The sequence below is a fragment of the Coffea arabica genome, chromosome 8e (assembly GCF_036785885.1).
Source record: "Coffea arabica cultivar ET-39 chromosome 8e, Coffea Arabica ET-39 HiFi, whole genome shotgun sequence".
In the NCBI taxonomy this organism is placed as follows: Eukaryota; Viridiplantae; Streptophyta; class Magnoliopsida; order Gentianales; family Rubiaceae; genus Coffea; species Coffea arabica.
In genome coordinates this window covers 26,007,919-26,068,866 of record NC_092324.1, presented here as the reverse complement: position 1 = coordinate 26,068,866, position 60,948 = coordinate 26,007,919, and the positions used below count along the sequence as shown (strand labels likewise).

At 35.3% G+C, this 60,948-nt stretch overlaps 4 protein-coding genes and 1 long non-coding RNA gene across 8 annotated transcripts in view; 1 reads left to right on the top strand and 4 right to left on the bottom strand.

The window, feature by feature from the left end:
* Positions 1 to 5,884: 5,884 nt before the first annotated feature.
* Positions 5,885 to 6,412, top strand: LOC113704645 (uncharacterized). Its single transcript, XM_027226528.1, has one exon. The coding sequence runs from the start codon at positions 5,885 to 5,887 to the stop codon at positions 6,410 to 6,412; it is 528 nt and encodes a 175-aa protein (XP_027082329.1).
* Positions 6,413 to 19,688: 13,276 nt separating this feature from the next.
* On the bottom strand, positions 19,689 to 23,544 carry LOC140012578 (uncharacterized). Of its 2 annotated transcripts, XR_011819762.1 has the most exons (4): positions 23,499 to 23,544; positions 20,678 to 20,743; positions 20,389 to 20,569; positions 19,689 to 20,270 (listed from the first exon to the last, which is right to left on the bottom strand). It is a non-coding gene; the product is annotated as an uncharacterized lncRNA (long non-coding RNA). The 2 variants fall into 2 exon arrangements; XR_011819761.1 differs by lacking the exon at positions 23,499 to 23,544 and having other exon boundaries at positions 20,678 to 20,890.
* An 846-nt stretch (positions 23,545 to 24,390) lies between these two features.
* LOC113704646 (putative disease resistance protein RGA3) lies at positions 24,391 to 30,881 on the bottom strand. Its single transcript, XM_027226529.2, has 2 exons — positions 28,488 to 30,881; positions 24,391 to 24,495 (listed from the first exon to the last, which is right to left on the bottom strand). The coding sequence occupies exons 1-2, from the start codon at positions 30,879 to 30,881 to the stop codon at positions 24,391 to 24,393; spliced, it is 2,499 nt and encodes an 832-aa protein (XP_027082330.2).
* A 21,548-nt stretch (positions 30,882 to 52,429) lies between these two features.
* LOC113708021 (uncharacterized) lies at positions 52,430 to 55,994 on the bottom strand. The gene is made up of 3 exons (XM_027230448.2): positions 55,726 to 55,994; positions 53,353 to 55,194; positions 52,430 to 53,263 (listed from the first exon to the last, which is right to left on the bottom strand). Exons 2-3 carry the CDS (start codon positions 55,189 to 55,191, stop codon positions 52,676 to 52,678), a joined length of 2,427 nt encoding a protein of 808 aa, XP_027086249.1. The 5' UTR covers positions 55,192 to 55,194; positions 55,726 to 55,994; the 3' UTR covers positions 52,430 to 52,675.
* A 38-nt stretch (positions 55,995 to 56,032) lies between these two features.
* The window catches only part of LOC113704144 (putative disease resistance protein RGA3), a 5,961-nt gene continuing 1,045 nt past the window's right edge, over positions 56,033 to 60,948 (bottom strand). Inside the window, exons 1-5 of one of the 3 annotated variants that reach the window (XM_072062026.1) lie at positions 58,594 to 60,948; positions 57,991 to 58,240; positions 57,740 to 57,896; positions 57,158 to 57,371; positions 56,033 to 56,168 (exon numbers count right to left, since the gene is read on the bottom strand). The exon at positions 58,594 to 60,948 is cut by the window's right edge and continues 1,044 nt beyond it. In XM_072062026.1, the coding sequence (XP_071918127.1) occupies positions 58,633 to 60,948 (2,316 nt within the window). In that variant the 3' untranslated portion in view covers positions 56,033 to 56,168; positions 57,158 to 57,371; positions 57,740 to 57,896; positions 57,991 to 58,240; positions 58,594 to 58,632. Of the gene's footprint in view, positions 56,169 to 56,590; positions 57,372 to 57,739; positions 57,897 to 57,990; positions 58,241 to 58,593 lie in introns of those variants that run through there. The other 2 variants (XM_072062027.1, XM_027225842.2) reach the window with 2 other exon arrangements.

The window sequence follows — 60,948 nt, the reverse complement described above, 5'->3', positions numbered from 1 at the left end:
GAGAGTGAAACGATGAGAGTGAGTGCTCGGATCAGGATGAGTTTTGCAGCATGGAAGGTATTAGTAGCATCGCGGGGTTGAAATGATGAGTTATGCGAAAAATCCGAAGGATATTTCGTCATGCCTTCTGCAAACAAATAGCACCAGCAAGCGCTAGCAGTTTTGTGCTAGCGTAGTGAGAGCCTGCAGGGTCACGCTAAGCTCCATTTTAAATATTTTTAATAATTTTTATTTCGTGCATTTCTCTAATATTTTTTTTTTACATTTATTAAAGCGAAATGTTCAATTTATACATTTTAAATAGGGATAGTTTCACAAACTTCCCTTGAAGTTTTTGACAATTTTATTGTGCTGCTTGAAGGTTTTAAAACTTACCTCCCTTATCGACATAAAACGACAACACTAATGTTAACATTTTAATAAAACTCCCATATTGGGTGTGCATATATAAAGAATGGGATTTATAATTATTTTTTCTTTTTCTTTTCCATTTCTCTTCTTATTCTTTCTTTTTATATTTTTGCTAGTGAAATGATAGAAAACCGTAATCACCAACTCTAAATGTTGAATTACCGACTTTTTTTTAACAACTTTGAATGCCATCCAATTTTTATTTGTCAATATTTTTTTTTCAATCAAAAGGAACACTAACTCAAAAAGAAATGCTCAAAACGACTACCAAAATATGGTAATTCCATCAATCTAAAATGCAGTATGATGATGATAATTTCTTCTTCAATTTAGAAAGAAAATGTATCCCTTGTAAAGCACCATTCTATCATAATGTGAAGCTATTGGTCGTAAATGCTTATCAAACAATAGATTTGGTAATGAAAACTTCACACTCTTTCCTTATATGTGTGCTAAGAATTGCTTTGGAAAGTAATTAATCTTTATAATCTAAGGGTATTTGTTGACAAAATTTAAACCAAGCCATTTAGAAGTTTGTATCGTAGTTTTAGAATTAGATTTATTATATAGTAACTAGATTAAAATTGATATCAAAGTTGGTTTAGAAAATAGAGTTGAGTTATATTTTAGTGTTAGAATTAGAATAGATTTAGTAATATATGTATCTATATATGGAGTCCTCCAAGTCGTACATTTATAATTGAGGAAAATTAGCATCAAGAGAATAAAATTCTAAATCCTCGCCTGCCCATTTGTTCGTTATTCATACTTTTTTTTTTTTTTTTTTTGTAGTTGCTAACATTATTGACAGTTTGAAGGCCCCATATTCACAGCAACAAATCACAAGCTTAGGCTAGCGGAGACAGAGAGAGTCAAAGGAGATTGCCATGATGATGTATTATTTCAACAAGGAATCCAAGGATTTTCAAATGTGAAAAAAAAAATACTGGAAAAAATGGAAGGTACAAGTACAACTGGCATTTCCACATAGAATATTAGCAATTACACCGGTTGAAAAATTACAGAAGTGCATGGCTATATCGATTATTGCACCTAAAACACAACAAGTGTGTACAGAAAAAATGTAAAGAAATTATTGCTTCTCAGCGAAGAAGAAGATTGCTTCTCTTCACAAACTCGAATACATTTTCCACCGAAGTTGGTTGGAGTTTTACTTGAACGTTTCTAAATAAATGCAGGGTATTTCTTGTTCTTTATTTTTTTTTTTGGCCAAATTTTTGTTTGTTTTGTGCTTAAATGCTGGGCCTTTTGTTCCTCGAATCTTGCTTGGTTTTAGTTAATTATGGTTACAGAGACTACTTAGTTTACGCTAATTCTGGGGCCTTGGGATGCTCAAAAAGTCTAGTTCTTGGTATTTGATAGGTTGCAATTTTATCATTTATTTTATTATTAATTTTTCCTATTACCTGACCTAATGTGGATTAATTGCTAGATTTTACTCACTTTTGATATTTTGCATTTGTTTCAGGGAGTAGAACGAAAAAATAATAACAGGTGCTAATTTGGCAAGAAAAGAGTTCAGATGATAGAGTTTGTCCTAGGGGCATTTTTGGAACAACAAAACGTGAGCCCTTGTTGGGCAAATTGGGCCGAAGTCTTCATTTTTCCGCACAGGAGCCGCCGCAAGGAGCACTACTTTATATAGGAAAATTGCGAAGGAAAAAAGGAGTCTTCTTCTTCCTCTCCGGAAGGAGGCCGCCGCACAAGGCAGAAGCAATAGAGAGGACGGACGACTGGATTGTTTCTTTAGCTTTGACTTTTCTTTTGGTTCTGGAGTAGCTTTTCCTTCTTCATAATTAGGACCTTTAGTCTATAGCTTTGACTTCTCTTTTGGTTCTTAGTAGCTTAGCTCACGTATGTGAGAGGCAAATGAGAGCAATTGAAAGATTCCTTGTAGTTTTTTTCTTTTGACTTTTCGTTGTGGTCTGTGGTGGATTCCTCCTGCCGCATGATGGCCGCGACTGATGCTCCGATTTTGCATGGGTTTTCCTCATCAATAATGAGCTAAACCCTTTTTCTAGTCAAGGAGCAACGAATGCTTTGGGTCATCTAAAATTGTGAGATCGATTTAATTTTATCTTTTTCTTTATTTATTAGTATTCGCATATTCCTTGGTTGCAGTGCTTATGATTGCTTAATTAATTGATTGTTTTGGATCCGGATAATTAGTTAATTTGATAATCTATTGTCAATTGGGACATTAAATCCGTAATTGTTTAATTGTCTCAAAATAGTGATAACTGGCATGATTGGATTCGTGTCAGGGGGATACGCGGGCTAATCTGAAATAACCCTGGTAGTGCGTTATTTGGTTAGAATAGGGCTCCTCTAATACGTAAGGCAATTGGGGAATTAAATTCTATGGGCGTACCTAGGATTATTTCTCAATTAGAGCAGTGATTAACGGACGTAACTTAATCATCGACACAGTAAGGAGGGGTTGACAGTCATCGCTTGTTTGGCAGTTATAACCTATTTATTGATAAATAATTGGAATTGCCTTTATTTCAATGATCAATTAGGTGAACCATTGCTGAAGTTATTTCTTGGTTAGATCCTTAATTATCACTCATTTGATTTTAGTAATTTGTTACTTAATTTTTAGTAGTTTTTTTTAGATTTTATTTGAATTTCTTCGATTGTCACCCCTGATATAAAAACACCCCCCTTGTCACTGTGAATTTGAAAAGGAACAATTACTCCCAGTCCCTGTGGATTCGACCCTGCTCACCGCTATCTACAGAAATTACTTTTAGTTTGAGCAGGTTTTATTATTGCACAAGTTTCGACAACCTGTCAGTATTTAAATAAATAAATAAATAAAAAGCTGAAAACAAAGGTACGTACAGTACAAATGTACAACTGTCATTTCCACCTAAAATATTAGCAATAACGATAGTAGACAAATTCTCAATTGTATATTAGGGCGGCTTTGCTATTTCAATTATTGCACCTAAAACAACAAGAAGTGGTCTTCTCAGCGTAGAAGAAGAGAGTGCTTCTTTTACTCTTATGTTTCCAAATCAATGCTGGGTTTTTTTTTGTTCTTTATTACTTTTTTTTTGGAAAAATCATTTAAAATGTTCCACACATTTCATTAGATGAATTTTTTTCGTCTATCATTTTTAAAAGGGAAAATTTCACTTTATCTCCTGTGATTTAGTGTTTTTTTTACATAACCCCCCTATGATTTTAAAAACTATACATAACCCTCTCATAATTTGGATGAAAGTGTCAAAGTAATGGAAATGGTCTTTCGTAATAGAATCATTTAAAATGTCAAAATAGCCTTATGTAAAGTTGAAAATTTTTTATTGATCAAGGGGGGTTATGTGTATATTCCTAAACCATAAGGGGGTTATATGGTAAAATATTAAACCATAAAGGAATTATATAGTAAAATATAAAAATCACACGGAATTAGTGTGTCATGTATTTATAAGGGTAATTTCGATATTATCAAAAGTTTCATTATGAATGACTATCTCCGTCATTTTGACACTTTAATTCAAACCATAAGGAGGTTATGTACAACTTTTGAAAGCACCATTAAAAGCATTCTATCATAATGTGAAGCTATTGGTCGTAAATGCTTATCAAACAATAGATTTGGTAATGAAAACTTGACACTCTTTCCTTATATTTGTGCTAAGAATTGCTTTAGAAAGTAATTAATCTTTATAATCTAAGGGTATTTGTTGATAAAATTTAAACCAAGCTATTTAGAAGTTTGTATAGCAGTTTTAGAATTAGATTTATTATACAGTAACTAGATTACAAGTGATATCAAAGTTGGTTTAGAAAATAGAGTTGAGTTATATTTTAGTGTTAGAATTAAAATAGATTTAGTACAACTGGCATTTCCACATAGAATATTAGCAATTACACCAGTTGAAAAATTACAGAAGTGCATGGCTATATCGATTATTGCACCTAAAATACAACAAGTGTGCACAGAAAAAATGTAAAGAAATTATTGCTTCTCAGCAAATCATGAGGGGATTATGTATAACTTTTGAAACTATAAGGGGGTTATGTAGAAAAACACTAAACCACAAGGGGATAAAGTGTAATTTGCCCTTTTTAAAATATTGATTTCATGTCGTTTACAAAATCAAGGCAGCCAAATTTAGTTGCAACTTGGGCTTTTGACCACTGAATAAATGAAGTGATCCACTACGTGATCATTGTTTTAGGTGCGAAAACTGTATTTTTTCTAGAAATTAAAAGAAACTTCAAAAAATTGAAAAAAAAAATACTAGCAAGGAGGTGTGAGATGTAAGAAACATTTAAGTAGCAGGAGTTTTAAACCCAGGACCTTTAATTCTTGTAGTTTCACCTTTAACTAATTGACCAAGTCTCTTTCCCACATAAAGGCTACCATTTCTGGGCATTAATGTGATTTCATTAAATTTTTGGACCGAATCTGTGTTGTTAAACATTTTATACATCCATCTTGGGGACCAAATCGTATATATCTTTTTTTTTTTTTAAAAATAAATTGTATATATCTTATGTTCAAAAGGATAAAGTGTTGCTCATGTGTATATCTTAAGTTCAAAGGGATAAAGTGCTACTTATGCCTCACTCCCAAGTTCGATATGTAATCAAAGTGTAAGCAGCCCTAAAATTCATTCATCATTCTCTGTACTCACAACAGCAAGTCACAAGCTTTGGCCAGCTGAGAGCCTGAGACAGAGAGAATAAAAAGACAGTGCTGTGATGCGGTTCAGCTAAGAATCAAATGAATTCCAAAAGTAAAGGCATTAGTTAGGGGCCAACAAGGTTTCCCATTGAGCTTTTTAATCAGCCAAAATCACTGCAAAACAGACAATCCAACTTACGACACCAAATATATAGAAAACCTATAAAGCTAACTGGAAACTGCATGACGCTTTGTTCAGTCAATTGTTCAGAAATCTAAATCAATATCTGCGATGAACCAATGCTTTTTATATGTGTTGAATGCTGCTCGGTTTAGTAAATTATCATTCCAGCGAGTAGTTGCTTTACGCTAATGCTCGGGTTGTTTAAAAAAGTTTACTCCTTGACATTTAAAAAATACTGGGAAAATATAGTGAGAACCGATTGGTGATTGCCAGGATGCTTTGTTGATCTCAGATTGGTGATTTCCTTGTATGTATGTCGCTTGCTAGGATGCTTTTTGCTATCACGTTATAAAGATGGAGATGGACAGAAGGGTTGAGGCTTTCGTCAAAGTTTTGGTGAGAACCGATTTATTTATTTATTTTTCAAATTTAGAATGGGACTGTGGGTTGCCGGTGGTATGAAATGAAGTATGGTGGAGCCACTAAGAGAGCTATGTAATTTACCCAATTTATAAAGGGTTATATGTAATTTACCCAATTCGGAATGGGCTTCTTCCCCGGTTTTAGGTAATTATATTGTTTAAACTATATTTGAAACATGACATTGAGTAAGTAGGAATAGCATGACATTGAGTATGGTCGCGCAATCTGTTTTGTCACAATGGAAGAGACCTCCTGCGGGCTATGTTAAAGCTAACTTTGACGGGGCTATCTTTGTTGAGGGTGACATTTCAGGTATTGGAGTTGTCATTAGAGATGCCGAGGGTAATTTCATGGCAGGATTGGCAAAGCAAATTCCAGGAATTTTTGCACCAGAGGTTATTGAATCTTATGCTGCAAAGGCCGCGGTTGAGTTGTTATTGGATCTACATTTGCCCATGATTATTCTTGAGGGTGATTGTCTAAAAGTCGTTAAAATGCTTCAAACTACAGAGACAGATGCATCAGCTTGTGGAATGCTGGTAGATGATATTCTCAGAGATATACAAAGCTTTGCAACATGGGAAGCATCATGGGTGCCTAGACAGCTGAACAATGTCATGCGTCGTGTTGCTAAATATGCTTGTTCTATTTCTAATGGCTGTATATGGAGGGACTTCCCTCCAGATTTTATTGTTACCGCGCTTGCTGCGGACATCATCTCAGATTAATAATATTTTTGTCACTTTCTATCCAAAAAAAAAAAAAACTATATAAGATATTTGTTATCGATTTCTTTGTTTCCTAAAACACAAGAAGTTTTTCATTCCTAATATGTATCTTGTTTAATTAATTGTTTCAGTGATTTTTAAAAGATATTAGCAAAGAATTTTAGATCCAATTTGGTGCAGTTCTCCTTTGACAAACTGAATCGGATGCTTTTGCTACGGAAGTCGATTCGCATTTTCAATTCACCTTTCTTAATGTTATGGTCGTTGCTGGGATTCTTCATCTGCTTTTGATCCGCACGCTTAAAGAAAATGCCAATCATCATTGAGACTCTTAATAAATCTCACGATGAATAATTTCATCTAAATGGCTGGTCCCTGGTGGATCAGATTTCAAACATAATTTAAGTACGCCTTACTTTTTGTTTTCTTTCTGCAGAGGATTATACTGTGGCAGTGTGGCTTAAAATCCTCCAATTTCTTTAAAATTCAGAGACACCCAGAGTTCTCCATTTCCTTTTGTGCTTTTGCAACATTAATTACCTCATTCTCTAATCGTTGGGAAATAGGCTAAAAACTGAAAAAAAAAATAATAATAATCGCTAGTTTAGTTATCAAAAACATGAAGTGGAGTTAGTAATCGGGCTTGACACGCAGCTACATAATTGGTCAGTAATTGCGTGCTTTCTTAGCTTTTACAATTGCGAAATTTTCAAAATAGTCTCTTGTATTTCCAAAAGTTCTCTAGTGATAGGGTGCAAAATTACTATTCAATTTATGATTATTTCCCCTTGATTGTAACCAAATATTGTTTTAATTAATGGATTCTATTTATATTTGGTTAATTGTGCTAATTGTAGGAAAATGAGCAAAACGTGATTAAAAGGGATAATTTTCAAGTAAATTTGGTGATAGCACGATCAGGACCTGCTTTCAAATCTAGAAGACTCAAGAATTTTCTACGTGGAGGTTTCCTAATTTGAGTCAACTATGAACAGCTTTTGAAAGATTTGGGAAGACGTTAATTATATCCTTTCCTTATACTATATAAGAATGAGTTTAGGGTTTGAATTTCAACCGCAAGGGTGGGGCTTTTTTGGAAATGTGAGAGTGTTTGAAGTGCAATTAGAGTATTGAATATGAGTCATTATAACTAATTTAGTTTTGTTGTAATTACTTAGGTGTCCTTTTAAACATTTAAAGTTAGGGATAAGTTTGATATGTGACATTGTTTGATATCCGATTGAACATTGGGTACAACTGAATTCAGCTTGTGTTTTAGTGAAATTACATAAAAGCCCTTCTAATCATTTAATTTTATTAACATCTAAGTCTTTTAATTTCTTAAAGCCTTTCTCATCAGTTATTTGCAAAGATATGATATATAGATGTTAAGACACAATTAATGTCAATTAGTAGAGAAGTCTGGTTTTTTGGCCGTTATCATAGTAACCTCCATCTATTCAAATTCATTTCATTTGCTTATAGGATTTGTTCCACCACAGTCATGCAGCATATTGAATTCGGATATTGTTACATTAGCTACTCTTCTTCCCTATTTTGCAACACTTTTTTCAATAGGTATGTTTTCTTTAACCAATCTACTTTTTGGTTGTAAAAAATCTGTAATATTGCAAGTTGTATGTGCAATAATTTTTCAGTATTTTAATTCAATTGCTCATGTTAGACAAGCTTGATAAGGGAGAGACCACATTTGTTAATTGTTATTTATGGTTTTAAATAAGTTTATCATCATAAATTTTCCCATTTATAGATTGCATCTACTTCTTTTGTTGTTTTAACTATTAGTTAGGGTAATTTTCAAATCGTTTGCTACTTTATTAACTATTCCATTTAGACAATTTTTCACTTCATCTGATTTGCTAATATGTTTAACTATCTACTTAAAACTATTTGGCTACAAATCTAAAGTATGTACCTCATTACTTTTAATTGTTTTTCTTAAATTGAGTGGATTAAGATGCTTTAGTACTTTTTTGAGGTAATTATTCCTCTAAATTAGTATGTTAGTTGTTGTATATCTTTGCAACTAACACAAAACTGATATTTCATGATTGTAACCCCTATCGAGAAGGAGATGTTTTGTTATATGTCCTAAATCATACAATAAATTATAATTAATTACTTGCTCAATGTGAAGGCCTCGTGATGATATATGTCCTTGGAATCAATATAAATTCAAGAATTTTGCTTGCAAGAACCGAAATTCTACTAGCAATGATATCTTCAAGTATGCTAATTGTTCAAATCTCACTTATATGATAAGATAATGTGGTAGATTGCCCTCATAGTAAGATCGAATTCAAACTAAATAACAAATTTTAATATCCCTAAAGTGCATGAGCCGATATAAATAGGTCTTTTATTATACTAGGTTAGATGCAAAGTAGTTGATCATATCTTATAATTATGTTTTATTGCAAATTATATTTTTTAACTCAATATGTAACTTATGATTTTTTTTATTTAATATCACAGAATAAAATTGTCATATTTCAATTCTTATACTAGAAAATGCCAAATAATAATTATTAACCATCTTTAATTATAGGCACTAAACTCCCACGCATTGTGTGGGCTTTTCCCCCTAGTTTATTAGTAGTAGTATTACATTAGGAAACATGAAATATTATCTTTTGTATTTTCTTTTTCTAATTAGCCAATGTGCTTTTATTATTAATAGTAGATATCAAGTAGAAAATTGAGGGAGAGAAAAAGCCGGCATTTCGCGTGATTAATACTTCGGGAAGCTGTCACGATCTCAAGGATAATTCTGGAATTGTGGAAATCAGGGTCAATTGATTGGGAAAGATCAGGGAATTGGGGAAGAACAGAAGAGAGGAAATAAGAGAAATGGAGAGAGAGAGAAAGAAGAAAGGAGTGAAGGAAATCAGAAGAATCAAATGCAATTTCGTAATCCTTTCTTACACGCGGGCCCCAGTTATAACCAACTCTAACAACCTGACATTAGCTAATAGCTGATTTAACCGCCTAACTGTCTGACTAAGTGGAACGGTACCGTTTGGAATGCTTAATAAGCTCTGGAACGGCATCGTTTAACTAATCAACTGACTAAACTAACTAATGCTCAATTGAGCCCCTTATTACGCCTGAGAACATGAATTTTGCAGCCTGACAATCCCTTTCCCTTAAAAACAGACTTGTCCTCAAGTTTGGAAAGCAGTGAACTGGTTTTCAATGAAGGATTTATCCTCCTAAGAAGCTTCTTCAGGTTCTAGCTGCTCCCATTTAATCAAGAACTGAATGATAGTCTGCCCATTGCGCAAAATGACTCTTCTGCTTAGTATTGCTTCTGGCTACAGGGGGCATTGATCGTGTGTGTCCAATTCTGGAAGCTTGGTAGAACTACCTTGCATTGGCCTTATTTTTCTCTTCAGCAATGAAATGTGAAACACAGGGTGTACTCTAGTACCTGCTGGCAGCTTCAATCTGTAGACCACTGTGCCAACTTTCTCCTCCACCTGGAAGGGCCCAAAGTATTTAGCAGACAGCTTGAGACATTTTCTTACTGCCACAGTTTGTTGTCTATAGGGTTGAAGCTTCAGAAATACCCAATCTCCCACGACAAATTCTCTCTCAATTCTGTGTTGGTCAGCAAAGTGTTTCATCCTTTGTTGAGCCTTGGCCAAGTTGTCCTTTATGCAGTTAGAGATCCTGTTTCTTTCCTGGACCATATTGGAAGCTGCCGGGACTACCGAATCTAAATAAGGTCCTAATGGTAGTGGCAAGGGTTTATATCCAAACAGAGCTTCGAATGGTGTCATATTGAGGCTAGAGTGATAGGTAGAATTGTACCACCACTCAGCCATGGACAGCCATTTGCTCCATTGTGATGGCATTTCTCCTGTCATGCATCTCAAGTAGTTCTCCACACATTGATTCAGCCTCTCGCTTTGACCATCAGACTGAGGATGGTAAGAAGATGTATAGCGTAGTTCTGTTCCTAGCACCTTGAATAACTCCTTCCAAAATCCACTGGTGAAAATCATATCCCTGTCTGTGATGATGGATTCAAGTAAACCATGCATTATGTATATGTTGTCCAGAAACACTTGTGCGACCCCTTTGGCAGTGAATGGGTGAGTGAGTCTAACAAAATGTCCAAACTTAGTGAACCTATCAATCACCACCAGTATAGTGTCAAAACCTTGTGACTTGGGTAGCTTCTCAATAAAATCCATGGAAATGTGAGTCCAGGCCTGGGTGGGAACTGGAATTGGTTGCAACAGACCAGGATATGGTACATTCTCAGACTTACTCCTTTGACAGGTATCACAGCTACGAACAAAAGTTATCACCTCCTGTTTCATCCCTGGCCAATAAAACAGTGACTTAATCCTCTGCCAGCAGCCTTTTTGTCCTGAATGCCCTCCCAGTGCTGAGGCATGCAGCACCTGAAGGATCTGGTTCCTGATGTTATTGGCACCTCCCACATAAATTTTTCCTTGGTATCGTAGCACTCCATCCACCAGAGTGAAGCCATTATGAGAATTGGGATCCAGTAGTAGCTGAGCCATGATGTTTTGACAGTGTTCATCTAGTTCATAGCTTTTCTGCAGTTCCTCAATCCACCCTGGTCTCACTGCAGAGATAGCTAAGCATGTCTTGGGAAAAAGATCTGAAACAGCTTCCTGCCTCCTAGATAAAGCATCTGCAACCTTATTTTCAGCTCCCTTTTTATACTGTATCTCATAATCCAATCCCATGAGTTTTGTCATCCACTTATGTTGGAGAGCAGTGTTCAATTTCTGATCCAACAGATACTTTAATGACTGATGATCAGTTCTGATAACAAAATGACTCCCAACCAGATAATGCCTCCATTTAGTGACTGCCATCACTAGAGCAAGTAGCTCCTTTTCGTATACTGACAGTCCCAAATTCCTGGGTGACAATGCCTTGCTCAGAAAAGCAATGGGGTGTCCTTCCTGCATCAGAACTGCCCCAATACCACCCCCACTGGCATCTGTTTCAACTACAAATGCCTTGGTAAAATATGGTAATGTAAGAACTGGGGCTGAGCACATCAACTCCTTCAAGTGCTCAAAGGCTGCCTGTGCTTTTTCACTCCACCTGAAACTATCTTTCCTGAGCAGTTCAGTCAGAGGCTTGAACACCTGGCCATAATGTTTTACAAACCTTCTGTAGTAGCCCGTTAATCCCAAGAACCCCCTTAATTCCTTTACAGTTTGAGGTACAGGCCACTGTAATATGCTACTGACCTTGGAGTCATCCATGCTAACTCCCTTGTCAGTAATAGTATGTCCCAGATAGTCTACCCTCCTCTGAGCAAATGCACACTTGGACTTCTTCACAAACAGTTGATTATCCCTCAGCAGATTCAACACAAGTCTCAAATGCTGGATGTGATCCTCTAAGGTGGGGCTGTATATTAAGATATCATCAAAGAAGACCAAGACAAATTTCCTCAAATAAGGTTGAAATATCTGATTCATCAACGATTGGAAGGTTGCAGGAGCATTGGTAAGGCCAAAAGGCATTACCAGAAATTCAAAGTGACCACAATGGGTCTGGAAGGCTGTTTTGAAAGAGTCCTGTGGTTTGACCTTGATCTGATGGTACCCTGCTGTCAAATCCAGTTTGGTTTTGAATACAGATCCTGCTAATTCATCCAGTAATTCATCCACGTTGGGTATTGGAAATCTATCCTTGACAGTGAGCTCATTCAGCTTTCTGTAATCTACACAGAATCTCCAGGTGCCTTCTTTCTTCTTGACCAACAACATAGGAGAGGCAAAGGGACTGTTGCTGTGTTTGACAATGCCCTTCTGCAGCATTTCAGTCACTTGCCTCTCTATTTCCTCCTTGTGACAATGAGGGTATCTATAAGGTTTGAGTTTGAAGGGTTGGGCATCTGGTTTAAGGGGTATTTCGTGGTCTACACTTCTGCTTGGGGGTAGTGACTGTGGTGATTGGAATACATCCTCAAACTCCTGTAGCAGCTGGTGCACTTCCAGAGGGGTGGTATCCAATCTGCTCTCTTCACGCTGTTGAGAACTCATGGCCAGACACATCTGCCTTTTGTATTCAATAAAGGTCCTCAAGTCTTTGCCTCTGATCAAGTCCAGGTCACAGTTATCTGCTTGTCCATGTAGATGAATTTCCCCTCCTTCATGGTGCAATGAAATCTTAAGTTGTTGGAAATCAAAAGTAATGGGACTAAAGTGTGTCATCCAATCTACCCCCAATATGATATCCCATCCTCCTAGTTCCATCGCCTTAAGATTAAACCTGAAGTGGTGCTGATTGATACTCCACTGCACACCTGGACATACAGCATTGCTGGTGACACAAGCTCCATTACCCATGATAACAGAGAAGGGTTGATCCACCCACTGGTATTTGATATCCATTCCAAAAACCAGCTCACTGTTGATAAAACTATCAGAACTCCCAGTGTCCACTAGGATGGACACCTCTTCTCCATTCAAGACCCATGTGAGTGTGATGGTTTTCCTCTTTAATGCCTCAGATAAAGCATTCAAGGACAGTTCCATTATCTGTCCAGGATTTCCTGTTTGCTCATCCTGTTCCCCCAGAGCATCTTTAAAGGTAGCTTCCTCCTCTTCTTCCAGTATCATGCAGTTCGTGTGGCCTACCTTACACTGATGTCCTACCCCATATCTGTCCCCACACTTGAAACAGAGTCCATTAGTTCTCCTAAACTGCATTTCTTGTGCAGAAAGTCTCCTAGTATCCTTAGTACTTTCCTGTAAATTTCCCAGCTTAACAGGTTTATGGCTGTTGTAGAAGGGAACCTTATATGAAGTAGCTCCTTGATTTGTTGTAGTGCTTCGTGTCAACCCCAGTCTGTTTTCTCCTAGAGGTTTGACATTCTCCTTGGTACTCTTATGCTGCAATTTCAAGGAGTATTCTTGCCACTGAGACAGTTCAAATGCTTGAGTCAGGGTCAGAGGTTTTAACATTTTGATCATGGGCTTGATTTCCTCCTTCAACCCACTAATGAAACTAGAAATGAAGTAATTCTCATCCAGATTTTGATTTTTAATCATCATTAAGGCCTTCAACTCCTCAAACTTCTCCTGGTAATCTTCAACATTTCCTAACTGTTGCAGCTTATTAAATTTCTCCACTACATCTTTACAAGTTCTATCATTAAATCTGCGACAAAGCAGTTCTCCAAATTCTTCCCAACTAAGCTTAGGTTTCTCAATTTGTACTCCTTGAAACCACCGGTCAGCTTTGCCTTCTAGATACATCTCAATTACATCTACCTTGTGCTCATCCGGCACTTGATAATTCAGGAAGTATTTGTTACATTTGCGCAACCATTCTCTAGGATTCTCTCCAGTAAACATTTGCAGATCAATCTTAGGAGGATTTGGAAGCTGGAACTTACCCCAATCCTTCTTGAAGATCCTTTGGCCCTCGCAATCTACTGCCAACCTTTGATGAGCTGGTGGAGTTGGTAGAAGTGGCATTTGATCTACCGTCCTGTTACCTCCTTCGGTCACCTTCTCCTTTCCAGGCGTCATCTTCAGTAACAGCTCACTGAATTTTTGCTCAAGAAGTTGGTTGACATTCTGCTCCATTCCCGATAACAAGTTCTCCATTCGTCTGTTGTTTTCTTCCAACTCCATCTTCAAGTCTTTCCTAACCTGCTGGTGCTCAGCTTTGGACGCCTGCAGGGACTCTACAAGCTCCTGGAGCTTAGCTTCTTGCTTCCTTACCTGCTCTTCAATGGTGCGGAATCTGGTGCTCTCCGCCATTGATCGTGGTACAGTTTCCAAGGATCGCTGCTCTGATACCACTTTGTCACGATCTCAAGGATAATTCTGGAATTGTGGAAATCAGGGTCAATTGATTGGGAAAGATCAGGGAATTGGGGAAGAACAGAAGAGAGGAAATAAGAGAAATAGAGAGAGAGAGAAAGAAGAAAGGAGTGAAGGAAATCAGAAGAATCAAATGCAATTTCGTAATCCTTTCTTACACGCGGGTCCCAGTTATAACCAACTCTAACAACCTGACATTAGCTAACAGCTGATTTAACCGCCTAACTGTCTGACTAAGTGGAACGGTACCGTTTGGAATGCTTAATAAGCTCTGGAACAGCATCGTTTAACTAATCAACTGACTAAACTAACTAATGCTCAATTGAGCCCCTTATTACGCCTGAGAACATGAATTTTGCAGCCTGACAGAAGCAAGAAACGAGGGGGAGCCATCGTGGCTAGTCCCGTGTCAAGGAGGGGAGCCGCTTGGCTTTTCTCTTATTATTCAGTTTCTTTAGTTTTTCTTTTTATCAAAGACTTATGCGGCTGGCTTTGAGAAAAATCGTGTGAATTGTTCGAATTAGTCATGTGCAACTAAGTTCTTTTTTTTAGTTAAGAAATAACGAAAGATTTGGTTCATCTACATCTGTGAGATCTAACTATTTTCATCTATTTCTCTTATTTGTTAGTATTCGTATGTTTTTCGATTTAATTTCTCATGGTTGTTTTGTTGTTTGGATATTATGGGCACCTGATATTTAATTCAACTTAACAAACTAAAGCCAATTAACATAGTTAAATCTGTAATTTTTTAATTATTTAAATTAGTGGCGATTAGCGTAATTGGTGCCATGTTAGGAAGACATACGATTTGATTTAAATAAATCCCGGTAGTGTGTTTATTGATTAGAACAAGGGTTTTCTAGTTTCTAATGCAATCAAGAAATTAAATTTTATGGGCGTACCTAGGGTTGTTTCTTGGTTAGAGAAGCAGTTAACGGACGTATTTTAACTATCGAGACACTAAGAAAAAACTGATTGTTTATCACGTGTATGACAACTATAACCTAATTATTAGCAAATAATTGAGATAATTATTGCATCGATGATCAGTTATTTGAACCATTTCCGGAGTTTTGTCTTTGGCTAGAGCTTGTCTATTCTTAAGTTGAATTTAATTTGCTTTAGTTTAATTATTTTCAGTCACATTGATTATTTACTTTAGTTTTAATTCTCCAAACCCCCTCCCTCCCCCCCCCAACCTATTAGCTTTTACTTAGAAAGAAATAGATTTTTTTTCTAATCCCTGTGAAGACGACCATTTTTGTCATTATACTCATTTATATCTTTTTGTGAGTAGAAATTTATTATTGCACAGGCAACACTCTTGTCATCTAGCACTTTAAAACATCAGTCATTTTGAAGCAAATGTCTTGTTTATGTACAATATACAAAAATTAAGTGGTGAAAATTTGAGGAGTTTGTTTATTATGAAAATTGGAGATCCCTTGTATTCATCTTTGTTCCTCCATTTCACAATTAGTTTGCATGCATTTTAATGGTGAATTTGTCCACAATTTATAATCATTTAATAAAGCGTTTTGTAATGACATCGAAAATACACTTTGATGGTAATTGAGGCAACTCTCTTTTAAATAGATCATGAAAAAGAAAATGCTACAGCTGATTGACAGTTTGAACTTTGGAGGCACCATATTCACAGCAACAAATCACAAGCATTGGTTTATCCAGCTGAGACACGAATAAAAAAGATAGCGCCGAGATGTGATCCAGCTAAGAATCAAATGAATTTCAAACGGCAGTAATACTAATTAGGGGCCAACAAGGTTTATCCAATAAGCTTTCTCGATCGGCTTAGAAAAAAGAGTGCTGCTTCTTCTTTTGACAAACTTGCGCGCAATTTCCTCCAAAGCTCCTACTCGGCGTTTCACTTGAAAGTTCCCAAGTCAGTGCTGGGCTTTTCTTACTGCTTCTTTTCCTTTTTCGAATTGTTTGCTCCTTTTGCGCTCGAATGCCGAGCCTTTTGATTTGTGGAAAAATAATTTAGTGAGTAAATTCCTGCACTTGGTTTTCAATGTCAAAGACCTCGAATGTTCTGGTGATTCTTGGAGTAGAATCAAAGAGGAAAACTATTACTTCGATCCTTAATTAATGAAGGAGTACAATCATCCTGTTTTGTGAGAAATTTTAAGTGGTACGACACAAATGTTACAATCCCATGTTTCACCTCAACTTCTAATGACTAATAACATGTCACGTGCTTTGCACCGTGATCATATTAACCTAACATATAACATCATTGACATACTAAATTCTTTGTTAAATTTTAACTTTAAGCATCAAAATAGAGCAATTCTTTTGGTTTTCAGTTTCTTTAACTAGTTCTTTGAAAAATACTAGCTAGTTTAGGTGTAGTACATGTATTGCACGCTGCATTTCTCCCCAGTTCAATTGAACTTTAAGTAAATGAAACAAACTGAAGTACTCAAATTCATATATATAAATCAAAATACACTCTTCTAGTAAGCACTCCAACACTATATAGCCTTGACAAATAGAACATAGAATTCAAACAGAACAATAAAATATAATAAGAAATAAATGGGCTAAGGCGGTTCTGATTTAATGATTAAAGTACTTCAAGAATAAAAGGTCCTAGATTCAATTCTCTCAATTTTTACTTCTCATGTATGAACATAAAAATGAGCTAACCTAATGTTTCAAAAAAAAAAAAAAAAGAAACCACCTAAAAATACAAAGGATCCTCCGTTAAGAATTTATCTTCATACCTTTTGCAAGGTCATTGAAAACACACATTGAAGATACTTGACGTTAACCTGTTTTTAAATAAAATCATTAGACATTAGAAAATATAGAGGCAAGAATTATTAAAGCCGAAAATTTAAGAAGTACTTTGAAGACATCAAAAATTTGCTTTGAAGGTACTTGAGGCAAACCCTTTTTGTTAAATAAATCATTAGCATTAGAAAATTAAGAGGCAAGAATTATTAAAAATAGAAATATTAAAAATTCTACCTAATATTCCTTTTAGGATAAATTTTATATACACAGATGATGTACATACAAGCAGGGCTGAATGCATGCTACCTTTATTGTGGAAGCAATAAGTACATCAGCCATTCTTTTTGTTCCTTGGATACTTTTTGCAATGGAAAGTTTTAGCTCTGGGTGGAAGCAGTAAGGAACTATTCTTTTCTTCAGCAGAAGCAACAAGACTTTGACAAACTTGCATGCTTTTGCAACAGGGAAGAGGTTGCTACTTGGATCCAGGGCCTCACAATTTATGTTTCATACAATTTCGTGCAAATTGATCTTTGATGTAAATTAGTCAGATTTTGGTCTGAATCAGGTCCAGTTTAATGTAAATCAGGTACAGTTTAGTGTATATTAATTTGTGATTATTCGGTATAAATCAGATACACTTGGATATAAATTGATTATTATCATTTAGTGCATGTTAAGGTCAATTTGGTGTAAATTAAGAGTAAATTGTTAATTTACATCAACTTATACATAATGAAACTTGTGAGGCTTATTTCCTGCATAGAACTTGTGAGGCCTGTAATCTTGGTATCTAAATTTTGACACGTGAGCAGTTTTAATCCCCAAATTTTGGACAAAAATAAATCTGGTACCCAAACTTTCAATATTTGAGCACATTTAGTAGCCTTAGTGATTTTTTCCAAATTGTTACTTGAAAGAGTCGCGTGATAGTCATATGTTCGATAATTATTCTATAAAAAAATGTCACAAAAATGTAAAATATCTTTCTAACTCTAAGAGGAAGATGAAATACAGTAAAAGAAGAAGAAAAGAAATAAGATGAGTAGAGTTGTGTAAGTGATTAAAGTTTTTAAAATATCTTGGTACTTAGTGTTAGAAGGATATTTTACATTTCACTGGTATTTTTTTTTATGCAATAGTTGTTGGACATGCGACTATCACGTGATTTTTTCCGATAGCATTTTGTAAAAAAATTGTCAAGGGTGCTAAATATTCTCAAATATTAAAAATTTGAGTATAAGATTTGTTTTTGTCCAAAATTTGGGGATTAAAACTGCTCATGTGTTAAAATTTGGGTACCAAAACTACATTTTTCTCTACTGGTCGTTGCTCGGGCCTTCATATGCTTTTGATCCACATGCTGGAGCCTTGGATTGTGTAAAATATGACAATCAAGGATTTAAAATATGACAAAACAGGAAAAAAGAAAGGGAAAATGACAATCATAATTGCAACTCCAGCAACCATTTTCTTTTTGGGTTAAATACAAAAAACCTCCTTATGATTAATCGAATGTTCAAGTTAACTCCCTATACTTTGGAAACATATATAAAATCCCCTTATGCTTTTGATTAAAATAAAGGCAAATTACACTTTACCCTCCTGTGGTATAACTAATTTTCACATAACCCCCTGTATTTTTAAAAGCTATTTATAACCTCTTTATAATTTGGACTACATTGTCAAAGTGATGGAAATAATCATTTGTAATGGAATCTATGAAATGTCAAAATTACCAAAATATAGAAGGGTAAAAAATAAAAAAAAAACCCTATGATAAGCTTAATACACAGAAAAACCCCCATGGTTTTAAATATACAACACAAATCAGCATTTCAGCAAAATAGAGATTTCTCATTTCTACATCGCTGTGTAATAGAACTTTCCATAAATTTCCATAACTCTCATTAAGGGGAAACAAAATTTCAAATGAGTGATCAATACTCGAAAATTATAAACGTCCATGCACTAGTCTAATGTTGGCAAAGTTTGGGACTTGCGCATAATATTTACTGTAGTTTCTTAACCTAATAAGTTTGCCAGTTTCAAGGGAAAGGGCGAATAATATATAATTCGAACCATCAAATGCTACCACCATGAGATAGGCTGGCAAAATTCTTTTGAATGCAGTTCAAGAACTAAGTAGAAAATGCTAAAACCAGTTACATTGATTGAAAATTTAAAAAGAACAGAAAAAAAAAGAAGGGAAAATGGAACTGCTTAGAATCAAAGAGAGAAGAGCGACTTCTGAGAGCAGCACTAATCGTAGGGGACAATTCCGGCAAGTGTACGGCGAAGACAGCACTAATCGGCGAGGACAGCGCTAATTCCTTCCTTCTGTGTAGAAATTATTATTATTATTACTACTACTACTACTACTTTCTGTACTGATACGGATATGAGATGATTTACTTATATTGGCCGTCAAAGTCTTAAGAGGCATAGAAAAGTAGAAATGCTTTAATTGTAACATACCCTGAGCTACAATGAAAATGATTTGAGGCCAAGATGTGTAAGATCAATGTCACATTAGTGCCTCATGAGACAAGTTCACATAGAAGTAATTTTACAAATAGATGCTACGTTAAATGTCAGTTTGATGAACTAAGGTTGACCTTATATGTTCCTATATAATCCTGTTCAATTGATTTCCATAATTTCATCTCTCCAACGTTCCCATCCACCAAGTGGGATCCTTTCTTGAATAGAAATTGGTGCCTTGGCAAGTGGGATTCTTTGTGCTCTGAGTCCCGTCTGAGCTTTACAGATGCAAGGAGCAATGGAAAGGTACCATCGGACACAACCTGTAGTCAACTGCGGAACACTTGAGAAAAAATACGTTGCCTGTTATAGAGCTAAGATACAACTTTCAAGAAGGATGCAAGTTATCTAGCAGGGTTAAGCTAATCCACATCTTTCTGCTGCAAAATACTGGCTACTTTGAACTACAAGCAGCACGGAAGATATGGCAAATTGAGTTCCAAAAGAAGTAAAAGAGCACCTCATTAACATGTCTACAAATTGCTGAATCGGTTGGACAGTTTAAAATCACCAGCTGACAAGGAAGATCTCAGGCTTTGGCCATCCGAGGCAGAGAGCAAAAGGGAATTCCATCCCGGATGTTTTCATCTGATCTGACTGAATCAGGATCTGGTTCAACAAGGGATCACAGGACTTCATTACAAATGATAGTAAGAGCGAGCTATCAAGGTTAATGTTGATCTTCGAGTGTAAAATCACTGCAAAACACAAAAACTCAAACTTAAGAAACTCAAGACAGCATGTAGTCAAGAATAAAGCCAGCACATAGTTGCATGACATTTTTGTTGTATTTGAAACACTAAAATAAGAACTTACCATGAAGAGATGAGCAATATCAACAAGTATAGGTGGTAGAATGAGCTTAATAGCCATCATCACAGCGGATGAAATAATTGCAGCCAACAAGCATGCTTGGCAGTCTCGACTAACCACAGCGATATGCTTCAAAACTTGCAGCTTAGACTTGATTGTGTTAGAAGATGCTCTGAAAAAACATCTTCCATTACGAGAAGATTTCTCAAGTTTTAGTTGTAATATATTCAGAATCAAAGTATTTAAAAGTCAAAATTGCATAGTAAAAGAAGAGTAGTATATCTGAACTCACTGGACTCTTAGAACCAAAAACCAATTTGATGACCAACAGCTCTGGAAACTCCTGAAATCTTTCGGGCTAGAAAATCACAACCAACGAAAAGTGAGACAGAAACCCATCATTTACATGACTTATCGAACAAATCACTAATCAAATGGTTCAAGAAGCTTGATAAATGCGCCTTCAAGGGGCCATTAAACTTTGGAGCCACTATTTACTCCCTCTAGAATCATAAGGTAGGGAGCTGATCACTTTAGCAATCCAAAACTCCTAGTCACTTCAAAACAGAAAACTAGAAATTGCATGACATTCTTGTTTAGTCAATTATTCAGAAAGCTAAATCAATATTTGTTTTTGTTGTTCTTTTCTAACCTAAATCAGCAAGAAGATATCAAATCTTTCTGGTCAGTCTACAAGTACCAGAAGTATCATGGAAACCTTATTAGTTTTTGTTCAAAACACTGAAAAAGGAGAAGTTCTATAACAATAATGACAATGAGTGGCACCACGAGCATGAAAGGAAGAGAGCCTCAGAATTGCCCTGAAGGCGATCTCTTTGAGACTGCAAGATGCAACAGGCAGAGCTAATTACAACTATTTTACTCTTAAAATCTCATATGACAACTTCAATAGAGGAATACCAATTATCAGATAATTTGGAGCAAGATGATAAATATATTTAAAAGAGATCAGAGCAAGCATTTCCATCCCGGTAGAATCTCAAGTTTAAAGAGAAATAGCAGTCATGATGGAAATACAAAAGTAAACTGGAAGTAGCAGACATATGAGATGAGCAAAAGTAAACTGCTAGTTTTTATTTAAAAAAAAAAAAGAATTTTGTACCGTAGATGTAAATACAAAAAGTTTTTCAGCTTTGGCATCGTGTTAAACTGTCCACACTCCACATCAAATAACTTGCTCTTGAAAATCTGTTGAGTTTTCAGCTTTGACAAACTAAAGTTCTAAAATTGCCAATTTACTTCCATAATTCACAGCTTATAAGGTAGTACAATTAATGATTGAGATCTCTAATTGCAACCTGCAATCAACTTGCAAAATGATAATTCTTCAGTCCTTACTGTTACATTACTAGACAACATCTTGGAAACAGACGTTTTAAAATGTCAGATATTTTGCAACAAAATCATCTTACCATACAATATTTATCACCTGATATTGGATAGATTTAAAAGAATTTAGTAATGATTTTACTGGAGTATGTTGTCCGGAAGAAACAAAAAATTAGAAATTGACTCCTAAAATCTTTGTCCATCATTGCCTCTCTATAATTTTCTGTGTTCCATCCATGGTTCGCTATCGCGGGTCGCGGTCGCGTCGCGGTCTCAGTTGTTCCACATCCATCGCGGCATATCGGTTGAATATCGGGTGATATGAACATTATAACATATTAAAGTTTCCAAAAATTTTGAAAAAATTACTAAAATTAGAAAATACTGAAAAAGGCACAATTTAAAAAAATATTGGAGTCGACTCCGAGTTGACTCGGATATATCGACCGATATCATGTATCACGGATTCGAATCGGTCAATATCGGCCGAGTCAGAGCGAGTCGTCGCGGATATGGTGATATCTGCGATTCGAGAATCGGTATCGTACCGGTCCCTTCCGTTCCAGATACGACTCGGCCGATACGTATCGGTATATATGGCGAACCATGGTTCCATCAAACTTTGATTTTGACAATCTATTTCATGAATGTAAACGCATTATCATTCTTTTCTAGCAAATTGATAACCAAATGAACTTTTAGACTACTTAGTTGGCTGAGGAGCTTTTAGATTGAAAATCTCAGGAAGACATGTTTGCCTGCATTACAATAAAGATAGAAGAGCAAATTTCATGTCATTTTTGAGCTAGGAGTCTTAGAGAGAGAAAGGGTTTCTTTTTGTTGCCTTTGATCTAAATCTAATGAGCAGGAAATAAGGCTTGATACTAAGTACATCTACTAATCCATTTAAAACAAATTCCCTAATGTTACAGTACTTCTTGAAAATTTGCAAGCTTCTCATTGTCTATCTGTTTCTCTAATACAAGCTCTACCACCAACCAAACCCCCATAATCATCAGCAGAAATTCACGGCAATGATGGCTCTTGATCTTGAAAGACATTACATAAGTTGGGGAAAGAAGCAGTTTGCAGAGGCCAGCTGACAAAGATAGAGCATTTTATCAGGTTTTAGGCACTAGGAAGAAAGAAAAGTGTGCCTGTAGCGTGCCATCCTAATCATTTCTGTCCAATTGAAACAGGATTTGATTCAACAAAGTTTTCAAAAGTTACAAGCTGTGTAATTCAATCAGTAAGTAAGTGCAATTGTAGATTTCTGTTGACATTTAAGCCTGAGATCATTGCAGAGCAGAAAACTTGAGCTGAGACAATATGTGAACAAGAAAGCTAATCAGAAAGTTTAGAAAATTCGACAATAGTTTTGTTCTATCATTCTTACAGAAGGCTAAAATATGTCTTGTTTGTTATGAAACTAAATGGATAAGCAAGTACTGAGTCGTGTTTACAATTACAGTGGTTTGGTTCCAACCAAAAAGCAAGTAAGCACAATCATAAGCTTGAAAATAATGATAGGCAATTTGCATTTTACATTGAGACATTGAGGAACAGTAGAGCTATGGGCTGCTGAGGAACAGTAGAGCTATGGGGATCCACATTTAACTGCTACCAAAACACCAGTTAGTTCTAACTTCTAACTGTGAGCAGTATGCCACAGATGACAATTTGAATCCTAAAACATGTACATCAGCCCCTCATTATCATGACTAAATATCACTGAATCGTTTGGACAGTTTAAAAGAACCTACCCCAATGGATATCTCAGACTTTGGCCATAGGCACAGAGCGAATGCGAATGCCATCCTAGATGTCACTATTCAACTGAAGCAGGATCTTGTTCAGTAAGGAATTGCAGGACTTTCAAAAAGTAAAGACAGTAAGAGCCATCGATTAGGTTCCCCGTTAAGCTTTGTGCTAAAATCACAGCAAAGCACAAAAACTCAAACTCAAGACGACTTTCAGGACAGAATAAAGCTAATGGAAATTTTCAGATAATTGCAGGTTTTCTATCATTGTAACTGAAGCCCCAAAAGGAGAAACTTAGCATAAAAAAAAGAAGCAACCAACAATCAAAAAAGCAGAGAGAGCTTAACAGCCTTTATCAAGGTGGATTCATTAAGAGCTGAAAGTACCAGAATGCTTCAAAAAAGTTTTATGCAAGATTTCTTTTGTTTTATATGTGATATATTACATATTAAAGTGGTTAAAAGTCAAAATGGAGTAGTGAAAGAAGAGAAACATATCTAAAATTACCAGAATTTTTGAACCAAAACATGAAAGTGATGACCAACAGCTACGAAAACTCCTCAATTGACCATTGTCTTCGTGGCTCAAAAGTCAAAATGAAGGAAAAGTGAGTCAGACAACCGTCATATATGACTCTGATAGAGCGATTACTAAACAAATAATTCAGATAAGTTTGCAAATTCATTATCAAGAGGTCAAAGTTCAGAGAAACCATTTCATCCCCTTAGAATCACAATTTTAAATAGAGTGAGCTGACTTTAGCAATAATAAATTAAAATCCATAGAAACAGACACTTAAAATAAACAAAACTAGACTGCTAGTTGTTTTAAACATTAATAGGATATTTGTAGGAAATGCGGGCCAAAAGTTATTGAGTTCCAGCCATATAGATGTTACTGAAGAAGCTTCAAAATTCTAACCTCTGTTTGTCTAAGCAAGAGACCACAAAAATCAGCTTGGAAAGTTTTGAAGAAAGGAGTGTCATCAGCATTGCTGATCTAAAGACATATAGAAAATGTTTCACAAATTTTCTGCATATGCTATGAATATAAAATGCAAATGCATTTTCCACGGACAAAAGTGCAGAGAACTCATTTCATCCTGATGCAAATCGTGAGTTTAAAGCGAGAGCTAATCTTAGAAATAATCTTTTACATTGTTACTTGATTAGTTAATTGGTTTCACTTCTCTTTTATGCAGAACTTGCTTTGGTCACCCAAGAAAATCTTGTGCCTTTGGTTATTCATGCACAAACAAGATATTAAGTCAAGCTTCCATTGAAGTGTAAGTGTCCGGTGCAACCCAATGAGTACAAACAATTTCACAATGATGCACAAAGATATATCAAATTTAAGCACAATAAAGAAAACTTAATTAAAGAGAAAAGATAAGAAATGCAAACCAAATATCAATCCAATAGCCTCTTCAATAGATGGCGATGCTAACCAAGATGTACAAGTGAAGGCTCACTCCTTCCTCACCCCAAACACAGTTTGGTTGAGCCAAGGAGTTTTACAACTATTCTAGTTAACCCTCAACAACCTACACTTGAAAGATCACTCACCCAATTAAGAACTATTTTATACAAATGAGGCAACCTTCACCAAGGTTTTACCACTTCAAGTGATAGGTTCACCTTCACCAAGGTTTTACTCCACCTAGAGAGTAACCTTCATTTGAGCAACCTCACAACCCAACTTTCCCAACCCCTTATACAACCAACAAAGAATCTTTCTACTCAAAAATCTCACTTGTAAGCTTGTATTTTGTGTTGGCAAAAGTCCCTTGTCTTCTTGTGCTTTGGGGTATTTATAGAAGGTGAGAAATGGCTTCAAAAGGCTCTCTAACGGTCAAATATTAAATGCTGTCAAAACTAGCCGTTGGCCTGTCGGACGTCCGAACCACCTGTCGAACGTCCGAACCCTGCGTCCAAACCACCTGTCGGACGTCCGAACCCTGCGTCCGAACGTTGACAGAGAGTCATCAAATCTTTGCGAAATTTCTCGGACGTCCGATGCGATCGATGTGCGTCCGAGGCGTGCGTCCGATGCTTCCGGACGTCCGATGCTTCCTCACGAGCGTCCGACAGAGTTTCCTTCTTGATGTTCTTCATCCTTTCGGACGTCCGATAGCTTCCTTTCGGACGTCCCACATGAGTGCCCTGTTTTTGCTTCTTCTAACAAATTGCTCACATAAAAACATTAGCCCAAATCTACAGTTTGGTTTGTTAATCATCAAAACCAAGGATTGATCGACCAAGGTCAACAATCTCCCCCTTTTTGATGATGACAAACAAAATGAAGATTTCTTTTATCAAATAAGTTCAAATAAAGCTCCCCCTTAGAAAGTGCCAACATACAAAGAAATTTCAATAAATCCTACTCCCCCTTTTGGCATCAATCAAAAACAAACTCCCCCTTTATTTTTCAAATCAAGACCATATTGAATATCAAAATTTTCAATTGTACTTACAACCATATAGCACTTCTTGGATCAAATCTTCATGATGTACCTAAATATGAGAAATTTCATTTGGTACCCTTTCTTTATAGGGTCCTTGGGAGTTAATACAATATGATCTAGCAATCCACATGGATTTCATACCTTTTCTCATATTTTTCTTTACATAGCAATCATTTTGCATATGTCCAAATTTGTAACAAAAGTGACACATGATTGAAGTATTTTGCACATAGGTGGATTTAATGCAACTAATTTTCTTACTTCTTATCATAGCAAACTTATTTGTGCCTTGAAAAGATTTGCTTTCTTTTGTTTGAGAAAACTTTTGTTTTTCATTTTGGAGAAACTCGTTCAAGTCATTAATTCTTTTCTTTAACAAATTCTGTTCCTCCAACATTTTTTCATAAAACTTTGTTTTCTCTTCCAACTTCCTTTTCAAAACATTTTTTTGATTTTTTAAATCATCATTTTCCATTCTCAAACATTTGTTTTCTTGAAAGAGTTTGGAGTTTTCTTCCAACAAATCATTTATTTTTGTTTTCAAATCTTTATTTTTAGCATAAGATTTTCTCAAACTTTTATGCATTTTAATCATAAGAATTTTCACATCATCATCTTCATTATCTTCATCACAAGAAGAGTGATAAGAATTTACCTCATCTTCTCCAACGGCCATTAGTGCCATTTGGGCCAACTCTTCTTTTTCTCTTTTTGAATTGCATTCATCCCATGTAATTTTACAATCTCCTCTTGAACATCTCTTGTTGAAGATCTTCTTGAAATTTTTGATGTGAGGAGTTATATCATTGTCCACTTCCATGATTTCATTACCCATGAAGGATGGGTTATCCCCCACTTGAGATGCTTTAAAAGCTATGCCTCTCTTATACATTCTTGCATTTTCTTCCTCTTGCACTTTGAATTTCAGCTTTAATTCATAAGAGGTTAGGGTATCCACAAGAGATTCAATGGACATAGAATTTAAATCCTTTGCCTCTTCTATAGCATTTATTTTGTTTTCCCATTCTTTTGGCAAGGCATTCAAAATCTTTCTATTTTTCTCACCCAAAGAATATTCTTTTCCAAGCAATTTAAGATCTTGAATAATGTCACAAAATCTACTACACATCTTATCAACATTTTCAAGAGGATGCATTTTGAAAAATTCATATTGAGAAACAAGCAAAGATTTCTTTTGTTCTTTAATATCTTGGTTACCTTCATGAAATACACACAATATATCCCAAATATCTTTAGCTGATTTACAACCTTTAATCCTACTAGATTCATTTACATCTAATGCATTGTACAATATACACATGGCCTTGGCATTCAAAGAAAGGTATCTCTTGTCTTTTTCATTCAATTCTTGTCTAGTCTTTAATCTACTCAAATTAGTGATAGAGTCAATTATTCTGGCTTCATAAGGACCATCTTCTACCACATACCATAATTCAATATAAACGGATTGTAAGAAAATCATCATTCTTTGTTTCCACATGCTAAAATAAGAACCATTAAACATAGGTGGTCTATCAATAGATTGCCCTTCTAAAAAAGAAACTTTTATGGTTGCCATGATCTTTACTCTAAGCGGTTAAGCTTGATCAAAAGAGACCAAGCTCTGATACCACTTGTAAGTGTCCGGTGCAACCCAATGAGTACAAACAATTTCACAATGATGCACAAAGATATATCAAATTTAAGCACAATAAAGAAAACTTAATTAAAGAGAAAAGATAAGAAATGCAAACCAAATATCAATCCAATAGCCTCTTCAATAGATGGCGATGCTAACCAAGATGTACAAGTGAAGGCTCACTCCTTCCTCACCCCAAACACACTTTGGTTGAGCCAAGGAGTTTTACAACTATTATAGTTAACCCTTAACAACCTACACTTGAAAGATCACTCACCCAATTAAGAACTATTTTATACAAATGAGGCAACCTTCACCAAGGTTTTACCACTTCAAGTGATAGGTTCACCTTCACCAAGGTTTTACTCCACCTAGAGAGTAACCTTCATTTGAGCAACCTCACAACCCAACTTTCCCAACCCCTTATACAACCAACAAAGAATCTTTCTACTCAAAAATCTCACTTGTAAGCTTGTATTTTGTGTTGGCAAAAGTCCCTTGTCTTCTTGTGCTTTGGGGTATTTATAGAAGGTGAGAAATGGCTTCAAAAGGCTCTCTAACGGTCAAATATTAAATGCTGTCAAAACTAGCCGTTGGCCTGTCGGACGTCCGAACCACCTGTCGAACGTCCGAACCCTGCGTCCAAACCACCTGTCGGACGTCCGAACCCTGCGTCCGAACGTTGACAGAGAGTCATCAAATCTTTGCGAAATTTCTCGGACGTCCGATGCGATCGATGTGCGTCCGAGGCGTGCGTCCGATGCTTCCGGACGTCCGATGCTTCCTCACGAGCGTCCGACAGAGTTTCCTTCTTGATGTTCTTCATCCTTTCGGACGTCCGATAGCTTCCTTTCGGACGTCCCACATGAGTGCCCTGTTTTTGCTGACTCGGGGAGTGTTGTTGGGGAGTGTTGTTGCTGACTCGGGGATTGTTGTTGTTGTTGGCAAATCCATTAACCATCGAGGAAATTGATCGCCCATAAAATCGCAAATTACCAACTCCTCCAAATTTGGGTGGGGTCGAAGGCCATCTAACACATCTTCGTCATTGTAGGTGTCGCCTTCTCGATCACGGGCCCACTCAAGTACCAGCCTAAATAGATTTGCCTTCTCAGATAGTTTTGCTTCCTCAGCTCCTTCCTTATTCTTTACCAGTTCCAGATTGCGTATCTCCAATCTGCCTCTGAGGTTCTTTAAGTTTCCAAGCTCTCCAATTCGTCGACCCTTCTCTCGACCCACTTTAAAGAACTCTAGCGTCTGAAGGCAAGTCAGTCGCCCCATCTCTAGCGGCATTTGAAATTCTTTATAATTATTATCATAATGGAGATGTCTCAAGCTAATCAAATCGCACATTCCCTTTGGAAGAACTTTAACTTCTGAATAACTTAGCATCAATGTCTGCAGATTGTAAAGCTTGCAAAGAGAGTCCGGCAAAATACTGATTGCAGCCCACGAAAGGTTAACATACCGCAAATGTATCAGTTTGCCAATTGAGACTGGTAGCTCTTGAGTTCTTCTTGCACGAGACAAATTCAAAACATACAAGTTCTTCAACTTCATTAACATATCACCAGATAAGTCACCATTTACGATGAATAATGTATGAAGCGAAGTTGATATATTCTCAAAAAGTTTTTCTGTGTCTTCTCTGCCACCAGCTGAGTCTACTGCAAGGTAACGAATCTGATTACTATTGTCAATTATCTGAGCATCCCCATTATTAATAACTTTAGTAGACTTTGACATTGACTCTGCGAGGTCGTGCACCAAATCATGCAACTTATAATAATGTGTTTCCTCATAACTTCTGGTTTCTTCAAACAACAAACTCTGTAATAAAATTCTTAGACAATTCATTCCAATTTCCTCCATCATCATTTGGCTGTTGATGTCTGCTTGGAGGAAACCTTCTGCCATCCAAAGTTCGATTAGCTTATCTCCTCTCATCTCAGTATCCTTAGGAAATATAGACCAATATGCAAAACATTTCTTAATGTATGGAGATGGCAAATTATCAAAACTAAACTTAAGTATTTGCATCACACCATCTCCATCTCCACTCAAACTCGAAAGCCTATTCTCCAAAATTGATCGCCACTCCTCTTTTCTCTTTAAAGATAATAGACCTCCAATTACACTTGCAGCCAATGGTAGACCATCACATCTTTTGATCACTCTCTCTTTAATTGCTTTTAGTTCATCAGGTTCTTCTTCCCCTCCAACTACTTTTTCTTTTACGATAGACCAACAATGATCATCAGGTAGTTTTCCTAATGGATAGCGTTCATTTTCCATCATCCTCAAAACTCTAGACACACTATGTGCCACTGGACCTAGACGAGTAGTGACCAGACACCAGCTTACATTAGTTGGATTGAGCCCCTTCAAGGTGGTGAAAAAGTCATCCCACAATGCCTGATTATCATCCCACACATCATCAAGGACAAGGAAATATCTTTTTCCCTCTAGTTGATTCTGAATTTCTCCAACGATGACATTCCTATCATCCACTTTAACCTTTTCTTTTGTCAATTGCACTAGTATGAGTTTGAAAAGCTCTTCTATTGGAACTTTTTTCGATACACAAACCCAAATCTTTATGTCAAAGTGCCCATCAATTTGCTTGTTGTTGTATATCAATTTAGCCAAAGTTGTTTTGCCTAGACCTCCCATACCAGTTATGGAAAGACAGGAAACAACCTTCTCGGATGGGCTCAACAGCATCTTCACTATCTTTGATTCATTATCGGCTCTTCCAATCATTGGAGCAACAACAGAGTCGGTCTGCCGATTTCTTTTGTCTCCAGCATCAGCAGCAGCAGGGAGGGCAACTGTCATGACTGCCATGCCGACCAGTCCCAAATCACTAGCTTCTTGATTGATCTCATTCAGCTTAAGTTTGATGCCTCTGACCTTAGAAGCCATTCTCCAACGGAAAGCAAGATTAATATTAGAGAAGGAGAAGAAGCAGCATACCTTTCGCTTGTGCTGGTTTCGGGACTCCACCTGGTGACGAAGAGATTCATAGTTGAGCTCATCCAACACATTGCCAGCATCATAAGCCACTTCCTCCAGACTCTTCAACCCTTCTTGCACTCCCCGGTCCTGGTTTTGTTGCCTTTCCACAGCATCAGCCAAGAGAGCATTGATAAAGCGAAGAGATCGAGTCATGCTGGCCACATCCTTCTTGAACCCAACTAACATACCAATCCTATCAGTGGCAAGAGATACTGCCGTCTCCAAGGTAACCTGAATAGTGGCACTAATGACAGCGTCAGCCATTTTCCTTTCCTTGTATGGAGCTTAATTGCTAGGATGTTTTGTGAATATCAGATTGGTGATTTCCTTGTATGTAGCTTGCTAGGATGCTTTTTGCTATCAGATTATAAAGATGGAGATGGACAGAAGGGTAGAGGCCTTGGTCAAGGTTGTTGTAGAAAAGTTATTAACAATAGACTGGCATTTCTATCTAAAATATTGCTAACAATAAAACTACTAGAACAGTAGTATATACAACTGGATGGGTCACGTTTGTGTCTCGAGTCTCCTTTGTTATAATATTAGGGCGGCTTGGCCATCTCAATTATTGCACCTGCACCAACAAGTGTGTACAGAAAAAAACAAAGCTAAAGAAATTATCCAATGAGGTTTTATGATCAGCCAATTTCGTTCCAGCCAAAAACTTCAGATCAGGATGACTTTTGCAGCATGGAAGGGATCAGTAGCTCGGACTTACTCTTGACAAGTTGAAATCCTCATGGGAAATCCTAAGGATAATTTCGTATAGCTGCAAACAAATCGCACAAAGTTTGACTCGGCAATCGAGGTGAGTATGCCGAATGTAGAGATACTCGACTCTTTAAGTTGGCTTGCTTTTACATATTTTTAATGATTTTTATTGCACGCATTTCTCTTAGATTTTTCTTATTTACTAGAGTGAAATGTCTAATTTACCTATTTTAAAATATTATAAATACTACTTATTATCTTCAGTCAAGTTCAGTGTATTCTTGTTTGATTGGAACTTAATGCATCATCAAAACATCATATTGTGCACAGAATGCAGATATCTTTGGAAAATAATTTATCTATGCAATACAAAACCACTCACAACTCAGGACACCACAGAGCAAATGATAAGGCTAACTGGAAGATGGCATGACATCTTTGTTTAGTCAATTGATTATTCACAGAGCTAAATAAATAGTTGGTGTTGTTGTTGTGGTTTTCTAACCTGAAATTAGTAAGCAGACACCAATTCTTTCTGCTCGGAGTGTAGAGAAAAATTGGACGAAGATGGAGGAGAACAAAAGAATAGGGTCGAAGTTTTGGTCAAAGTTTCTTTTTCTTCTGTTTTTTCCCCTTACTTGGTATGAATTATGAAGCCACTTGCTTAATTACATTATACACAAAGCTAAATCAATAGTTTTCTCTTGGAGATTAAGAAAGAAATCTTGCTACATAAACAAAAATTTTTTCTTACTTGGTATGAATTATGAAGGCACTTGCTTCTTCCTCGAATCCTGCTTGGTTTTAGTTAATTATGATTACAGAGACTGCTTAGTTTACGCTAATGCTGGGGCCTTGGATGCTCAAAAGGTCTAATCCTTGGTATTTAAAAAAAATGCTGAAAACAAAGGTAGGTACAGTACAACTGGCATTTCCACCTAAAATATTAGCAATAACAATAGATAGACAAATTCTCAATTGTTATATTAGAGCGGCTTTGCTATCTCAATTATTGCACCTAAAACAACAAGAAGTGGTCTTCTCAGCGTCGAAGAAGAGAGTGCTTCTTTTGACAAACTTGAATGCATTTTCCACCAAAATCGACTGGCGTTTTACTCGAATGTTTCTAAATCAATGCTGGGTTTTTTTGTTCTTTATTACTTTTTTTGGAAAAATCATTTAAAATGTTCCTCACATTTCATTAGATGAAATTTTTTCGTCCATCATTTTTAAAAGGGCAAATTCCACTTTACCCCCTGTGGTTTAGTATTTTTTATATAACCCCCTCTATAATTTTAAAAGTTATACATAACCCTTTCATGATTTGGATTAAAGTGTCAAAGTAACGGAAATGATTAGTTGTAATAGAATCATTTAAAATGTCAAAATACCCTTATGCAAAGTTGAAAATTTTTTATTAACCAAGGGGGGTTATGTGTATATTTTGAAACTATAAGGGGGTTATATGGTAAAGTATTAAATCATAAAGGGATTATATGGTAAAACATAAAAATTATACGGAGTTAGTGTATCATGTATTTATAAGGATAAATTCGATATTTTCAAAAGTTTCATTATGAATGATTATTTTCATTACTTTGACACTTTAATTCAAACCATAAGGGGGTTATATGGTAAAGTATTAAATCATTAAAGGATTATATGGTAAAACATAAAAATCATATGGAGTTAGTATGTCATGTGTTTATAAGGGTAATTTCGATATTTTCAAAAGTTTCATTATGAATGACTATTTCCATCACTTTGACATTTTAATTCAAACCATAAGGGGGTTATGTATAACTTTTGAAACTAGAAGGGGGTTATGTAGAAAAATATTAAATCACAAGAGGATAAAGTGTAATTTGCCCTTTTTAAAATATTGATTTTATGTCGCTTACAAAATCAAGGCAGCCAAATTGAGTTGCAACCTGGGCTTGTGACCACTGAAGACACGAAGTGATCCACTACGTGATCATTGTTTTAGGTAGGGGTGGCAATTCCTGCCACGACTCGAAAACACGACACGAATCTAACACGAAATTAATGGATTTGGGTTGAGGTTTCGGAGGTTTGAGTCAGAATCGGGTCGAACTCGATGAACCCGAAAAGAAAACATGTCAATTTCGGGTCAACCCATGGTGACCTGATATGACCCGATGTGACCCGTTTACGAATTAAAAATAAGTTAATAAATATAAAAATTATTTTATCTAACTAAACTAAATCATTCTTTTTTTTTCAAAGACATTAATTACTTAATCCTAAATGAATTTATTTAACTTGTGTGAAATTGAAATTATTATATTTGGACAAATAATATATTATGTTATTTTTTACTTTTATGCTGTTTTAATTTATTTTATATTTGGTTTGGGATAAAACACTTTTACGGTGTTTAATTTATTTTAGATTTGGTTTGAAATTATTTATTTAAATTTTTATTACTTGATGATGTAATTAATTTTGTGAGAAATTGATTTTATTGGAAATTATAATGATAAATTAATAAATTAAAATTAAGTTTCGGGTCGACCCGCAAACCCGAATTTTCGGGTTCGTATCAGGTATCCTGACCCGTTTCGGGTTGGCGGGTCAGGTTCGGATCAGCGGATTTTCTGTTATATTTGGACCTCAACCCGACCCACACAACAACCGAACCCGACCCGATTGCCACCCCTAGTTTTAGGTGCAAAAACTAATTTTTTCTAAAAATTAAAAGAAACTTCAAAAAAATTGAAAAAAAAATACTAGGAAGAAAGAGTAAGATGTAAGAAACATTTAAGTAGCCGGAGTTTTAAACCTAGGACCTTTAATTCTTGTAGTTTCACCTTTAACTAATTGACCAAGCCTCTTTCCCACATAAAGGCTATCACTTTTGGGCATTAATGTGATTTCATTAAATTTTTGGACCGAATCTTTGTGTTGTTAAACATTTTATACATTCATCTTGGGGAAACAAATGTATAGTATATCTTAAGTTCAAAGGGATAAAGTGTTACTCATGTCTCACTCCCAAGTTCGAAATGTAATCAAAGTGTAATCAACCCTTAAATTCATTCATCACATCACTCTCTATATTCAAAACAACAAATCACCAGTTTTGGCCAGCTGAGACAGAGAGAATAAAAAGACAGTGCCGTGATGCAGTTCAGCTAAGAATCAAATGAATTCCAAAAGTAAAGGCATTGTTTAGGGGCCAACAGGGTTTCCCTTTGAGCATTTTAATTAGCAAAAATCACTGCAAAACAGACAATCAAACTTAGGACACCATATATATAGAAAACCCATAAAGCTAACTGGAAACTGCATGACACTTTTTTGTTCAGTCAATTGTTCAGAAATCTAAATCAATATCTCTGATGAACCAATGTTTTTTATATGTGTTGAATGTTGTTTGGTTTAGTAAATTATCATTCCAGCGAGTAGTTACTTTACGCTAATGCTGGGGGCGCTTGGGTTGTTCAAGATATTTAAAAAATACTGGGAAAATGGTGGGCAGAGCTAACATTTCCAGCTAAAATATTAACAATGTATAATACTAGCCGGAGAAAATAAAATATATATAGAAATGGATGGGTGACGGTGGAGTCTCAATTGTTAATTTGTTATTATATTAGGGCGGCGGCTTTGGCCATCTCAATTATTACCGCTGCACCCACGAGCGTATGGAGAAAAATCCTAAACAAATCATCCAATGAGGGTTTCTGAGCTTAGAAAGAAGAGCGCTGCTTCTTTTGACAAACTTGCAAATGCATTTTCCACAGTACCATCTAACATTTCCATCTAAAATATTACTAACAATAAAACTACTAGAAAAGTAGTATATAGAACTCTCAATTGTTATTATATCATATTAGGGCGGCTTGGCCACCTCAATTATTGCACCTGCACCAACAAGTGCGTCCAGAAAAAAAAAAGCTAAAGAAATTATCGAATGAGGTTTTATGATCAGCCAATTTTGTTCCTGTGAAATGATAGTGTGTCTTTAGATCAGGATGACTTTTGCAGCGTGGAAGGGATTAGTAGCTCGGACTTACTCTTGACAAGTAGAAGTCCTCATGGGAAATCCTAAGGATAATTTTATTTTTTTCGACAGTCGATAGTAGTTTATTCTACACCTACTCCTACACCTATTCTAACTTATCCTTAAGGGGAGACCCGACTGGGCTAATGGATGGGGCCGACGGGAACCGAACCACTATCGAACCAGACGGTTGCAAAGTATGCCGAATGTAGAGATACTCGACTCTTTAAGTTGGCTTGATTTTACATATTTTTAATGATTTTTATTGCACGCATTTCTCTTAGATTTTTCTTATTTATTAGAGTGAAATATCTAATTTACCTATTTTAAAATATTATAAATACTACTTATTATCTTTAGTCAAGTTCAGTGTATTCTTGTTTGATTGGAACTTAATACATCATCAAAACATCATATTGTGCACGCACAGAATGTAGATATCTTTGGAAAATAATTTATCTATGCAATACAAAACCACTCACAACTCAGGACACCATAGAGCAAATGATAAGACTAACTGGAAAATGGCATGACATCTTTGTTTAGTCAATTAATTATTCACAGAGCTAAATAAATAGTTGGTGTTGTTGTTGTGCTTTTCTAACCTGAAATTAGTAAGCAGATACCGATTCTTTCTACTCAGACTGTAGAGAAAAACTGGATGAAGATAGAGGAGGACAAAAGAAAAGGGTTGAGGTTTTGGTCAAACTTTCTTTTTTTCCCCACCTTATTTGGTGTGAATTATGAAGCCACTTGCTTAATTATACACAAAGCTAAATCAATAGTTTTCTCTTGGAGATTAAGAAAGAAATCTTGCTACATAAACAAAAATCTTTTCTTACTTGGTATGAATTATGAAGCCACTTGCTTCTTGACAGGTGTCGAGTCTGTGCAATAATAATTACTAAAAAGTCCTAGTTACCATAACAATTAATTATAGAACAAATCCAAGTACTGGAGCAGGGATCCTAGGTGTGTAATGGGTTACTTGATTCACCCTGTCCCGAAGAGTTTGTTTGATCCGATATACCAGAATTGTCTATAAAAGTATTAAATTTGCGTACAATGGCAAGTAGGATCGATTTCACAGGGAACGGGTAGGAAGTTGTTTCTTTCCAAATCAATAGAACAAAATTGGGGGATATTTAATGAAGTGAAAATGAAAATAAAATAAACAAAATTCAAAAGCTAATTCACCAAGTACAATTTACTAAAATAGCAATTAATAAAATTCTACCCAAAAAATCAACTTTTCAGGCACGGTCCAATTAAATGATCATCGATGCAAAAATATTTCATTCATTCGTCACTAGGTTGGTTATAGCCACCAACAAGCTCTGACAGCCAATTCTTCCTTACTTTTTCGATAGCCAAGGTACGACCATTGACTGCTTCTCTAACCAGAAAACAACCCCAGGTACGACCGTAGTGTTGAGTATGTCTTTGTATCCCACATCGAAACTTTTATAGAGAAGTATCTCATCTTGGTAGTTATAAATATAGTGGACTTAAGTGAGTTTAAGTGTGCTAACAGCACCAGCCCAAGTGTCATGTGCACCAGTCCAAGAGAGTTTTTAGGGGGTCCACGCCCCAGTCTAAGAGAGGTTTTGGTTTGGCATCAAACCAAAAGAGCAAGTCATAGGCTTTTGGGTCATTAAGCATTTAGCGCTATTTAGGCTCTTTTGTGTTTTCAGTTTAGGTGCCTTTTGGACCTGGGAATTATTTCCTAAGGTTTTGTTCTCTCTTTCTATTATAGTAAATCTGCTACCCCTTCGCCTGTGGACGTAGGTCAATTGGACCGAACCACGTAAATTTCATGTTTCTCTATTTGATTTATTTATTTTGTTATTATCATTATTGAGTTGGCAAAAACTCTATTGTTCTCGTTGGTCAATTTTCTAGGACCAGACCTAACAAATTAGTATCAGAGCTTTAAGTTCCAGATTCAGCTTCAGGTTTTGGATCATGGTCAGATTTTGGGTTCTTGATGACAATAACAAGTTTTTGGTGCTACAGAGAGTGAAGAAAAATTTTTTTTGTTGGAGTTCAGTTGGGTTTTTGAGAAGAGTTATTTGGCCCGTTAGAACTCATTGAAGGTTTTGAGAAGAAGGTGGAGCATAACTACCATGTTCGTGGTTTTTTAGCCTGTTGGGATCTGTTGAACATTTTGTAAGATTTGGCCCGTTGGAACCTGTTGAACCTTTTGCATCTTGGTTCATTGGTGGTTCGTTGTGGTTCGTTGGGACTTTTATGGTTCATTGAGATCCGTTGGGACTTTTATGGAGAAGGTGGAGCTTGTTTTTATTCATCTGTTATTTGCCGATATTTGATACATGCCAAGGTGGAGATTTGTTGAGTATGTCTTTGTATCCCACATCAGAACTTTTATAGAGAAGTATCTCATCTTGGTAGTTATAAATAGTGGACTTAAGTGAGTTTAATTGTGCTAAAGGCACCAGCCCAAGTGTCATGTGCACCAGTCCAAGAGAGTTTTTAGGGGGCCCACGCCCCAGTCTAAGAGAGGTTTTGGTTTGGCATCAAACCAAAAGAGCAAGTCATGGGCCTTTGGGCCATTAAGCATTTAGTGCTATTTAGGATCTTTTCTGTTTTCAGTTTAGGTGCCTTTTGGACCTAGGAATTATTTCCTAAGGTTTTGTACTCTCTCTTTTGTACTCTCTTTCTGTTTTAGTAAATCTGCTACCCCTTCGCTCGTGGACGTATGTCAATTGGACCGAACCACGTAAATTTCATGTTTCTCTGTTTGATTTATTTATTTTGTTATTGTCATTATTGAGTTGGCAAGAACTCTATTGTTCTCGTTGGTCATTTTTCTGGGACCAGACCTAACACGTAGGAATTTAATTATCCAGTTGCATTAAAACTAGAAGAACCCAACCCTAACCAATAAACACGCTAAGAGGGTTTATTTAAATTAGATCTTACGTTTCTCCAACACAAAGTCAATTATGATGGTTGTCACTAGTTATCAACTAAACGAACAATTACGGATTCAATTTAGTTAACGTGACAGTAGGCTATTATATTAAATTAAATATCCGACCGTTGATACTCAATTAATAAAATAACCATGAATAATTAATTCAGGAAACGCACGAATAGTAACAAATTGGAAGAAATAGTGAAAGTTCGATTAGATCTCACAGATGTTATGGACCGCGCCTTCGCGTTAATCCTTAGGTAGAGGAGAAAACTAGCCGTTCCTCATATCTCGCGTGATTTAATTGAAATCATTCAATTAATTGCCAAAGAATTGGGAAAAGTGAAATAATGAGGCTACAAACGAAAGGTCTTGCTTCCTTCTTGTTTCGAGTTCTTACAGGAGGAAAGTAAAGGGAAAGTCTCACACAAGTTATCAGAAACCAAAACAGAGAAAGCAATCATCTATAGGGAAGAAAACGAAAACTCAAACTACTAAACCCACGTGATTCTGGCTTTTCTTCTATTCCCTGCCGAAAAGAAAAACATCCCACAGAAAAGCAAAAGCTAATCTATTCTCCCCCCCTGAATCTGGCTTTCTTTTCTCTTTTGTAGCCGCCGCCAGCAGAACAAAAACGTCCCACAGAAAGCCATTCTCTAGGAGTTTTAATCCCCTGCACCCCCGCGGTCCACGTGAACCTGACTTCCTAATTGCCCTCCTGCTACTATCAATCCCACGGGTCCGGCTTCTAGGTGTATCTCTTTAGTTTTTGGCGTGGACACGCTATGAAATAAAGGGTCTTCTGGAAATTCGCCTTAAGAGAGCACTTTTGACACCAACCACCTACAATTTACACAAATATGAAAGATGAGCAAAATCTCAATTCTTAGTACAGTAAGTAGCCAAAATTACGACCAAATAACAGCGCAAAAGGTGCCCAATAATTGCTCTATCACTTCTTTCTCAAATTTTACTTGGTTTTAGTTAATTATGATTACAGAGACTGCTTAGTTTACGTTAATGCTGGGGCCTTGGGATGCTCAAAAGGTCTAATCCTTGCTATATAAATAAAATGCTGAAAACAAAGGTAGGTAGAGTACAACTGGCATTTCCACCTAAACTATTAGAAATAACAATAGTAGACAAATTCTCAATTGTTATATTAGAGCGGCTTTGCTATCTCAATTATTGCACCTAAAACAACAAGAAGTGGTCTTCTCAGCGTAGAAGAAGAGAGTGCTTCTTTTGACAAACTTGAATGCATTTTCCACCAAAACTAACTGGCGTTTTACTCGAATGTTTCTAAATCAATGCTGGGTTTTTTTTTTGTTCTTTATTACTTTTTTTGGAAAAATCATTTAAAATGTTCCTTACATTTCATTAGATGAATTTTTTTCGTCCATCATTTTTAAAAGTGCAAATTTCACTTTACCCCTTGTGGTTTAGTGTTTTATTAAATAAATATTTATAGCTGAATGTTTAATAAGTTTAATTTGACAATTTTACCCTTATATCCTTTCATTCAAAAAAGAAATAGAATCTATGATTTAATTAGTTTAAAATTGTAAGGTATGAAAATGACAATATTTATTTTTAAATCAAATTAATATAAAAGATGAAATATATTATATGAGGAGTATGGAGAGGATGTGAAAGTCATTAAAAAGGGAGAAAAGAGAAATTAAAAATCGTTAGATTGAAAATATTAGGTTGTTTAATTAGATAAGAATTTTGAGCATAATTAACAAACAAGGGTAGATTTAGTAGATAAGATAAGGTAGTTGTAAAAATTCTGTTGAATCTTTTCAGAATTAAGCATTCAGTTAGGATTCTTGTGCTGAAAAAAATACACACAGGTTCAGCACTGCTTAACAAGTTCAGTAAATAGATTTTCATTTATCAAACACTCAAAATATCTGAATATTTGAAAAAATTCAGATTCAGCACTTTTTTATGTTATCAAACAAACCCTTAGTCTCCAGCCATTGGAGCCTTTTGACGCGAACTCCAACATTTTTCAGATGAAGGAGCCTGGTTACTTAATTCCTATCGCTGTACGATCACGTACTTATAGAAATTACTATCTTTTGACGCGAGAATCGACACTTTTGGTGAAGAACCCCAGTTATTCAATAGTAATGACTAGCGGAGTACAGTCAATTTTATTTCACAGCCAGATAACACAATAACTCAAAATAACATAGCAAAAGAAAACAAAAATAGTAGCCGTTAGCCTCATTTCTTCAAATATGGAGAACTAAAGTTAATACTGGACCAATTTACATGAAATGCCAACAATCATTCCCTATGCCTAGAAAAGTTAACAAAGAAATCAAAAGAGTCAAGCAATCATTGATATTCACCAAAGAGATGTTCTTGACTCAACCACATTAACTAGATACACTTCTATTATTAAAACTTGACAATAGTAGAATTAGAGTCAATAATCCAACATCAAACCTTGGTATTCACATGAGAGCTAAGCACCAAAAAGAAAGAAAGAAAATGAACGAAAGATAGATAAATAACAAACTAGAAATAAAGGAAAAACACCTAAAAACTAAAAACTACTAAAACTAGAACCACAACTGATCCCCCCACACCTAAACGATACATTGTCCTCAATGTAGCAAATAAACATCAAAAGTAGGAGAAATGGCAACAAAACTTTCCTGAAGTTGGGTCAAAGTGGTGGGTGATAACCAAATTGAGGCGTAAGACCCGCATGATGCATGAATGCTACATAAACAAAAAAATTTTCTTACTTGGTATGAATTATGAAGCCACTTGCTTCTTTCTCTAATCTTGCTTGGTTTTAGTTAATTATGGTTACAGAGACTGCTTAGTTTACGCTAATGCTGGGGCCTTGGGATGCTCAAAAGGTCTAATCCTTGGTATTTAAATAAAAAGCTGAAAACAAAGGTTAGGTACAGTACAACTGGCATTTCCACCTAAAATATTAGCAATAACAATAGTAGACAAATTCTCAATTGTTATATTAGAGCAGCTTTGCTATCTCAATTATTGCACCTAAAACAACAAGAAGTGGTCTTCTCAGCGTCAAAGAAGAGAGTGCTTCTAAACCACAAGGGGATAAAGTGTAATTTGCCTTTTTTAAAATATTGATTTTATGTCGCTTATAAAATCAAGGCAGCCAAATTTAGCTGCAACCTGAGCTTTTGACCATTGAATACACAAAGTGATTCACTACGTGATCATTATTTTAGGTGCAAAAACTGTATTTTTTCTAAAAATTAAAAGAAACTTCAAAAAATTGAACAAAAAAATACTAGCAAGAAGGAGTGAGATGTAAGAAACATTTAAGTAGCCGGAGTTTTAAACCTAGGACCTTTAATTCTTGTAGTTTCACCTTTAACTAATTGACCAAGTCTCTTTCCCACATAAAGGCTATCATTTTTCTGGGCATTAATGTGATTTCATTAAATTTTTGGACCGAATCTTTGTGCTGTTAAACATTTTATACATCCATCTTGGGAGCAAATCGCATATATCTTTTTTTTTTTTTTTAAAATAAATTGTATATATCTTATGTTCAAAAGGATAAAGTGTTACTCATGTATATATCTTAAGTTCAAAGGGATAAAGTGTTGCTTATGTCTCACTCCCAAGTTCGATATGTAATCAAAGTGTAAGCAGCCCTAAAATTCATTCATCATTCTCTGTACTCACAACAGCTAGTCACAAGCTTTGGCCAGCTGAGAGCCTGAGACAGAGAGAATAAAAAGACAGCTAACATTTAAAAAATACCGGGAAAATGGTGGGCACAGCTAACATTTACAGCTAAAATATTAACAATATATAAAACTAGCAGGAGAAAATATATATATATATATATATATACGTGTGTGTATATATATATAGAAATGGATGGGTCACGTTCGTGTCTCAATTGTTAATTTGTTATTATATCAAGGCGGCGGCTTTGGCCATCTCAATTATTACCGCTGCACCAACAAATTATCCCAAAAAAATCCTAAACAAATCATCCAATGAGGGTTTCTCAGCTTAGAAAGAAGAGCGCTGCTCCTTTTGACAAACTTGCAAATGCATTTTCCACCAAAGCCACTCGGTGTTATACTCGAAAGTTTCTTCATCAATGCTGGTGCTTGAATGATGGACCTTTGATTGTGGAAAAGATCTGCAGTGCGGTTGTGACATTGATTAGGTTCAAGATTTAAATGTCTTTCATTAGATTTACCAATTTATTCTCCTTATAACACATTTAATTAAGAATTAACAATTTTATTAAAATTACTCCAAGAGAAACTGTCAGTATTTAAGAATTCTTTTGAAGTAATTATTACTAATATATAGTTTCCATTTCTTAATCTCTCCTAAAGAATTGTTGCAAACTTTTTTGGTTTGTGCGTCACTTTGCATCTAAGAATTCTAAATTTCACCACCAACTGATATATAGTTACTTTAGTTTCCTTTTCTCTTCTATTTCCAATTTCTCCTTACTTATGTTTCCTTGTTGCAAGGCTTGCCAAACTATATAAGATATTTGTTATCGATTTCTTTGATTCCTAAAACACAAGAAATTTTTCATTCCTAATATGTATTCTTTTTTTTTTAATTGTTTAATTGATTTTTAAAAGATATTAGTAAAGAATTTTAGATCCAATTTGGTGCAGTGCTCCTTTGACAAACTGAATCGGTTTGCATTTTCAATTCACCTTTCTTAATGGTATGGTCGTTGCTGGTATTCTTCATCTGCTTTTGATCCGCACGCTTAAAGAAAATGCCAACCATATCATTGAGACTCTTAATAAATCTCACGATGAATAATTTCTTGGGACATGAACGTACGATGATGAATAATTTCTTGGGACATGAACGTACGATGAATAATTTCATCTAAATGGCTGATCCTTGGTGGATCAGATTTCAAACATAATTTAAGTACGCCTTACTTTTTGTTTGCTTTCTGCTAACAGTACTGTGGCGGTGTGGCTTAAAATCCTCCAATTTCTTTAAATTCCAGAGACACCCAGAGTTCTCCATTTCCCTTTTGTGATTTTGCAACATTAATTACCTCATTCTCTAATCCTAGGGACATAGGCTAAAAACTGAAAAAAAAAAAAAAAATCGCTAGTTTAGTTATCAAAGGCATGAAGTGGAGCTAGTGATCAGGCTTGACACGTAGCTACATAATTGGTCAGTGATTGCGTGCTTTCTTAGCTTTTACAATTGCAAAATTTTCAAAATAGTCTCTTGTATTTCCAAAAGTTCTTTAGTGATAGGGTGCAAAATTACTATTCAATTTATGATTATTTCCCCTTGATTGTAACCAAATATTGTTTTAATTAATGGATTCTACTTATATTTGGTTAATGGTATTAATTGTAAGAAAATGAGCAAAACGTAATTAAAAAGGATAATTTTCAAGTTAATTTGGTGGTGACACGATCAGGACTTGCTTTCAAATCTAGAAGACTCGAAAATTTTCTACGCAAAGGTTTCCTAATTTGAGTCAACTATGAATAGCTTTTGAAAGATTTGGGAAGACGTTATTTATATTTATTAGTAGTAGTATTACATTAGGAAACATGAAATATTATTATCTTTTGTATTTTCTTTTTCTAATGAGGCAATGTGCTTTTGTTATTAGTAGTAGATATCAAGTAGAAAATTGAGGGAGAGAAAAAGCCGGCATTTCACGTGATTAATACTTCGGGAAGCAAGAAACGAGAGGGGAGCCATCGTGGCTAGTCCCGTGTCAAGGAGGGGAGCGGCTTGGCTTTTCTCTTGTTTTTCAGTTTCTTTAGTTTTTTTTTTTTTTTTTATCAAAGACTTATGCAGCTTGCTTTGAGAAAAATCGTGTCAATTGTTCCAATTGTTCATGTGCAACTAAATTCTCTTTTTTAGTTAAGAAATAACAAAAGATTTGGTTCATCTACATCTGTGAGATCTAACTGTTTTTATCTATTTCTCTTATTTGTTAGTATTTGTATGTTTTCTTATTTAATTTCTCATGATTGTTTTGTTGTTTGGATATCATGGGCACCCGATATTTAATTCAACTTAACAAACTGAATCTAATTAAGATAGTTAAATTTGTAATTGTTTAATTATCTTAAATTAGTGGCAATTAACGTGATTGGTGCCATGTTAGGAAGACATACGATCTGATTTAAATAAATTCTGGTAGTGTGTTTATTGATTAGAACTAGGATTTTCTAGTTTCTAATGCAATCAAGAAATTAAATTTTATGAGCGTACGGCGTACCTAGGGTTGTTTCTTGGTTAGAGAAATAGTTAACGGGCGTACTTTACCTATCGAGACACTAAGGAAAAACTGATTGTTTATTACGTATATGACAACTATAACCTATTTATTAGCAAATAATTGAGATAATTATGTGCATCGATGATCAGTTATTTGAACCACTTCCGGAGTTATGTCTTTGGCTAGAGCTTATTTATTCTTAAGTTGAATCTAATTTGCTTTAGTTTAATTATTTTCAGTCACATTGATTATTTACTTTTGTTTTAATTCTCCAAACCCCTCTTCCCCCCCCCCCCACACACTAATTAGCTTTTACTTAGAAAGAAATAGATTTTTCCTCTAATTCCTGTGGAGACGACCCTACTTGTCATTATACCCGTTTATATCTTTTTGTGAGTAGAAATTTATTATTGCACAGGCACGACTCTTGTCTTCTAGCACTTTAAAACATCAGACATTTCGAAGCAAATGTCTTGTTTATGGACAATATACAAAATTTAAGTGGTGAGAAATTTGAGGAGTTTGTATATTATGAAATATTGGAGATCCCTTGTTATTTGTATTCGTCTTAATTTGTTCCTCCATTTCACAATTAGTTTGCATGCATTTTAATGGTGAATTTGTCCACAATTTATAATCATTTAATAAAGCGTTTTGTAATGACATCGAAAATACACTTTGAGGGAAATTGAGGCAACTCTCTTTTAAATAGATCATGAAAAAGAAAATGCTACAGCTGATTGACAGTTTGAACTTTGGAGGCACCATATTCATAGCAACAAATCACAAGCTTTGGTTTATCCAGCTGAGACACGAATAAAAAAGATAGCGCCGAGATGTGATCCAGCTAAGAATCAAATGAATTTCAAAAGGCAGTATTACTAATTAGGGGCCAACAAGGTCTATCCAATAAGCTTTCTCGATCGGCTTAGAAAAAAGAGTACTGCTTCTTTTGACAAACTTGCGCGCAATTTCCTCCAAAGCTCCTACTGGGCGTTTCACTTGAAAGTTTCCAAGTCAGTGCTGGGCTTTTCTGACTGCTTCTTTTCCTTTTTCGAATTGTTTGCTCCTTTTGTGCTCGAATGCCGAGCCTTTGATTTGTGGAAAAATAATTTAGAGAGTAAATTCCAGCACTTGGTTTTCAATATCAAAGACCTCAAATGTTCTGGTGATTCTTGGAGTAGAAATCAAAAGAGGAAAACTATTACGTCGATCCTTAATTAATAAAGGAGTACAATTATCCTGTTTTGTGAGAAATTTTAAGTGGCATGGCACAAATGTTAAAATCCCATGTTTCACCTCAACTTCTAATGACTAGTAACATGTCATGTGTTTTGCACCGTGATCATATTAACCTAACATATAACATCATTGAGATACTAAATTCTTTGTTAAATTTTGACTTTAAGCATCAAACTAGAGCAATTCTTTTGGTTTTCAGTTTCTTTAACTAGTTCTTTGAAAAATACTAGTTTAGGTGTACATGTATTGCACGCTGCAGTTGCTATGACTAATAACTTATTCAAAATTCTTTAAACAATTGAACTTTAAGTAAATGAAACAAACCTTCAACGAAGTACTAAAATTCATATATAAATCAAAATGCACTCTTCTAGTAACCACTCCAACACTATATAGCCTTGACAAATAGACCATAGAATTCAAACAGAACAGTAAAATGTAATAAGAAATAAATGGGCTAAGGAGGTTCTGATTTAATGATTAAAGTACTTCAAGAATAAAAGGTCCTAGATTCAATTCTCTGAATTTTTACTTCTCATGTATGAAAATAAAGTATGAACGTAAAAATGAGCTAACCTAGTGTTTCAAAAATAAAAACTACAAAGGATCTTTGTATACTCTTAAAACTTATGCCTATAATTTCTTCTTGTTAATTTGCAACCTAAACCTTTTAACTTTTTTAGTATCTTTCCATTTCAAAAATTGGAGATCCTTGATATTTGTAGTTGTCTTGACCGATTCAATATCTTTCCTCCATTTCATAATTAGTTTGCATGCATTTTAATGGTGAAATTATCCACGATTTGTATAGAATACACCTAGGGCTGTCATTCCGTCTTTGAGCTTGGGGTTGCTTCATTAATTTTAAAAAAATCTTAGGTCAAATGAACTTTAGCAAAGAATAATTTGAAATATGCATTTGCAACCTAAGATTAATTTGAAATCTTAGGTTAAAAATTTATCTTCATACCTTTTGCAAGGTCATTGAAAACACACATTGAAGGTACTTGACGTTACCCTGTTTTTAAATAAAATCATTGGACATTAGAAAGTATAGAGGCAAGAATTATTACAGACGGAAATTTAAGAGGTACTTTGAAGACATCAAAACACACTTTGAAGGTCCTTGAGGTAAACCTTTTCTTATATATATATATAAATCATTAGCATTAGAAAATTAGGAGGAAGAATTATTAAAAATAGAAATATTAAAAAATCTACCTAATATTCCTTTTAGGATAAATTTTGTATATATATACAAGCGAGGCTGAATACATGCTACCTTTACTGTGGAAGAAATAAGTACATCAGCAATTCTTTTTGTTCCTTGGATACTTTTTGCAGTGGAAGGTTTTTGCTCTGGGCGGAAGCAGTAAGGAACTATTCTTTGCTTTGTAGAAGCAACAAGACTTTGACAAACTTATATGCTTTTGCAACAGGGGAAGAGCTTGCTACTTGATCCGGGGCCTCACAATTTATGTTTTATACAATTTCGTACAAGTTGATCTTTGGTGTAAATTAGTCGGATTTCGGTGTGAATCAGATCCAGTTTAATATAAATCAGGTGCAGTTCAGTGTATATTAATTTGTTATTATTTGGTATAAATCAGAGACACTTAGATATAAGTTGATTATTACAATTTAGTGTAAGTTAAGGTCAATTTGATGTAAATTGAGAGTAAATTGTTAATTTACATCAACTTATACATAATGGAACTTGTGAGGCCTATTTCTTGCATAGAACTTGTGAGGCCTATAATTTTGGTATCCAAATTTTGACACCTGAGCAGTTTTAATCCCCAAACTTTGGACAAAAACAAATCCGGTACACAAACTTTCAATATTTGAGCACATTTAGTAGCCTTAGTGTTTTTTTTTTTCAAATTGTTACTTAAAAGAGTTGTGTGATAGTCATATGTTCGACAAATATTATATAAAAAAATGTTACAAAAATGTAAAATATCTTTCTGACACTAAGGTGAAGATGAAATACAGCAAAAGAAGGAGAAAAGAAATAAGATGAGTGGAGTTGGGTAAGTGATTAAAGTTTTTAAAATATCTTGATACTTAGTGTCAGAAGGATATTTTACATTTCATTGGTATTTTTTTTATGCAATAGTCACGCGATTTTTTCCAATAGCATTTTGGAAAAAAATTGTCAAAGGTACTAAATGTGCTCAAATATTAAAAATTTGAGTATCAAATTTGTTTTTGTCCAAAATTTGGGGATTAAAACTGCTCACGTGTTAAAATTTGGATACCAAAACTACATTTTTCTCTACTTGTTTGTCCTTGTTGCTCGGGCCTTCATCTGCTTTGGATCCACATGCTGGAGCCGTGCGTTGTGTAAAATATGACAATCAAGGATTTAAAATACGACAAAACAGGAAAAAAGAAAGGGAAAATGGCAATCATAATTGCAACTTCGGCGACCATTTTCTTTTTGGGTTAAATACAAAAAACCTTCTTATGATTAATCCAATGTTCAAGTTAACTTCCTATACTTTGGAAACATACATAAAATCCCCTTATGCTTTTGATTAAAATAAAGGACAAATTACACTTTACCCTCTTGTGGTATAACTACTATTCACATAACCCCCTGTATTTTTAAAAGCTATATGTAACCTCTTTATAGTTTGGACTACATTGTCAAAGTGATAGAAATAATCATTTATAATAGAATCTATGAAAATGTCAAAATTAGCAAAATATAGAAATATAATATACATGACACTCTAATCCCATATGGTTTTATATTTTATCATACAACCCCCTTATGATTTAATGTTTTATCATATTACCCCCTAATGATTTTCAATATATATATATATAATCCCCTGTGGTTAATAAAGAATTTTCAACTTTACGTAGAGGCATTTTTTATTTTAGTTGTCTCCGTTATGGATTGCAAATTCCGTCATTTTGATATTTTAATCCAAATCATGAGGGGCTTATGTATAGATTTTGACACCATAGTGAGATTATATAAGAAAATACTAAATCCCAAGAGAGTAAAGTATAATTTGTCCTAAATTAAAATATTAAGTTTTTTGTTATAGTTAACATTCATAAAGGGTAAGTTGGTTATTTGATTATAAGGCAATTTATATTATATAAAATGGGAAAATAGAAAATCTTTTTCTCTTCTTTCCATCCATACGCCTTACAATGTATCTCTTTTTTTGTATTTTTTGGTTAAAACACTGTATCTCCACCACTTGACCTTCCCTTATCTTTCGTTCTTTCTTTCTTTTTTTTTTTAACTTTGTTCCTATTCATCTCTGAATCACCCATAAATTTGTTATTATTTGGTATAAATCAGATACACTTGGATATAAGTTGATTATTATCATTTAGTGTAAATTGAGGTCAATTTGGTGTAAATTGAGAGTAAATTATTTATTTATTTATTTATTTTACTCGAGAACTTTCACTTACACTCCCTGCCACTTCCACCCAACCCATCTCTCCCTCCATAAATTGTTAATTTACACCAGCTTATGCATGATGGAACTTGTGAGGCCCTATTTCCTGCTTAGAATTTTTGGTTAAAACATTGTATCTCCTTCTCACCACTTGACCATCCCTTTTCTTTCTTTCTTTTTTTTTTTTTAAAAAAAACTTTGTTCCTATTCACCTTTGAATCACCCATAAATTAGTACTATTCAAACCCAAAATGATGGCGTCTTCAAAATTTCAGAAATGATGGAGTGCTTGATCTACTTCTTCATTTGTGCATACATGATATTTCTGTCCATGGCGCCAGCCTATTTATGTCAATTAATTCCGTGCGGTGGCTGCTTGCGGTGCACAGGAGCGGTTATCTGGAGAAGATGATATGAGAAAAGATGATCATATCCTGTGATTTGATGTTTTACTACATAACCCTTCTATAGTTTAAAAACTTATATATAACCACTTCATAATTTGGATTAAAGTGTTACCATCATTTTTTTCAATTAAAACTAACAGTCAATAGCAAAAATCAAAATCAAACTAATAAATAAACAAATTCACTACATTTTTTTCCTTTCTTTCTTTCTTTCTTTTCTTTTCTTTCTTTCTCTCTCTTTTTTTTTGGAAGAGAAGTGATGATTTAAAATCTGTACTTTGGCTTATAAAATCTTAATTTTCTCCGGATACAAAAAAAAGGAACGGATATGAAAAATAAATAATTAAGAAATAGAAAAGATGGAAGGAAACTGAAAAAATAAATTAATAAGAAACCAAAAATGGAAGGGAAATATAAAACAAATAAATAAGAAACAAAAGGTACCAAATCTTTATTGACTGCAAATACCATTATAGGCTTTCAGACCAAATCTTTTATGGTATTTTATATTTATTATTTATCTATTTTTACTTAAATTTATTCTTTTTTGTATTTGGAGGAAAAAAAAGGAAAGTAGTGAAAGAGTAAATTTATCAATGTATTAGTTTTGATTATTTTACTATTGATACCTAGATTAATAGAAAAACTAACGGTGATGCATTAGGTCAAACCATGAGGAGGTTATATATAGGTATATTAAGTCAAACAGGGCAAAGGGTACTTTATCCTAATTATTAGGGCAAATTACATTTTAGCCCCTTGTGGTTTTCGCAAAAACCACATAACCCCCCCATCGTTCAAAAAGCTATACATAAACCCCCTGTGGTTTGGGTTGAACTGGCAAATAGACGGAAAGCACCCACCGTAACGATTCGTGGGCAAAATGTCCAAATTACCCTAATATAAATACAAAAAGGAAGCAGATGAGTCAGATTCTTCCTTGTTCTGTCTTTGTCGTGAGAAAAGGAGAGAAAAACATGACCACCGAATGAAGGAGAGAAATTTAACCCACAAAGATCTACCATTGAAGACCAAAAAGTAGCTGTGAAAGAGCATCACGAAAGCTGTTGTTGCATCTGGTAAGTTTTTTGACATCATTTTAGCATATAAGATGCACTTGCATGGTTTTTGAACAGAAACTATCAGGCATTGGAAAGTTAATAAATCAGTGATTATTTTGCTTAAGCGTTGATTAATTTAAAATTTTGCTGCTTTGGGACAATCTGTATTATCATATTTAAGCATAGAATATTTTATCGACTAGAATTGAATTTATGCATTAAGATTAGGGTAAAGAAAATTGCATTCGGGAGTAAAGAAAATCCCGCCTGCATAATAACGTTGAAACCCGCAAGCGGGATTCTGTGTTTTTTCTATTTCAAGGTTAGCTCGCATGCGGGTTAATGTTATATTTGAGCGCGAGAAGAAAAAATTGGTAATTAGGCTCTTTGGGCATTATAAGTAAATATTTAAATTAATGGCAGTTTTATTACACCAATATTATTGTATTATCATTATTATGATTATTGTATTATTTCTTATGCAAATATAACATTTAATTATTTAAATTTGATTTTATTTTTACAATTTATAAAATTTTTATCACTTATATAATATTTTTAAAACCCTAATACATCTAAATTTGATTTTATTTTTCAAATTTATAAGATTTTTATTTTAAAAAATGGGATACGGATAAGATATCCGGTTGGTTCGATTTGCATAGGTGCATATGAGAATATCCGAATACTCTTTAAACCCGCATGCGGGTTTAAGGAGATTATGGCAACTCTCTGACACACTAGTTACCCGTCCAACTTGTGTGTAACTAAAATATATTTAAATAATATATTTCATATTTTTGTTATTTAGAGTTTAACAAAACATTAATATTGGGTAGATTTGAGGGATATGCATAATTTTGCATATTTGTAGGAATATTAGAAAATGGAAAATTTGGGTAAATTCCCAAATTTTGGAGGTAAGGTGCAATCCAAGAACTAAAACAGTCATTTATAAAACCTTAACAGTCATTTATAAAATAGTCATTTCTAAAACCTTATCATCACTGCCTCACCAGTTGAACGAAAATTGCAGGTTTGTTCAGCTTCTATCTTCACGGCATTTCTTCTTATTTTTCTTTCGTTCTCTATCTTGGGTTCCTTCACCAACTTTCAGTGCAAAGTCAGCAACAAAGTATTTCGGAAGATGGAAAGAGATGAGGAGCACCCATCTAGGCTTTATTGGGTACGTCAAATTGGTCAGGGGTAATATGGGTATGTTTCCTACTGCTACCAGAAGAACAGGCGCGTTTTGCCCACGAATCGTTACGGTGGGTGCTTTCCGTCTATTTGCCAGTTCAACCCAAACCACAGGGGGTTTATGTATAGCTTTTTGAACGATGGGGGGGTTATGTGGTTTTTTCGAAAACCACAGGGGGCTAAAATGTAATTTGCCCTAATTATTATTTTGTTTGCTTAAAATCTTTGCGAATTTGGTCAAAGTCCAGAGACCACAAAGTGATCATTTCCATACTGCTTATCTGGCCGGTTGTCCACCTCAATAATCAGACTCGGTCATACAACCGTCATATATGACTCTGATAGAGCAATTACTAAACAAATAGTTCAGATAAGTTTGCAAGTTCATTATCAAGAGGTCAAAGTTCAGAGAAACCATTTCATCCCCTTAGAATCACAATTTTAAATAGAGTGAACTGACTTTAGCAATAATAAATTAAAATCCATAGAAACAGACATTTAAAATAAACAAAACTAGACTGCTAGTTGTTTTAAACATTAATAGGATATTTGTAGGAAATGCGGGCCAAAAGTTATTGAGTTCCAGCCGTATAGATGTTACTGAAGAAGCTTCAAAATTCTAACCTCTGTTTGTCTAAGCAAGCAGGGACGGAGCCAGAAATTTATTTTTGGGGGGGCTGAAGTGTATTAAAAATTTTTTTTTGTGACGAAATAAATATATTTAATAAGTAAAATTTAGAATCAATAATTATAAAAATAATAAAAACATATAATTATACATACCCAAAAATTTGTTATTGATTAACACTTGAAGTATTGGTAGTTGTTGCACTCGAATAACGAAGAGGAGGCAATTGCATTCTGCGAGTCTTCATCCGTTGAAAACGTTGCAATATTTGCTCATTTTCAATTGTTGCAAAAATATCCTTCTCGATGTATACAACCAGACAGTCATTCATCCACTCGTCTCCCATTTTGTTGCGCAAATCAGTCTTGACAATATTCATTGCAGAAAATACTCTTTCAACAGAAGCAGTCGCAACTGGTAGAACTAATGCCAACTGGATCAGACGATAAACAAATGGAAAAACTGTATTTTTACCAGTTTTAACCATTTGTTGAGCAAGACTTCCCAAATCTCCAACTTCTGAAAATTGAGGATCGCGTTGCACATTATAAATATAATTTCGAAGTTGAGACTCAAGATATAAATAATCGTTACTTGAGAAGTCTTCAGGATATAAATCAGCAAGACGGAGTAGTTTCTGCACATTGAATTGAGAGAAAGAACTTTTTGGATCAAGACATGCTATGCAACTAAGCAATTCCGTGCTAACTTCCGAGAAACGATTATTCATCTCTTGTATAATTAAATCAACAACCTGACATCACAACAATAATAAAATTAATAACTAAGAAAATCTGCTAACAAGTAACAAATGTAATGAAATAATAATTTCAAAAATAATACCTCACAAAAAATTTCCACGCGATAATGATGAAAATTAGTGATGGTTTGACCTCTGCGACTGCGCCTGGCATTGCCACGGATTGCTATACTGTCTTCCATATCAATCACGGGAATCATATTCAACTCACAAAAATTGTTGACTTCATCTAAAATTATTTGCCATCCCTCTTCCCTAAAGTCTTGCAATTGAGATTTCATAGTATCAATCAAACTCATGGCTTGGACAATATTTTGATCCCTTTGTTGCAAAACAAGTGACAAGTCATTTGTGATTCCCAATAAATACTTCATCAGGTGCAATGCAAAAACAAACTCATAATCATTCATTCTATCAATCAAACCCCTGGCCATACCTCTATTGTCAGAAGTGGAGGCATCATCTTGTATATTTCCCAATATTCCAATCACCGAAGCCCACATAGAGGATAGACGAAGTAATGTTAGATAGTGTGATCCCCAACGAGTATCCCCTGGTCTTGCTAAACTAGTTTCTTGATTTTTGCCTTTTCCACTAATAATATCTCCACTGTCTAAAAGTGCAACAATCTTATCATGTTCTATTTGTCTTAATTGATCTCTCCTTTTACATGATACTCCAGTTAAATTGACAATCATAGAGACATAGACAAAGAATTCACTGATAATGATATTTCCCTTAGCAACAGCAACAATAACTAACTGGAGTTGGTGAGCAAAACAGTGAATATACATCGCATAGGGATTTTCTTGTAATATAAGGGCCTTCAAACCATTGAACTCACCTCGCATATTTGAAGCTCCATCATATCCTTGACCTCTCAATTTGGATAATGATAATCCGTGTTGCGCGAATAAAGAATCAATTGCATCTTTCAAACAAAGAGATGTGGTGTCAGACACATGTACAATTGCAAGGAAACGTTCAATCACACGCCCTTCTTTGTTCACATATCTCAAAACAACTCCCATTTGCTCTTTCACTGAACTGTCTCGAGACTCATCAACTATTAGGGAAAAATAATTGTCTCCAATATCATTGATTATAACACTTGTGATCTCTGAGGCACAAGCATGTGCCAGATCTTTTTGAATCATTGGAGAAGTTAGTTGATTATTTGCAGGAGCATTTTGATTTACAACCTCAAAAATCTCAGTATTTCGCTGGCTATACCAATCAAACAATTCAAGAAAATTGCCTCTATTTGAAGAACTAGTTGACTCATCATTTCCACGAAAAGCCAATCCTTGCTTCAAAAGAAAGCGGGTCACATCCAGAGCAGCAGTTAAACGGGTGCGATATGCAATATCTATTTCGCGCCCACAAGATCGTAGCACATTTGACACACTATGCCTTTGATCTTGAAAACTTTCAAACTGTATTCTAGCATCATTATGGCAACTATTCACAGCTCCAATATGTTCATTAAATCTTTCCATTGCCTTTTTCCAATTATTGAATCCCGTTTTTGTAAAGGCATCCTCTGCATATCGACCTCCCTTATTTTGTGTTTTGAAAAGAAAGCACCAAAAGCAAAACGCCGCATCTTTCGATATGCTATACTCTAACCATACAAACTTTTGATACCAAATATCTTGGAAACTTCTATGTTGTTGACCAAATGATGTTTTTGGATACATATGGCCAATCGGTTGGCAAGGTCCCCTAGTCAAATACTCTCTTCGGACATGGTCTCGAAGAGAAATATCAAATTTCTCAACTGATTTTCGTAATCCCGGATCACTAACAATATCATTTAAATTCAATTCCACACAAGATTGATTTTGAACTGGTTCACTAATATTAGGCTCATTTGAAGATTCACCACTACGGACTCGTTTAGGTTTAAAGAATCTCTCCATTTTCTGTCACAATTAAATAATTGTGGTTAAATTCAATAAAATTATGCAATTCAATAATCAATTAATTTAAAATTCATATAAATAATTCTTTAATTTAATAATAAATTCATATTACTTATATTTCTCAATTTATAAAATTCATTATATAAAATTATCAAAAAGTTAAAATAAGGTACAACTAAATACCCATATAATTTCTAATTCAATCTCATAAAATTTTGAATTTATATTTACATTCAAAATTTCTAATTCACATAATTAATTCTTAAAATTTCAAATATAAAACTAACAAAATTTTAAAAACTAAATACAACCTAAAATCTATACAATTTCTAAACTAATTTCTAATTTAAATTTAATATCATTAAATTTTTTAATGTAATCTTTCAAATTCTTAAATTACATTAACATAAACTAAATAAAAATTAATCTTAATCAAATTAATATCAAGATACTCAAAATTCAAAAATAATTTAAACATATAATTAACAAAAATATAAAGATGAATATTGTAATTTAAACCAAAAAACTAACCTAAAAGATTTATGTGAATGGAATGGTGGAGAGTTGGAGTCTTGGAGCCTTGAATTGAAGGCTTGAAGCAGGATGGTAGAATCTCAAGTTCTCAACTGAAGCTTCTTGGAGTTCTTGGAGCCTGGCGTGAGTGGCGTCTTCTTCTTGGAGTTGGAGACTTGGAGTCTTGTTTCAGTTGTTTGCCCTTTGGCCTTTGGCATTGGCGGCGACGCGGCGTGCTTTTGCATCAGATGAAGCCTTAGGGCTTCATCTGATGTATTTTTTTTTCCCTCATTATACAAAACGACGTCGTTCCACTAAAAGTGAAACGACGTCGTTTTGTATTTAGAGGGCAAAAAAAAAATTCAACATAAATTGGGTCATCTTCTTCCTCGGACCTCAGCAGTCAGCAGACTCAGCAGTGCTGGCAGCGGCTTTCCAGGCCCAGCTATTCTTGAGGTCCTCTGCAGCATTCATGGAGGCATCAGGCATGGAGCCATGGACATGGACAGGCACGGATTTAAGGGGGGGCTGGTGGGGGCTGGTGGGGGCTGGCCGCCGGAATCCCCTATATATAGGGGATTTTCCGGCGGCTTGGGGGGGGCTTAAGCCCCCACCAGCCCCCCCTTAAATCCGTGCCTGTAAGCAAGAGACCAAAAAAATCAGCTTGGAAAGTTTTGAAGAAAGGAGTGTCATCAGCATTGCTGATCTAAAGACATATAGAAAATGTTTCACAAATTTTCTGCATATGCTATGAATATAAAATGCAAATGCATTTTCCACGGACAAAAGTGCAGAGAACTCATTTCATCCGGATGCAAATCGTGAGTTTAAAGCGAGAGCTAATCTTAGAAATAATCTTGTACATTGTTACTTGATTAGTTAATTTGTTTCACTTCTCTTTTATGCAGAACTTGCTTTGGTCACCCAAGAAAATCTTGTGCCTTTGGTTATTCATACACAAACAAGATATTAAGTCAAGCTTCCATTGAAGACATGCAACCATCACCTATTTATGGTAATGTTTATGGAGTACCTATAACTTTCAATCAAGATACAGAAACCTAAGAAAGACGCCAGACAAAATTGAAAAGAACAACTTCATGCAATTGTTCATTTTTGGTCAAGCGACTACCAACATAAGATTTACTCAACATCATGTAGACCCAGTAATTTTGGAATAACTATGAATCTTAAAGTAAGAGCATCATTCTAGACATACGATTTTTTACTGCAAATGGAGAACAGGCAAACTCATAAAATCATGTTGTATGTAATGGAGCTAAGATACAACTTCAAGAAGGGTGGTGAGTAGCTTACAGAGGCCAACTAACAGACAATAAGCAGTCATAAGACAGACTGACAATTTTCTGCAACTAGATTGCAGCTAATTTGAGAGGCAAGCAGTATGAGACAGATTATCAAATGAGGTCCATAATTGACGAATTGCTACCTCATGTCATGACCAACAGGTTGAAGGCATCGCATTCACAACGTAGACCTCCAGCTTTGGCCATCTCAGTCACTTAGAAGCGAAAGAGAGTGCCATTCTATAAGTTTGTCTCCAGTTTGAAAATGATGTGGTTGAAGAAGGAATAATGGGATATTGATACGTATGGCAGTAATTAAGCCATTGAGGTCTCCCGTGAGCTCTGAGCAGAACACCACTGCAAAATAGAATACTCAAAACTCAAGACTGTGTATAGAAAATCATAAAGCTAACTAGAAAATTCAGGTAATTGCAGGACATTTCTGTTCAACAAATCTTACAGAAAGTTAGAGAGAGAGAGAGAGAGAGAGAGATTTTGTCATTGATATCAAACCTAAATTAGTAAGCAGATACAAAATCTTTCTGGTCAGTCTACAAGAACCAAGTATTGTCATGAAAATTGTTCCAATTTGTGCCCAAAACTCCAAAAAATGACCGGTTGAGTAATTAAAAAAAAAATTTGTTGCAACCAAAAAACATGACAAGCAGAGACAACTCAAGAATCTTCATGAAGCGAATTCCTAGAGAGTAGCAACCAATTACTACCTCAAGAATCTTCATGAAAGCAAATCTTCATCAAAAAGTCCTGGTGATGATAGCTGTTCAAAAACATCCAATAAGCTGCGGCAAGGAATTTTTTCCGAGCAGCTCGCACAGGCCAGCTGACAGTCTTGAGCAATCAAAAACATAGACTGAAAACTTTCTGCAATTAGGTAACAACTAGTTTCAAGGACAAGAAGTCAGGAAAAAAAGAGAGAATTTGTAGTAACATAGCAGGTAAATTCTTATTGCTAGACCTCGTGACTGAAATGGCAGATTGACAGTGTGCAAGCTTCGACAATAAGGACATTTGGCTATTTGAGGCAGCAATATGAAAGAAAAGAGGGCCATCATAAACATTTCTGTCCAAGATACTGGGTTTGCAATTGAATGAGCAATTACTGCTAGTTGTTCTGAACGTTGATAGGTCATTTCTGTCCAAAAGGTATGGTGTGAAGAAGCTTCAAAATTCTAACCTCTGTTCGTGAAGCTATTCTTCTATCAATCCTACAAAAACAAAGCATAGAACAGAATATGAACAGAGATACAGTAAAACATCAAAGCACGAAACAGAACAGGTGCTTGGGGTCATTCTAATTGATAGTTTCAAGAGTATTACTATTATGTTGTAAGGAGTAAATGAAGAGCACCAATATTTTGGACCTAATAAGAAATGCTAATGCCGCAGCTTTGAAAGATAATAAATAGGACGATAAAAAGGGAGAAGAGAAAATTGTGAAAATAACCACGGAGACTTTTTTAGGTTTTCTCACGAGAAGGTTAATCAGAGGGGGAGGTGAAGAGAATGGGAGATTGATTGTAAAGCAAATTAAGAAAGAGGTTATTGAAGGCAATCTTACATGATTGAATTTGATCCAAAGATGAAAGTTGGTTATTAATCAACTTATGTCTAGGTCTTGAATGTGAGAAACTTTGGACCACTGGGAGTCGGGGCCGCTGCTCTCAGGAGTGCATCTTTCTTTTAACAGAGGAGAATGATAAAATCGCAGATGTTTTAGTTTGGTGAGGCTTCTCATGGCATCCTCAGAGGGTAGACGTCCAAGCTCTTTGAAATCATATAAATATAGTCCTTCAAGAGCAGCGAAGTTTCCGAACCAATCTGGCAGAGCTTTTATACCTCCAAACTCACCTAGCGCTAGTGATGTGAGAGTGGTCAAGTATTGGATCTGATGTGGCAGTGACTCCATGTGTGGCAACCCACGTAAGTGTAATTCACGGAGTGCGGATGACGAAGAGGAGGAGGAGGATATCAATCCAGACCAATCAAACTCATTGTAAATTGAGGAATTTTCATGATCATCACCATCATCTGAGAAGGGACCAATTACAAGCTTCCTTAAGCTGGTTAGGAAACCAAATCCTTTGGGTGTCATGCTTGTTTTCAGTTTGGGACAGCAGTATAATCCCAGCTCCAAGAGAGAAGGCGTTTGTTGCAAATCAAGCAGAAAGGAGACAAGATTGCCGCACCAACTCACCTGAAGCTTCTGGAGAGAGGCACAAGAGTGTAGCAAGTCACCGGGCAGATTCGTCAACCCATCGCACTCATCAATCACCAGCTCTTTAAGAGACGTAAAGTTTTGCAGGGGAAGGAGTTCTCTGCATCTGTGGCAGCGATTAAACTCCAAACTCGTTAACTTGGGGAGTGTTGTTGCAAACTCAGGGAGTGTTGTTGTTGTTGGCAAATCCATTAACCATCGAGGAAATTGATCACCCAGAAAATACCAAATTACCAACTCCTCCAAATTTGGATGGGGTAGAAGGCCATCTAACACATCTTCGTCGTTGTAGTCATCACCTTCTCGATCTCGATCTCGGGCCCACTCAAGTTTCAGCCCAAATAGATTTGCCTTTTCAGATAGTTTGGCTTCCTCAGCTCCTTCCTTATCCTTTACTAGTTCCAATTTGCGTATAATTAATCTGCCTTTGAGGTTCTTCAAGCTGCCAAGCTCTCCAATTCGTCCACCTTTCTCTCGACCCACGTTAAAGAACTCAAGCGTCTGAAGGCAAGTCAGCCGTCCCATATTCAGCGGCATTTGAAATTCTTTATCAGAGTTGTTAAGGTGGAGATGTCTCAAGCTAATCAAATCGCACATCCCCTTCGGAAGAACCTTAAGAGCGAATCTGTTTAGCCACAATGTCTGCAAATTATAAAGTTTGCAAACAGATTCCGGCAAAGTTTCACTTCTAGAATCCTCAAAGTTAATGTACCTCAAGTGTATCAGTTTGCCAATTGAGATTGGCAGATTCTGATTTTTTGCACCGGACAAATTCAAAACGTGCAAATTCTTCAACTTCATTAGCATATCATCAGATAAGCTACCCTGACTCAGAAACAATGTATGAAGCAAATTTGATCGACTCTCAAAAAGATTTATTGCGTCTTCTCCAAATGAGTCTATTACAAGACAACGAACTTGATTACTATTGTCTCCTGACCCAGTCTCCGAATTAATGAATTTAGTAGACTTTGTCATTATTGATTTTGAGACATCGTGCACCATATCATGCATTTTATAATACCTTCTCCCATATTTTCTCATTTCTTCCAGCAAAGAACTCTGCAATAAAATTTCCAAGTAATATTCTCCAATTTCCTCCTTTGTTTTGTTCTCGAGATCTGCTTGGAGGAAACCTTCTGCCATCCAAAGTTCGATTAGCTTATCTCCTTTCATCTCAGCATCCTTAGGAAATATAGAACAATATGCAAAACATTTCTTAATGTATGGAGATGGCAAATTATCAAAACTCAACTTAAGTATTTGCATCACAGGATCTCCACCTGCACTCAAACTCAAAAGCCTATTCTTCAAAATTGATTGCCACTCCTCTTTTCTCTTTAAAGTCAATAGACCTCCGATTACACTTGCAGCCAATGGTAGACCGTCACATCTTTCAATTACTCTCTCTTTAATTGCTTTTAGTTCATCAGGTTCTTCTCCCTCTCCAACTACTTTTTCTTTTACGATAGACCAACAATGATCATCAGGTAGTTTTCCTAATGGATAGGCTTCATTTTCCATCATCCTCAAAACTCTAGACACACTATGTGCCACTGGACCTAAACGAGTAGTGACCAGACACCAACTTCCATTAGTTGGATTGAGCCCCTTCAAGGTGGTGAAAAAGTCATCCCACAATGCTTGATCATCATCCCACACATCATCAAGGACTAGGAAATATCTCTTTTCCCCTAG

Bases quoted from the DNA above. Each gene is read 5' to 3' on its own strand.
- LOC113704645 (XM_027226528.1), top strand. From the start codon at position 5,885: ATGACATTGAGTATGGTCGCGCAATCTGTTTTGTCACAATGGAAGAGA.
- LOC113704646 (XM_027226529.2), bottom strand. From the start codon at position 30,881: ATGGCTGACGCTGTCATTAGTGCCACTATTCAGGTTACCTTGGAGACG. The intron at 24,496-28,487 runs GTCAGCAAAAAC...ATATGTCTTTAG, and splicing joins TCCCCAACAACACTCCCCGA to ATCAGCAATGCTGATGACAC.
- LOC113708021 (XM_027230448.2), bottom strand. From the start codon at position 55,191: ATGGAGAGATTCTTTAAACCTAAACGAGTCCGTAGTGGTGAATCTTCA. The intron at 53,264-53,352 runs GTATTATTTTTG...TTGTGATGTCAG, and splicing joins GCGTGGAAATTTTTTGTGAG to GTTGTTGATTTAATTATACA.